Below are 71,169 nucleotides of genomic sequence, written 5' to 3' on the forward strand. Positions count from 1 at the left end.
ACTAAGCCGAACTTTTCTCAGGGCTCGTTATGCTCGCATGCATCGGCCGGGATGGGAGCCGCCTAATGCCAAGGAGCTTTGGCATGCTCTCACTACGGTTGACTTCCCTCGTATTGCCTCAGTGGGTATTTGGTTTTACGGATTAAATTTTAGTCTATGTCATATTGAATGTTCGGATACTATTTAGGAAAACTAAATATGAGTTAATTATAAAACTAATTACACAGATGGAGACTAATTTACGAGATAAAATTATTAAGTCTAATTAATCCATCATTAGCACATATTTAATGTAGCACCACATTGTCAAATCATGGACTAATTAGGCTTAAAAAATTCGTCTCGCAAATTAGTCACAATCTATGTAATTAGTTATTTTTTTGTTTATATTTAATATTCTATACATGTGTCCAAATATTTAATAGGACATAGACTAAAATTTTCATGTAGGAACCAAACAACCCCTTAGTCGGATACTTACTACTGAGGACATGTTTGGTAGGCCATCACAGATAACTGAGCTCAGCTTCGGTGTTGAAATACTTTCTTGGGCAACCGTATGCAGTATGCAGTATGCTTCACTCCACAGGTTTTGTGTGCCTCCACTCTAGGGCACAATCGTAATTCTTTTTGCACCGCTACTTGTCAAAAGTTTGGCGCCAGTTTTCTTAGCCACACTCGCCAGTTGTCGCAGCTCGCCAGTTGTCGCAGCTCTGTGTGGTTATGTTCCAAACAAGCTCTAAGTCCGATGCTTGTGTACGAATTTTGTCTTCTGGTTGTTGTCTTCTGAAACTTTAATTATGTCTAGTGATAATGCTCCGTGAAACTCGAGGTGAAATATGGTTATAAAAGTGTCACTAGATGTTCTAATTTATTGCATGTGTATTTAGATTCTAGTGAATGCTAACACTCTTGAAAATGCTTGTGAAAAATATTAACACACGTGCACAATGATGATACACTTGGTGGTTGGCACATTTGAGCAAGGGTGGAGAAGTTGAAGATCAAAAGGAGGAGTTTTTGATTGACCGGAGTCTGGTCACGTAGTGACCGGACCCTGGCCGGGTGAGTTCGGTCATCAAGGCAGAAGTGGCGCATCCTCGGGTCCTGGCCGGACTCTAGTAGAGGCACGTGACCGGATGCGCAGGGGGTGCGTCCGGTCGTAGGTGACGTAAGCTAGCGTGGCACGGGTGCGAGGCTAAGGAGAAGATCGGACTCTGGCTTAGTCCAGTCGAGGTAGAGCGGACGCGTCCGATCACTTTTGGGCGTCTTTTGATCCTCTCTGGAGTCAATCGGACTCCGTGGGTGCGCGAGTCAGGTCATCTCAGCAGCGGGTCCGGTCGTGCCACATGGCGCGCAAGCGCGCGTGGACCTGACGCGGATGTGGTGCGTCCGGTCACCCTGGTGCTGCATCTGGTGCAACATAAACCGTGGTGAGTAGTCACCCGACCATTGGAGATGAACGAACACAGTTAAACGCAGGGGACACGTGGTCGCATCACAGCGACCGGACGCTGGGGCTAATGCATCCGGTCGATCTGACCGGCGTGTCCGGTCTCGACTTAACACGCACGCGGGAGGCTGGTGACCGTTGGGTTCACGCGGTGGAGGTTGAACGTGGGCACCACGTGAAACACATCGTGCGACCCGACGCTGGAGGTGTGAGTCCGGTCACCTTTGACCGGCGCGTCCGGTCAGCACGCAGTGGGTTGCCCCTTGAGCCCAACGGATCGTTTCCAATGGGGGCTCTATAAAAAGGGGTTGGCCGGCCATGGCTCACTCTCTTAGCCATTTCTATTGAGAATACACCCTAGTGAGCCTAGCCATTCCTCTCTCACTCATCTTGCTTGATTGATTCACCATTTGGTGAGATTCGAGAGCATCCAAGTGCATTGCTTTGAGTGATTGCATCTAGAGGCACTTGATAATTGTGTTTTGCTACGGATTTTGCTTGTTACTCTTGGTGGTGGCCGCCACCTAGACGGCTTGGTGCAGCGAGGATTGCCGAGCGGAGGGTGGTGCTTGTCTTCGGCTCCGATCATGGTAATTGTGAGGGGTTCTTGACCTTTCCTCGACGGAGAGCAAAAAGATACTCTAGAGGATTGCTCGTAGCTTGTGGATCTCCATCTTGTGTTGGTTATGCGGCACCCGATTGCGGGTTAGACGTGTGATGCCTATTAGCGCGTGAACCTCCAAGTGGGTGAATCGCTACAACGAGGATGTAGCTTGCTGGAAAGCAAGTGAACCTCGGGGATAAATCATTGTGTCATCTTGTCACCGGGATTCTCTTTGTGGTTGATTGATTGTCTCTTGCCACGGTGGTGTAACCATCACTATATCTCTTGTATCTACTTTTCTAGTGTAGCTAAGCTCTTTAGTGTAACTAGTTTTGAGAACTAGTTTGTGTCTTGTTAGTGGTTAGTGAGGCTATTTCGTTAGTCTTTGAGAGTTCACTAACTTAGAGAGTAGTGACTTAGCCTCTTGTGTGACACATAGATCATAGTTAACTAGAATTGCGGATAGGTGGCTTGCATTTTTAGTAGGCTAACGCAACACTCGCTTCGTCTCATAATTATCTAACCTCTTGGCTTAGTGTTGTTGTATAATTTTTAATAGGCTATTTGGCCCACGTGGGCCACCGTACCATGTTGGGGAACTGTTCCTGCCTCGGGCCATCTGGTAGGGACGATCAGTTGGACCGCCGCCCAGGGCGTTCGGACCACCAGCCGACATGTCTGAGCATGAGTGGTTCTATGTTTTTTCAAACTCTAATAGCACTTAGTCTAGTGCTAAGCATCTGACTAATCCAGTGATGGATTTTTATGTTTTAGAGCTCTCTGGTGATCATTGATTAGGCTGGTGGTTAGGGCACCTGGTACTGTAGCAACACCAGATTAATGTCATCATCAAAATTCGAAGTTGCATTGAGAGCTTGGCTGGTGGCTGTTGCCCCCTAGTGGTTGGACCGCCAAGTCACACAGAAAGGCGTTGAGGGGGGGGGGGGGGTAGCGGCTCTTTCTTCCCCCTCTTCCATAAATACTTGTTTGGCCGGCTTTGGAGGCTCTCTTGGCCATTTGTTGTGCATACACCCCCTCTAAAGATGAGAACACTCTCATTCCCGTCTTGATTTAGTGATCACATTTGTGAGAGGTTGGGAGCCTCTAGTCCATTGCATTAGAGAGATTCCATTTGGTGGCACTTGCTAATCTTTGTGGCTCGGGATTTCTTGTTACTCTTAGTGATTATCGTCGCCTAGCCAGCTTGGTGCTCGAGGAAATCGTTGGCGGGCTCTTGGTTATTGTTGTTGCCTCCGATCATTGGATGTTGTGAGGGGCTTTGTGCTCACCAAGCGGGAGATTCGCAAAGCATAACTCTAGTGAAATCAATCGAGGTTTGAGATCCTTGGTGATCTATAGGCTTCTAGAAGTGCCCTATGTCGTAGGGGCCGAGCATGTGTGCTCGCTTGGCAAAGTGAAGCGGTAATCTAAGTATCGACCTCAATGGGGACGTAGGTTGCCGGCAAGCAACCAAACCTTGGGGAAAATCTTTGCGTTAGTTGCCCTCATTGGTTTTCATTCTCAACACTTGCAATTACATTTCGTATTGTGCTTTTGTGTTGATTGTTTATGTAGCTCTAGCTCTCTAGCTTGTTTAGTTGCTAGCTCTCTTTTTAGTTGTGTAATTTAGTTATTCTTAGCTAGCTCCTTAGTTGTTTAGTAGAGCCACTAGTTGTTGGTTTGCTTGATCCTTGCAATTAGAATTGTGTAGGGGGCTTGATTTTTATTGACTAGTCTAGGCAAGTAGTGACTATTAGGATTGCCTCTCATACTAATACATTGTGCCTAGTGTCTTCGTGTTTGTAGAAATTTTAATAGGCTATTCACCATCACCCCCACTCTAGCCATCTATATATCCTTTCAATGGCATGGTTAGTTTTTTTAAAACATTTACGTCGTTGAAAGATAGAATGGTCATATCCATCTAACCGTGGGCAAATTACTCGCTACCCAATACCCGAACCCGAACCCGTACCCGAACTATCCGAACCGATCTACCCGGTTACAATTTCGGATAGTGATTCTAGATACCCAAAATTAGTTCGGGAAATTCAGGTAACACCGTCTGGTACCCGATTTACCCATATTACCCAATATTTTTAGAGCCCATGGACTAATGTCATCAACAATTCAACATCTAGATTGAATTCAAGCCCATTATGGCACTATGCGGCATTGGCGCATGTGGCCCAACAAGTCCACGGTCTCCACCCGAGACCTCGACTCCGACTCCCCCAGAGGCCTAGACTGCCGCGCCCCCAAATCCCAAACCCCCCCCGAACCCTAGCGACCGCCGAGCCCCGCGCCCCGACGCCGACGCCTTGACCGCGCGGCCCCGACGCCCCGACGCCGCCCGCGCGGCCGAGCCTCGACGCTCCGACGCCAACGCCGCGCGACCGCCAGGCTCGATGTGCCGCCTCTCACCTCCGCGACCGCCAGGCAGGCTCGACGCGCGGTCGTCCGCCGCCCCGCGCGGTCGCACTCCACCCCGCCCGACGGCCGACACCGACCCCAGTGCTGTACTGCTGTGCCCGAGCCCCCGCGCGGCCGAGCTCCCACACCGGCAAGCGGCCACACCGCCGCACCACCGCCCGACTCCGACGGTATCCGGCTGGTTTTCTGAATATCGGGTAGTTCGGGAATACTCGAACCCGAATTATCGGGTACCCAAAATTTCGGGTAGTGTTTTTTCGGGGGTAAATTCGGATAACGTTTTCCAGTATCCGAATTTCTTATGATCCGAAGTACCCGACCCGAAAAATTCGGATAACCCGAATGCCCAGGGCTATATCCATCTACCTAACCAAAAACACCCTAAGGCCTTAGCACCGGCCAAAAACCCACAACACTGCCTGCTTGCTAATATTTTGCTTCATCGCTCGGACATCAGGGACGCAACCATCAAAACACACAACAGTTCTAATGCTTCCAAATCATAAGTTGTTAGGATTACAAGAGAATTAACGCCTTTCAACCAGACTCAAACCAACAAGCGAAGAGTTGTTTGTGTTTTGTCTTCGTGGTGAGCTGCTTTATCCTGTGCCACCAATCATGGAATATGTCAGAGTTAGGCCTCAATGCCAACTCCACCAGTCTACCAAGAACTGAGGCCCAAACCTAGCATGCGAAGACACAGGACGTGAGCAAGTGTTGTATGGATTCTGCCTCTTGATCACACAAGAAGCATCTGGGTGTGGATGCTGCAAACCCCTTTGTGCCTGACAGTTCGCTGTCCAGCGTCTATTGTGCGAGGCAGGCCATAAGAACATCTATCATTTTAGTGGCACCCACGACTTCCACATTCTCATGCGTTACTCAAACATGGTGCTTCCCACAAAGATACTCTTGTAAGTCGACTTCGTCGTGTACCAGTATACCACAACCAAAAATAGCGTCGGAGGTGGGTTGCTAAGGGCACGTATAACGCAGAGACGCTTACATCAGCGTTTAAAGAGAGAGAAGGCACAAAACATTAGCTAGCAGTCCTAACTTACAATGCGATAAGCGCTTCTTTACTTGAGAACAAGTCAACAATAGTAGTTAATTAGCCTGTCACGGTAGGATTTGCTTGTCGCACAGCCCGAAGCACCGGACGCTTCATTAGGCAGCGACGCCGCGTACAAAGCGCATGTATCATGTCCACCGTGGCAAGCAAAACATGTAACCGCCTACAAGCGCCTCTCCAGCTAGGAGCATTGTACGTACCCTAAAAGTACTAAAATATCAATGGGCGGTCGGTCGCTAAAAGTTCGTAACAGATGGTCGGTCGGTATTTCTTATTTCTCTGATCGAACGTCGGTCGCTATTTTTATTTTGCTTTATTGTTAAAAGATCCGTCGCTAAAGCCTGATATTTAGATCCACAATCTGTTGCTATATATATTAGGCTTGCACGCGCTCAGCTGGCCAATTTCGTGCCTAAAGAGCCCAGCAGTAAGATAAAACCCTAGCCGCCACAACCCACTCTTTCCCCCTCCCTGGGGCCACAGCGCCTGAGCACGACGCGCTCGCTCGTCCTCGCGCGCCGCTGTTTGCTTGCTCCTTCGACCCCACGCCTTTGTTGCTCCTGCGGCGCACTTACCACAGCGGCCGCCCGCTCGCTCGCCCACCGTCCCCACCACACTCGCCGCCCGCCCGCCCGTCCGCTCGCTCGCCGTCTCCACAGCGCTCGACGCCCGCCGTCCCCACTGTGGCGAATTTTTTTATTTTTAACACATTTTAAAACTATTTTTAAAACTGACATTGTTTATATTTTTTTCTTCAAAACTAACACTTTTGGCCGCGCCTATTTCCCTGGCGTGGTGAAACGTATGTCTCGTGTCATGTATGGTGGCATGGCGAGGCTGCCAACGTAGCAGCGACCAGGACCGCTGTCCGATGATGTGGCCGGATCTGCCGCGCCGCGAATATGAACGCGGCACTTACGCTCCACGGCGAATGGCGCGGCAAGCCGCTGTTCATTTTCAAAAGAAGTGCCACTGCTCATTTTCAGTTTTCCACCCATAGTTCGCGGAAGTTTTTGAGAACTGGTACTATAGCATTTTCGTTGTTATTTGGTAATTAGTGTCTAATCATAGTCTAATTAGGTTTAAAAGATTCTGTCTCGTGAATTTTGTCTAAACTGTGTAATTAATTTTATTTTTTATTTATATTTAATGCTTCATGTATACGTCCATAGATTGGATAGGAAATCTTAAAAAATTTTGCAAATACAACTAATCAGCACCCAAGCCGTATGAACATGAACATATGGCTAGAGGTAGGGCCGGGGGACTGACGGGTTGGACTTGGGACAAGACGGGACGGACTGCAGAAAAGCTGGCCTGCGGGTCACGTGTCCTGTGCCACATGGTTGTTGTGAGAGCCGCGGACTAGCAATAGCAATAACAACAGCAGGCAATCATATCGACTGCACCGTGGTCGTACACGCATTCTGTGGCAAGCTAGCCTAGGACTATTCCAACCGTAAGGCCCTCCACAACGTGAGTGGCGTCGGTTACTGTTTATACATACAGAGGTGTCAGTAGTGTTCAGTGAAATTGTGGGCTGCAGTGTGAGGAGTCACTATAGAATCATTATGGGATCCACCATAAAGTACTATGTCAGGGTATAAAAGCCGGTGTTGAGAGAGAAGCAAAGAAGAAAAAAATGTTATTCTATTAACCTGACACCGGTTGGAACCGAAGCAACTACTTGCGTCTTTCCTCATTTTTTTTTGAGCTAGACAGCACTAGCTGCAATGTATGGAGTCACTCTTCTTTAATCTCTCTCCTATTCTAAGCATCACGCTGCGGAGGGCCTAAGCCACTAAGGTAGTGTTTAATTCCTAAAATTTTTTAAGATTTTCCGTTATATCGAATTTTTTGAACGCATGCCTGAAGCATTAAATATAAATAAAAAAATAAAACTAATTATACAGTTTAGACGAAATTCACGAGAAGAATCTTTTAAGCCTAATTAGACTATAATTGGACACTAATTATCAAATAACAATGAAAGTGCTACAGTACCATTTTGCCAAAAAATTCGCCAACTTAACGAGCCCTAAGACTGTCCACAGTGTGAGCGGTGCCGAAAAAATTTCAGTCTGACAGAGCACCAATGCTTCAGCTCTCCAATTCTCACAGCGTGGGCACCGGTGCTTCACCGTGCTTGTGGACCCCGTGACACACCGTTGTAGTGGCCGCGAAGGCAGAGGCGAATGATGAATAATATTTTTTAACGTTTGAAGCACAAATGAATGAACATGCATCGGTGGCCACTTTTTATTTCATCTCAGCACCACTACAACGTGGGCATCGGTGCTCCAAATAGGAGAGAGAGTGTTTGGGCACCGGTAAAAAGCAAAGCTGTGGCTAGTCTAAGGCCCCGTTTAGTTTTCAAATTTTTTTGTCTCCTACAGTAAAAGAGTATGTTTGGACACATGCATGGAGTACTATATATAGACAAAAAAAAACTAATTGCACAGTTCTAGGCAAAATCGCGAGACGAATCTTTTAAGCCTAATTAGTCGATGAAAAGCCTTAAGTGCTACGGTAACCCACATGTGCTAATGACCGATTAATTAGTATCATTAGATTCGTCTCGTAGTTTTCTGATGGGTTCTGTAATTTATTTTTTTATTAGTATCCGAAAACTCCTCCCGACATCCTCCTGACACATCCAATGTGACACCTAAAATTTTTCACCATCCCAACTAAATACACCCTAAGCCTTTTACCAAGGGTAAACACGTCGTCGTAGACTCGCTCGTAGGTACTCCTGGCTAGTCTAGTACTTGCTTCTCGCTGTATGCCTTCCAAATTATAATAAGTTTTGGCTTTTTTATTGTATTATCTATATTAATAAAATAAATATAACTAGGAAAATCAAAACATCTTATAATTTGAGACATATGAAGTAGGTTAAAGCAAATATAATAAGAGATTCTTAGTAAGCTGAATATTGAGGTGAAGGAAAAATGAGAGAAAAGAGAGGTGCACTATAAATTTACAGTTAGCTGAATCACAAAACAATAAAATATTATGAAAGAAAAAAAGTTGGTAATAGATAAACTAAGAGCGTCTTTGAGAGCCTTTCTAAAATCTAATCTCTAGATTATCATCTGGAGAATCATTTGATTCAAAATCGCTTTATATATTTTTGTACCCTCCAACCGTTTTTCTATATCTCATGCACAATCAAAAAGTCATCTTTGTTCTTATTTTTTTCTAGCGAAAAATCCAGAATAGAGAATATCTATATCTGGATATCCAGTTAAAGAGGATGTTGGAGAGAATTTTATTCATCAAAATCTTTATTTGTATAAATTATAAAAGATGCGAAGATCCTCTTGAAGATGCTCTGACTGCTAGCTTAAATGAGCTATAAATATCCATACAGCCAGCCAATCCTAGAGACTATAATATTTAGGGGGTGTTTGGTTCCACGGACTAAATTTTAGTCCATGTCACATCGGATGTTTGAATATTAATTAGGAGGACTAAACATGAGTTAATTATAAAACTAATTACACAGATGAAGACTAATTTACGAGACGAATTTATTAAGCCTAATTAAACCGCCATTAGCACATATTTACTGTAGCACAACATTGTCAAATCATAGACTAATTAGACTTAAAAAATCGTCTCGCAAATTAATCACAATCTGTGTAATTAATTATTTTTTTAATCTATATTTAATACTCCATGTATATGTTGAAATATTCAATAGGACAGGAACTAAATTTGGGTCTAAGGAACCAAACACACCCTTAGTCTTCCTCTCACGGGGGTAATGAAATGCAATCAGCTGGCTACTCGACTGCTCCAGCCAAAACCTGCAGTTTAGCCCAGCCGAACAGCCCCTAGATTTGGGATTAGACAGTAGAGTTAAAAAAAAAGTTGGAGGGGAGCAGCCCTTGCTATCTTCCGCTCTCGATCAGATTTGCATCTGCGGTGTAAATCCAAGACTAGAAGGTGTGGAGTAGATAACCACGGCTGTTATAGATGCTTTGGTTTCTTTTCGCATGAGAGATGGAAGGTCCGATGCTCAGTTCTTCGCTGGGCGCTATGGGTTCCCTTCTTTGGAAGCTCCGGTCACTGCTGGTCTCTCCAGATGATCAGCTGCCAGAGCCACTGAAGCTACACAAGGAGAAGCTCGAGCTCCTCAAACAAGATCTCGAAGAAATAAACACCTTCCTCGTGAATCTGTCAAGGGTGGAAGCTCCCAACATGATGGTGAAGCACTGGATGAACGAGGTGCGTGATCTGTCGTACGATATTGAGGATTATATTGACAAGACGATGCACCCCGGCCCCAATTCCAGTGAAGAGTCCCGCCCTGAGCCTGAGGTCGAAGAAGTAAGCACTCTTGTGAAGCAGGCCAAGGACGCCCATGAACGACACAACAGGTACGATCTTGGGCGTTGGGCATCAAATCCTAGATTTGTGGTCGACGGTGGGGGTGGGCAAGGCTGGGTTCCAAGGTTCGACAGGGACGCCACAGATCTTGTTGGTATAGATGATTCCAAGGCTGAAATTATCAAGAGGCTTAACATTGACGCCGAACAGAGGCTAGTAATATGCATACAAGGATCCCCAGGTGTTGGTAAGACTACACTTGCCAAACAAGTGTACCGTGAAATGGAAGGACAGTTCGAGTGTCAAGCTTTTGTTCGAGCCTCAAAGATGCCTGATACAAGGAGGCTTCTCAGTAACATAATCTCCCAAATCCTGCCCCGCCATCAAGGACCCCCTCATGGTCTCCCCGTGCAAGAGCTCATTGACAGCCTAAGAAAACATCTCCAACAGAAGAGGTATATAACTAGTACATATATGTTAAGGAGGTGCTCCCTCCTTTTTGAAAAGCATGTGCAGTATTACAAATTGTAGGCTCATTGAAATCTACAGAAAATTCTTGAAACGAAGATCTTGATATACTAGTCAATTTACATGGCTAAGTTTCGATTTCAAGTTTCTGTTTATTATGAGTAGCGATAACGAGAAAATCTGACAAATCATAAATTATAAGGAACAGGGAAAATAATAAAATTAGATTACTGACAAGAACCCTATCAATTTTGTTTCTTCTAATACAGTAGAGTTTGAAGTTCAAACTTTGAATCATGATAAAAGCATGTACCAATATTTTCGAGCTTACAAACTCAAAGCAGGCATGCAAGTTTGTCAAGCCAAATAAGAAGAATTTAGAACTATCAGGTAAACTAGAAAATCTAATACAAAATATAATCATTCCATTACATATTTTCAACTTTAAATTTTCCATTGTCATGCTTTTGTAATTGTTGTATTTCACCTATTCTTGCACAGAATATTTATAACATTTTAAATCATTTGGCAGGTATCTCATTGTAATTGATGGTTTGTGGGAAACAACATCATGGGATATTGTTAACAGCGCATTTCCTGATGACACTAATTGTAGCAAAATATTAATAACTACAGATATTGAAGAAGTAGCTTTGGAGTGCTGTGATTATGAAGCTGATGCTATTTTTAAGATGGAGCCACTTGGTGGAAATCATTCCACAGAATTGTTCTTCAATAGAGTGTTTGGATTTAAGCACGAGTGCTCTAAACAATTGAAGGAAAGCTCTGAGAAAATTATAAGAACATGTGGTGGTCTGCCACTCGGAATAATTAGCATAGCTAGCATTTTAGCAATCCAACCAGATAACTTAGAGTTGTGGCGCCATGTCAAAGAAGCATTATTTTCCAGATTGAGATATAATCTTACTTCTCAAGTCATGCTGGGAGAAATAGTAGGTCTGAGCTGCAATAGTCTTCCTCGCCATTTGAAGACATGCTTACTATATCTTAGTATGTATCCTGAGGGTTATACATTCTTGAAGGCTGACTTGGTGAAACAATGGAGTGCCGAAGGTTTTATCATTGCAGTAGAAGAGAAAAAATGTGATGAAGTTGCAGAATGCTATTTTGATGAGCTTACCTGCAGGGGACTGATACAACCCAATCATACCAATATCTCAGATGAGGTGACTTCGTATACACTGCACTCCACTGTATTTGAAGTTATTAGGAGCATGTCCATAGAAGAGAACTTCAGCACTGTGATAGACTACTCCAATACCATCTCAGAGCTTTCTGTAAAGGTTCGACGACTATCTCTCAGATTCAGTAGTGCCAAATATGCAACGAAACCAGAAAGCATCACACTATCCCCTGTGCGGTCACTTATCTTTTATGGACTTGTTGAGTGCCTCCCTTCGATTATGGAGTTTGAGGTACTTCGAGTTCTTATTCTTGATGTTTGGGGTGACCATGACCAAGAGGAGTTAGACCTCAGTGGCATCGACAGACTGTTTCAGCTGAGGTACATGCGGATTACATCTAACATCACTGTGAAACTACCAGCCAGGATGAGTGGACTGACATATTTGCAAACACTGGAAATTTATGCAAGAGTAACTTCTGTTCCATCAGATATTGTACATCTCCCTAGATTGGTGCACCTCTGTGTAGGTGGTCAGATAAATCTGTGCAATGGTATTGGTCACATGGGATCTCTACGCACTCTTCAGTCTTTTGACCTCAGCAGTAACCCTGAAGATAATGTATGGCAACTTGGTGGGATGACAGGCCTGCATGATCTTCATGTCATTAGTTCTACAGAAATGTCTGATCCTCTGAAGGGGAAATTGGTAGCTTTCGTTTCTTCCCTTGAGAAACTTGGCAATTTAAAATCTATAATTCTTGCTCCTGCTCCTGCTCCAGCTGCTTCTTGCACAAACATTTCCTTGGATTTCTCATGGCGGAGCATATCTCCTCTGTCCATCTTCATTCAGAGACTTGAGTTGTTGCCGCCTTTTTGCATCTTTTCAAGACTCCCCGTATGGATTGGACAGCTCCGGAAGCTAAGCATTTTGAAAATTGTTCTTAGGGAATTTACGACAGGTGATGTTGACAGCATCGCCAAGTTACAGGAACTCACCATTCTCTCTCTGTACGTCAGGCAACCAACAGCAGAACAGATTGTCTTCCATCGTGCAGCATTTCCTGTTCTAAAGTTTTTCAAATTCAGATGTGGCATTATGCGCATTGCTTTTCAGCCGGAAGCAATGCCTAGGCTTCGGAGTCTGAATCTTGAATTCAATGCCCACAGTGGAGAGCAAAATGGTAATATGCTTGTCGGCATTGAACACCTGTTAAACCTCCAAGAGATTACTGGCCGAATTGGGGCAGCACTGGGTGCAGAGGAATCCGACAGAATAGCTGTGGAATCTGTGTTCAAGGATGCCATTAGCAAGCATTCAAGACTTATAAACTTCAACCTACGAATTGTGGGTTTGTTTGACGAAGAGTACGTGCCTTTCTTCTCCTTGTAGTTTCACTGAAACGTTACAATAAACTGTTGCTAGCTACTTGATTGTGTCCTGGGCTGGTGTGTTTCACTTAGCCTAAAGCAGTTTCCAAACTAGCTGAAGAAATTTTAAATGAGATTGCTATACTTTCAGATTGTAGACTTTAATAACATCAAGATAAGAGGAGTGCCGAGGTTCAATACTTTATTTACTTGGTCAAGTTTAATCTGCTGGATTTAGTCATGGTTAAGATTTCTGGCGTGCATCAATTTTTGTAGAAGATCTGATAATGACTAGTTCTACATCTTTTATTTCTCAACACATACTAGATAGCGCTTTTAGGTGAAAAACTGTATGAAAAACAAATCTTTTAGGTGATGTTTACCCTTTTTCCTCTTATAATCTTAAAATGTAGCCGATCAGCTCATGTGATTGCAGGAGTAAACCACCTATTTGCTATGTTTTTGGTTATAGCGTTCTAGTTTGTATGGCTGAAATTTCTATTGAAGTTACTATCAATTCTAATTTCCATGACTAAACATAGACGTGATATGCAAATGTGATACATCTAATATAATACCCACTATTAAAATAAGAACACTAACATGAAACATAATATTAATGTATTGGGTATATGTTACACAATCTCTGCAGGTGGCATAAAAAAAGTGAGCTAGACGAGGTAGCTGCAGATGTTGAAGAAGTGTCGCAATCCAACGATGCAAGTTCAACACGAAAACAAGTCTTCAGCGTGCCGTTCCAGGCGATCGCGGATTTGCCGTCGTCGGACGATGGCTACAACTGGCGTAAGTACGGCCAGAAGGCGGTGAAGGTGGGTGAGTACCTGCGCAGCTACTACAAGTGCACCTTCCCGACCTGCCCTGTCAAGAAGAAGGTGGAGAGGTCGCAGGATGGCCAGATCTTCGAGATTGTCTACAGGGGCACGCACAACCACGCGAGGTGGCCGCAGAAGGCGCCGCAGCTGCTGCAGAGCGGTGACGCGTCCGAGCACTCATTGGGCCGAATGTCGGGCACATCCGTCGTGACGGTCGAGGGTTCGATTGCGGACGACGATGTTGGTGTAGGCTTGCCGCGGGCTGAGAATGCTGGCGGTGATGAGTTCGACAAAGACCAGCCGGATTCCAAGAGGTGAGTGCTTTGGTAGTTTGGTCACACAATATCCGTGCCAATTTGTTTCCGACTATTTGTTGCATTCTTGGAACGAACAAGCGGAAATCAATTCCTGTTGCTTTTATCAGGAGGAAAGACGACGGTGACGGTAAGGGGATCTCCATGTCTGGCAAGCGGACGGCGCGTGAGGAGAGGGTCATTCTCCGAACCGTGAGCGATGTCGACATCTTTGATGACGGCTATCGGTGGAGGAAGTACGGGCAGAAGGTGGTGAAGGGAAATCCACACCCCAGGTAGGATTGAAAAAGAAATTAGTTCGGTCTCTGTGGGATGGAGGAAACGCCTATTGAAAGTGTGAACTTTGTACTCATCGTGGCTGTTGTCTTATGACTACAGGAGCTACTACAAGTGTACGACGGTAGGGTGCCCGGTCCGCAAGCATGTGGAGCGCGCGTCCGACGACCTGCGCACCGTGATCACCACGTACGAGGGCAAGCACAACCACGACGTGCCCGCCGTGCGCGGCAGCGCCGAACTCGCACTCTACAATCCCGCAGCACCGCCCGCGGACAGCGCCGTTCAGAACCTTGCCGTGGACAGCGCCACGCAGCCGACCGTGGTCGACCAAACGGCACAACAGCAGATGTTCAGCGGCCAGCGCACGATCGGCTTCAGCACCGCGCCGGTGCGGAGCAGAGCGACGAGCGGCAGCTTCGTCCTCTCGTCGGGCTTGGACAACACGATGGGTTCGTATATGATCCAGCAGCAGGAGAGGCAGAACGCCTCGATGCACGCGTCGAGGGACAAGGAGTAGGAGCCCGCAGAGGACAAGTTTTCCCCGCAGTCGACGGATTGATGGACTCCACAAATTGCACAAAAGTGTACAGGACCGTAGACATCTTAATCCTTGCTTAATTCGAAACAAGTATTTAGAGTGTAGACATCTTAATATTATTAGCTGCCTAGATATTAACTAAGGTCTCCTTTGGATACATCTGTTGTAAAACATAAAGACTTTATCCTAGAAGTAATGGAGAAGGAAAAATCCTAATCCTAATTCGTTTCTACCTGGGCTCTTACCAAACTCTTAAATATTAGCAGGACTATACACAGGAGATATGTTATAATCACCAATGTGAAGAATAAATAAAGTGAGGCCGCCGCCCGGGTCTCAACCTCCCCATGCCCCAACGCGAGGCCGCCACCTCCGCCGGGGGTCCACCCCGCCGAGCATCTCCACTCCTGCCGCCGCCGCGATGCACCAGCAGCAGCCGCCCCCACACGCGGAGCTGGAGCCCGTGCGCCGCGTCGGCAGCGGCGCTGGTGGGACGGTGTGGATGGTGCGGCACCGCGGCACGAGGCAGCTTCTACGCGCTCAAGGTGCTCTACGGGAACCACGACAACGCGGTGCGGCGCCAAATCGCTCGTGAGATCGCCATCCTCCGCACCGCCGAGCACCCGGGCGTGGTGCGCTGCCATGGCATGTACGAGTGTGGTGGGGAGTGCAGATCCTGCTCGAGTACATGGACGGCGGCTCCCTCGACGGCCGCCGCATCGCCGCCGAGCCGTTCCTCGCCGACGTCGCGTGCCAGGTCCTATCCGGAATCTCCTACCTCCACCGCCACATCGTGCACCGCGACATCAAGCCCTCCAACCTCCTCATCGACTCTGCGCGCCGCGTCAAGATCGCTGACTTTGGCGTCGGGCGCATCCTCAACCAGACCATGGACCCCTCCAACTCCTCCGTCGGCACCATCGCCTACATAAGCCCCGAGCGGATCAACACCGACCTCAAAGACGACAGCTACGACAGCTACGCCAGTGACATCTGGAGCTTCGGCCTCAGCATTCTCGAGTTGTACCTGGGCAGGTTTGTTAGCAGCAATCGGAGGGAAGGAGAAAGCAACCGGGATTGGAAGGGAAGAATCGGAGCTTAGGAAGGGAAGCAGAGCACCGGGACGAACACGGACGAATCTCGATTACTTGGGAGTAGAGTTCATACAATGTTCATACCCCTCTGCTTTGTCCTCTACACGGCATATAAGCCAAACGGCGACTCACGCACACACCCGACGCCCTCTGGGCCACTCTGGGCCATGCACTCCCACGTCGCACAGGCTCACTCATGATGCCACTCTGGGCCAAAGAAGCGTACACTCCTGGACTTGGGCCGCGCTTGGCGATCCTTCCTTTCCTGGGCCGCCTTCTTGCCTTCGGAGCTTGCCTGATCAGCGTCTGTTGTCGGTTGCTGCACAGGCACATCGCTGACACTCCCCCTTCTTGCGCGCCTAGTTGATCCCAGACCAGAGCACGAGGAAACTGTTGCTGCAGATCAGCGAGCTTCTCCTAGGTTACCAGCGACTCCGGAAGATGAGTCCACTTGATCAAACCCTGCAGGAACGGAAGCCGTACCTTGGCGTAGGTAGCGCCGCTGCAGAATTCCTTTCCGGAATACTCCATACTGAAGATTCTGATGGAGGTTCAGGAGTGAACAGTCTGATCGGCACCCACCGCCTTTTTAAGTTGGGAGACATGAAAAACTGGATGAATGGCAAACGAGGGTGGAAGCTCCAAGCGATACGCCACAGAACCAACCTTGGCAATAATGCGATAAGGTCCAAAGAACCGGAAGGCCAACTTATGATGGGAATGCTCAGTAAGAGAAGATTGAACATACGGTTGGAGCTTGAGGTAGACCCAGTCATTGAGCTCGAACTGCCATTCAGGAGCGGTGCATATCAGCATTCTTCTTCATAGCGTTGCTTGGCACATAGCAGATGTTGCCGGATCAGCTCAGTGTGGAGAGTTCGATCAGATAACCAAGAGGTTAGATCAGTGATGGGAGAGTTGTGAGCAGCCTCAATACTGAATGCACCAGGGGCATAGCCATACATCACTTCAAATGGGGAGCAACCCACTGCAGTGTGGAAGCTAGTATTATACCAGTACTCAGCCAAATCCAACCATCGGCTCCACTGCTTAGGACAGGCATGCGTGTAACAGCGAAGGAAGGTCTCAAGACATTGGTTGACTCGTTCGGTCTGGCCATCGGACTGCGGGTGATAAGCAGTAGACATGCGTAGGTCCACTTTGGCCAACTGGAAGAGCTCCTGCCAAAACTTGCTCGTGAAGATGCGGTCTCGGTCCGACACAATGGCTTGGGGCAGGCCGTGAAGCTTGAAGACATTGGAGAAGAAAAGCTTGGCCACGGTACTCGCAGTGAACGGATGCTTCAATCCGAGGAAGTGGGCATACTTAGAAAAGATGTCAACCACGACGAAGATGCAGTTAACAGACCCCGACATGGGCAACCCTTCAATGAAATCAATAGAGATGATCCGCCAAGCCCGATCTAGAACTGGAAGGGGCTGGAGAAGACCTGGTAACTTGGATCGGTCAGGTTTAGCCTGCTGGCACACTTGATAGCCAGAGAGAAAATCACGCACTTCTGTGTTCATACCAGTCCAGGCAAAGTACTTGCTTCAGTCGGCGGAGAGTGACCGGGATACCAGAATGCCCCCATAGGATTGGAATGCAACTCAGAGATCAACTGGCGCTTAATGGCAGTGTCGGCCCCCACCCACAAACGAGATTTATACCTCAGAAGGCCGTTGAGGAATGTAAAGTGGGGTACTGATTGGTCATCTGCAGTCAGACGTGTGATGATAGACTGTGCCCGCTCATCAGTACTATATGACTTGATCACCTCAGATAACCAATGGGGTTCAGTTACTGAAATAGCAGCACAAGAGCTGACTGGGTAGCGTTAGAGGGCATCAGCAGCTCGATTCTCAGCCCCTCGTCTGTAGACAATCTTGTAAGATAAGCCCAAGAGCTTAGAAAAGACCTTCTGCCGCCAGGGAGTGTGAAGCTGTTGTTCTGTCAGCTGGCTCAAACTTTTTTATCAGTCAAAATGTGAAACTCCCCATACTGCAGATAGGCACGCCATTGATCCAGCGCCAAGAGAATAGCCATATACTCTTTTTCGTATGTCGACAACCCCTGAGATCGCGGACCCAAAGCCTTACTGAGAAAAGCCAATGGGTGTCCCCCTTGCTTCAGCACAGCGCCAATACCTATGCCGCTGGCGTCAGTCTCCACACAAAATGGTTTGTGAAATCAGGGAGAGCTAGAACCGGGGCCGGAGTAAGAGCATCTTTCAATGCCTGAAATGAATTGGCTTGGGGTTCGGTCCAATGAAAGGGAACACCCTTTTTGAGTAACTCAGTCAATGGCTTAGCAATAACTGCAAAATGCCGGATGAAATGCCTGTAGTAACTGGCAAGCCCCAAGAAACTACGCACATCTTTGACAGACAAAGGCACTGGCCACTGCTGGACTGCGATGATCTTTTCAGGATCAGTAGCCACACCGGTTTCAGAGATGACATGTCCCAGATAACAGAGTTGGCGATGCAGGAAAGAGCACTTAGACATCTTGACTTGCCATTTGTCACGGCGGATGAGCTCTAACACCAAGCGTAGGTGGACAAGATGTTCTTCACGAGTCTTGCTGAAAATGAGGATGTCATCAAAGAAAACCAGAACGCATTTGCGAAGTAGCGGATGTAACGTGGTGTTCATTGCCTTAAGAAAAGTGGCTGGAGCTCCAGATAACCCAAAAGCCATCACCCGGAACTCATATTGCCCAGAATGGGTCTGGAACGCCGTCTTGGGTTCTTCTCTAGGACGTAAACGTATCTGATGGTAGCCGACAGTCAGGTCCAGAGAAGAAAACCAGGAAGCGCCCTATAACTCGTCCAGCAATTCCTCAATAACCGGGACAGGGTATTTGCACTTAGCTGTTATGGCGTTCAGCTGACGGAAATCAACACAGAAGCGAAACGAGCCGTCTTTCTTTTTGACCAAGAGCACTGCAGACGAAAAAGGGCTGTTGCTTGGCTGGATAAGGCCTGAATGCAGCATCTCTGAAACTTGACGTTCAATCTCAGCCTTGATAGCTGGAGGGTAACGATAAGGCCGAACCTGCACTGGAGTGGCACCAGCAACGAGAGGAATCTTGTGGTCACAGTGGCGGGCCGGTGGATAGCCTTGGGGTGGGTCAAAGACATCCTTGAACTCAAATAATAAAGTTGCTAGTTCCGGTGGAGCAGATGATGAGTTGGCTCCTAAACCTTCTGCCTTCACGGTTGTGATTTGTAAAACTGCACCCACTGGAAGGGAGTCCAACTGGCCTTGCAAATGCATCTGAGTACCGCCATATGTGATAGTCATCCACTTATATCTCCAATCAATCTCCATAGGGCTATGCGCCGCGAGCCAATCCATGCCCACGATGAGGTCGTACTGAGATAGGGGCAGGACCTTGGCCACGAAAACAAAAGAGCACTGCTATACTGACCACTGCAATTGCTTGAATTCTGTATCACACCACAGCTGAGTACCATTGCCCACCATCACTTGGGTGGGGTGATCACAATCAGAACTGCCTTGAAGGTGAGCTGCAAGTGAAGCACTAACAAATGTATTGGAGCTGCCAGAATCCAATAAGATACGGACCTGCCTGCCCTGAACTTCACCCCTGAACTGCATTGTACTAGTGGAATCTCGATCGGACACTACTGCTGAAGAAAGAGTCATGAATAGCTGAGCATCGGTATCGGAATCCTCTGGCACCGGTTGATCCTCACAATCATCACCATGACAGAGATCCCAAACTTCCTGGAGTACGTGCAGCTGAATTTGCTCAGGACAGCGATGGTCGCGAGACCATTTCTCGCCACACCTGATGCAGAGGCCATGGGCCCGACGATAGTCGCGCAGGGTGTTCAGCTTGGCATCGACTCCGCGCCCACGGTGGCCATCATCACCCACCACAGCTCCCGCCGCACGCTCCTGTCGTTCATTGCGCTTGGCGGGTACCAGCGGAGGTGGTGGCGCGCGCGGGGGCAGCTTGGCCCACTGGTACGCGTCCGGACGACGTAATTCTTTCTTCTTCGACGAGTCCAGCATTTCCTCCTACAACAAGGCGAGAACCACGGCAGTATCCAAAGTACCAGGACGCTGCATATGAACAACAGTACGAATCTCGTCGCGCAAGCCATCAACAAATCTCATAGCATAGTAGATGGGATCAGTGTTTTTGCCATAAGCTATTAAGTCATCAACGATAGAAGTGAATTTGTCAGCATATTCCTGCACGCTACCTGTCTGCCTGATGTGAAATAGCTGACGGTTAAGCAGTTCGTGCTGGTCTTTGCCAAAGCGCTCCATCACTAAGGCAGTGAATTGTGGCTAAGACATTCCGGACACTTGCTGCTCAACAGCGGGAAACTAGCGCGCGGCAGCTCCTGTGAGATGCATCGTGGATACCTTGATCCAGCGACGCGGAGCCACCTCATACATCTCAAAATAATCAGTGCAGTTGCGAAGCCAGAGGCGTGGGTTTTCGCCATCAAATTTGGGAAAATTCAGTTTAGGGAGTTTGTCATTAGATGGGTTAGGATCCCAGAGCTCGGGTGCCTCATGTGTTCCCAACCCCAGCGCCACAGCATCCTGACCCGTATTCAGCATGGAACTAGAATATGATCTACGCAGGGCAAAAGTAGGACGAGGAAGAGACTGCGGATGAGGATGGGTATAGGGAGGGAAGTGACTGTGCGTACCCTTGACCGGGGACAGAGTTTGGAACTCGAATCCCCGGTGATGGTGCTCGACGCCGTGCCCAACCAACGGGCCAGTAACCTTGGGACCGGCGGAGAATGACACTCCCGCCGCGGACCCCATTGGAGGAGGTTTGACGGAACACGACGCTCCAGTCATGGTCATCACGGAAGGTAGCTTGCCGAACTGCATGCCGGCCGTGGCCACCCCTGGACAGGGCACGCCGAACGAGGCCCCGGCAGTGGACACCACAGGCGGAGACAGGACGCCAGACGCAGCGCTTGGAGCTGCATCCAGCGCCGCACGGCTCACCGTCTTGCGCAAAGCCGTCATCTCCTCCCGCATCTGATCGACGACCTCCTCAGACTTGCGGATTGCACCGATCTCGGCGCGGAGTTCCTTCACGGACTCGTCGACAGTGGGCTTCCATTCGTCGAACACCTTCGCTGCATCCTCCAGGCGACCGAAGCGGTCGGAGATGGTGCGCTCCACGGCACCGATGCGGGTGCCCAGCGACAAATTGACCGCCGCGATGCTGCCTTCGAGGGCTGTCTGCATGGATTTCATCTCATCCAACATCAGCTTGAAGTTGGGCTCCATGGCTCCCAGATTTCGGCAGAAGCGGGTGAAATGGTCGTGATCTATTTGGTGGGGCTCCAGGGTAGGGATGGGCGGGCAACAACCTTCGATTTATGCCGACCGGATCAGCCTCGGATCGGACCTATGGTTCACGCGATTCCTCACCGGAGTGAGGATTCAGCGATCCGCTGCCGATGGGGGTTACGATCCCAGATCAAGGCGAGAGCGAGAGTAGTGCCGAGGAAGGTGGCTCCGAGTACCAATTGTTAGCAGCAATCGGAGGGAAGGAGAAAGCAACCGGGATTGGAAGGGAAGAATCGGAGCTTAGGAAGGGAAGCAGAGCACCGGGACGAACACGGACGAATCTCGATTACTTGGGAGTAGAGTTCATACAATGTTCATACCCCTCTGCTTTGTCCTCTACACGGCATATAAGCCGAACGGCGACTCACGCACACACCCGACGCCCTCTGGGCCACTCTGGGCCACGCACTCCCACGTCGCACAGGCTCATTCATGATGCCACTCTGGGCCGAAGAAGCGTACACTCCTGGACTTGGGCCGTGCTTGGCGATCCTTCCTTTCCTGGGCCTTCTTCTTGCCTTCGGAGCTTGCCTGATCAGCGTCTGTTGCCGGTTGCTGCACAGGCACAGCGCTGACAAGGTTCCCCTTCGGGGAGAACCTCGGCAAGCAAGGGGACTGGGCCGCGCTCATGGTAGCCATCTGCTACTCCGATCCGCCTGAGCCACCGCCCACCGCCTCGCCTGAGTTCAGGGGATTCATTAGGTGCTGCCTGCAGAAGAACCCGGCCAAGCGGCTGACGGCCGGGCAGCTACTGCAGCACCCTTTTGTCGCCGGCCCGCAGCCGCAGCCCCTCGCTGCTCCTCCCCTGTCATGACCACCGTTTCGGATTGGGAGTAGAGTAAGGATCTCAATTCTCATCTCAGTTTGGCCTTCGCTGCAGGCAGTGTGGACTCCAATCCGGCATTCCAGGTGTATCCTTGGATGGACGGAACTGATGTCTGAAGGGAATTGGCTGGCCAGTTTCGGTGGTGGTCTTTCCATCATCGTCGTCCTCATCCATCCATGGTTGCTGCTGCTGCAGTTAAGGAGGCCCCCCTTGATGTTCTTCAAACCAATTTTGAGTGTTGTATCCATCATCAATTCATCACCACGATCGTCCTCAATCAGCTCCTCGCTGCGATTAAGGTTCATTATCCTTCCTGTTGTTTGATGTTCTTTACTTCCAGCGATGATAGCATAACGAGAGGGGGAAAAAAAGTGTGTACAAATGATTTTGTAAAAGATCATATCATATTTCAAGTACAGAGGTCCACTTCGTACAAATTTTCATTGTTCTAAAAAAGGTTTGGTTAGAAACTTGAACTTTTCTTTTTTTTTTATCTCCAATAATCTCCATGTAGCAGAGCTGTCACATGAACATGCAATTGTGCTAGGCTGCTAGCATCTCTCTGATATTTTTGGCGCATAATTGGGTGACGATGATTGAACATATGATGACGATACATAATAGATCTTCCGTGCTGCTGCATGATAGGTTCTTGGATTCCTTTATCCGGATATATGATTGCATAGAGCAAATCTGGAAATGCGAATTGAACCAACATATTTTCGATTAGTTCATCCCCTAAAGTTTACTCCCTATCACATTGGATGTTTAGACACATGCATGGAGTGTTAAATATAGACTTAAAAAAATAACTAATTACACAGTTTGCGACTAATTTGCGAGACGAATCTTTTAAGCCTAATTAGTCCATGATTTGATAATGTGGTGCTACAGTACACATGTGCTAATGACGGATTAATTATGCTTAATAAATTCTTTTCGTTGATTACTGACGCATTTTGTAATTTGTTTTTTTAGTCTATATTTAATTGACACTCGATGTGACACCTCAAAACTTTACGCCCTGGATTTAAACAAGGCCTTAATTAGTTTCGTGTCCCTCTCTTGATGTTGCTCCTGAAATGTGAACCATGCCTTTCTCTCTTGCCAAATCCAATCTGCCTTTTCCTAGCCCCGGCAAAGGCGGTGCTGGCAATTGGCATGCCGATGTTCTTTTGTTTCTTGAAAGACTTGAGAAGAGTCGTTCCTTCTAGTATATCACCTCACTTGGCACTACAAGGACATCACCTTATTGGCACTTGGTAATATATCATGGTAGGCGGTAGGCCCATGGCAGACGCAGAGGTGAGTCATGAAACGTGCGGTGCACTTGCACCGGGTAAGAGTGTCAGACTTGTGATGTTCATGATCTTGGAGACTTTTTGTGGATTTTACACTGCATGGAAACAGAGAGTGCGAGCTCAGGATGTGGCTAGCTCCCTCAACTCAAGAGCGTCGTCCTGGCAAGTGGTACTAGTTGGTGGCGATGATAGTGTGTACTACCACGACAGATTGAGAGATCCGTCTGCTGTGAATGCTGCCCGTGTTTGATGAATGAACGCAGTGCAGTGTGCAGACCAGCTAGGAAGGAGCCCGCCCTCTGCCCAGCCCAAGCAGCTCTCGCAATTCCAGTAGTAGAATAGAAGAAGCCAATGTTGCACAAGCGAAACCGGGAGTTGCTACAGAACTGCACAGCACACAGATAAAATAATGGAGTTGCTATACCTTAGTTGTCTGAAGTTAGAGGATCTCATTCCGCTTAGACCTCGTTCGTTTGTTCCGGATTGGCCCGTTCCGGGTGGATTGCTGCGGCCTGTTTCCAATCCGGATATGCACTGGAATACGCGTTCGTTTAGGCCCGGCATGGAACCAAAACTGCCTTCGCTTTTCCCTGTCTCCGCGGCCGGACCGGAACCGGACCTCCTACCCTCCAGATCGGTGCTGGCTCCTGAAAGCGACGCAAGCACACGACGACTCGAGTAGCGGAGGCGACGGCAGGGCGGCGCGAGGCGACCGCGGGGCAGCGGCGACCCTACGTCCTCCCCCTTCCTCATCCTTCTCGCCGGTGATTCCCTCTCTCTCCCCTTCGTCCTCGTCCTCTCTCCCTCCTCTATGGTTCTCTAGGGTTTTTGGATCTTGTCTCTAGTTCTAGTTGAGAGTCATGGTAGTAGGATGGTGATGATGATGATGATCAGTTCGTGAGGGTTAGAAGTGGGCGCCGATCTATCCTACTCCAGTTTGCCCTAGGTGACAGAGGCGTGTTCTTCAGTTCTTCGATCTGGAGAAGAACTTTGACATGAGAATGCTCGTACGGCTGTCTGCTTTGTTTTGTACGTATCCTCCTCTGTAATTACCCCAGGTACTAGTACTAGTGTGTCTGTATGTGTGCAATGCAAAGCATGTGGCTCTGCTTTCTTCTGCTCAAAATAATCAGTGCAGTTGCGAAGCCAGAGGCGTGGGTTTTCGCCATCAAATTTGGGAAAATTTAGTTTAGGGAGTTTGTCATTAGATGGGTTAGGATCCCAGAGCTCGGGTGCCTCATGTGTTCCCAACCCCAGCGCCACAGCATCCTGACCCGTATTCAGCATGGAACTAGAATATGATCTACGCAGGGCAAAAGTAGGACGAGGAAGAGACTGCGGATGAGGATGGGTATAGGGAGGGAAGTGACTGTGCGTACCCTTGACCGGGGACAGAGTTTGGAACTCGAATCCCCGGTGATGGTGCTCGACGCCGTGCCCAACCAACGGGCCAGTAACCTTGGGACCGGCGGAGAATGACACTCCCGCCGCGGACCCCATTGGAGGAGGTTTGACGGAACACGACGCTCCAGTCATGGTCATCACGGAAGGTAGCTTGCCGAACTGCATGCCGGCCGTGGCCACCCCTGGACAGGGCACGCCGAACGAGGCCCCGGCCGTGGACACCACAGGCGGAGACAGGACGCCAGACGCAGCGCTTGGAGCTGCATCCAGCGCCGCACGGCTCACCGTCTTGCGCAAAGCCGTCATCTCCTCCCGCATCTGATCGACGACCTCCTCAGACTTGCGGATTGCACCGATCTCGGCGCGGAGTTCCTTCACGGACTCGTCGACAGTGGGCTTCCATTCGTCGAACACCTTCGCTGCATCCTCCAGGCGACCGAAGCGGTCGGAGATGGTGCGCTCCACGGCACCGATGCGGGTGCCCAGCGACAAATTGACCGCCGCGATGCTGCCTTCGAGGGTTGTCTGCATGGATTTCATCTCATCCAACATCAGCTTGAAGTTGGGCTCCATGGCTCCCAGATTTCGGCAGAAGCGGGTGAAATGGTCGTGATCTATTTGGTGGGGCTCCAGGGTAGGGATGGGCGAGCAACAACCTTCGATTTACGCCGACCGGATCAGCCTCGGATCGGACCTATGGTTCACGCGATTCCTCACCGGAGTGAGGATTCAGCGATCCGCTGCCGATGGGGGTTACGATCCCAGATCAAGGTGAGAGCGAGAGTAGTGCCGAGGAAGGTGGCTCCGAGTACCAATTGTTAGCAGCAATCGGAGGGAAGGAGAAAGCAACCGGGATTGGAAGGGAAGAATCGGAGCTTAGGAAGGGAAGCAGAGCACCGGGACGAACACGGACGAATCTCGATTACTTGGGAGTAGAGTTCATACAATGTTCATACCCCTCTGCTTTGTCCTCTACACGGCATATAAGCCGAACGGCGACTCACGCACACACCCGACGCCCTCTGGGCCACTCTGGGCCACGCACTCCCACGTCGCACAGGCTCATTCATGATGCCACTCTGGGCCGAAGAAGCGTACACTCCTGGACTTGGGCCGTGCTTGGCGATCCTTCCTTTCCTGGGCCTTCTTCTTGCCTTCGGAGCTTGCCTGATCAGCGTCTGTTGCCGGTTGCTGCACAGGCACAGCGCTGACAAGGTTCCCCTTCGGGGAGAACCTCGGCAAGCAAGGGGACTGGGCCGCGCTCATGGTAGCCATCTGCTACTCCGATCCGCCTGAGCCACCGCCCACCGCCTCGCCTGAGTTCAGGGGATTCATTAGGTGCTGCCTGCAGAAGAACCCGGCCAAGCGGCTGACGGCCGGGCAGCTACTGCAGCACCCTTTTGTCGCTGGCCCGCAGCCGCAGCCCCTCGCTGCTCCTCCCCTGTCATGACCACCGTTTCGGATTGGGAGTAGAGTAAGGATCTCAATTCTCATCTCAGTTTGGCCTTCGCTGCAGGCAGTGTGGACTCCAATCCGGCATTCCAGGTGTATCCTTGGATGGACGGAACTGATGTCTGAAGGGAATTGGCTGGCCAGTTTCGGTGGTGGTCTTTCCATCATCGTCGTCCTCATCCATCCATGGTTGCTGCTGCTGCAGTTAAGGAGGCCCCCCTTGATGTTCTTCAAACCAATTTTGAGTGTTGTATCCATCATCAATTCATCACCACGATCGTCCTCAATCAGCTCCTCGCTGCGATTAAGGTTCATTATCCTTCCTGTTGTTTGATGTTCTTTACTTCCAGCGATGATAGCATAACGAGAGGGGGAAAAAAAGTGTGTACAAATGATTTTGTAAAAGATCATATCATATTTCAAGTACAGAGGTCCACTTCGTACAAATTTTCATTGTTCTAAAAAAGGTTTGGTTAGAAACTTGAACTTTTCTTTTTTTTATCTCCAATAATCTCCATGTAGCAGAGCTGTCACATGAACATGCAATTGTGCTAGGCTGCTAGCATCTCTCTGATATTTTTGGCGCATAATTGGGTGACGATGATTGAACATATGATGACGATACATAATAGATCTTCCGTGCTGCTGCATGATAGGTTCTTGGATTCCTTTATCCGGATATATGATTGCATAGAGCAAATCTGGAAATGCGAATTGAACCAACATATTTTCGATTAGTTCATCCCCTAAAGTTTACTCCCTATCACATTGGATGTTTAGACACATGCATGGAGTATTAAATATAGACTTAAAAAAATAACTAATTACACAGTTTGCGACTAATTTGCGAGACGAATCTTTTAAGCCTAATTAGTCCATGATTTGATAATGTGGTGCTACAGTACACATGTGCTAATGACGGATTAATTATGCTTAATAAATTCTTCTCGTTGATTACTGACGCATTTTGTAATTTGTTTTTTTAGTCTATATTTAATTGACACTCGATGTGACACCTCAAAACTTTACGCCCTGGATTTAAACAAGGCCTTAATTAGTTTCGTGTCCCTCTCTTGATGTTGCTCCTGAAATGTGAACCATGCCTTTCTCTCTTGCCAAATCCAATCTGCCTTTTCCTAGCCCCGGCAAAGGCGGTGCTGGCAATTGGCATGCCGATGTTCTTTTGTTTCTTGAAAGACTTGAGAAGAGTCGTTCCTTCTAGTATATCACCTCACTTGGCACTACAAGGACATCACCTTATTGGCACTTGGTAATATATCATGGTAGGCGGTAGGCCCATGGCAGACGCAGAGGTGAGTCATGAAACGTGCGGTGCACTTGCACCGGGTAAGAGTGTCAGACTTGTGATGTTCATGATCTTGGAGACTTTTTGTGGATTTTACACTGCATGGAAACAGAGAGTGCGAGCTCAGGATGTGGCTAGCTCCCTCAACTCAAGAGCGTCGTCCTGGCAAGTGGTACTAGTTGGTGGCGATGATAGTGTGTACTACCACGACAGATTGAGAGATCCGTCTGCTGTGAATGCTGCCCGTGTTTGATGAATGAACGCAGTGCAGTGTGCAGACCAGCTAGGAAGGAGCCCGCCCTCTGCCCAGCCCAAGCAGCTCTCGCAATTCCAGTAGTAGAATAGAAGAAGCCAATGTTGCACAAGCGAAACCGGGAGTTGCTACAGAACTGCACAGCACACAGATAAAATAATGGAGTTGCTATACCTTAGTTGTCTGAAGTTAGAGGATCTCATTCCGCTTAGACCTCGTTCGTTTGTTCCGGATTGGCCCGTTCCGGGTGGATTGCTGCGGCCTGTTTCCAATCCGGATATGCACTGGAATACGCGTTCGTTTAGGCCCGGCATGGAACCAAAACTGCCTTCGCTTTTCCCTGTCTCCGCGGCCCGGACCGGAACCGGACCTCCTACCCTCCAGATCGGTGCTGGCTCCTGAAAGCGACGCAAGCACACGACGACTCGAGTAGCGGAGGCGACGGCAGGGCGGCGCGAGGCGACCGCGGGGCAGCGGCGACCCTACGTCCTCCCCCTTCCTCATCCTTCTCGCCGGTGATTCCCTCTCTCTCCCCTTCGTCCTCGTCCTCTCTCCCTCCTCTATGGTTCTCTAGGGTTTTTGGATCTTGTCTCTAGTTCTAGTTGAGAGTCCTGGTAGTAGGATGGTGATGATGATGATGATCAGTTCGTGAGGGTTAGAAGTGGGCGCCGATCTATCCTACTCCAGTTTGCCCTAGGTGACAGAGGCGTGTTCTTCAGTTCTTCGATCTGGAGAAGAACTTTGACATGAGAATGCTCGTACGGCTGTCTGCTTTGTTTTGTACGTATCCTCCTCTGTAATTACCCCAAGTACGTATCCTCCTCTGTAATTACCCCAAGTACTAGTACTAGTGTGTCTGTATGTGTGCAATGCAAAGCATGTGGCTCTGCTTTCTTCTGCTCGCCTGAAAATATTCTTGAAGGTTGTTTATATGCTGAAGGTAGAAGATGATAGAAGTCCACATCTTTGCTAAGCATGAGAAAGCCGGATTATTTTACTTTATCTAAAAAAATGTAGGTGTGAATATTGTACAGCCCTTGATTGATCTTATCCACTTAGATTTGAGTGTCGGACTTAGCACAAGTGAGGTCCTTATTTATGACTATTTATTCTTATGATGGTTCCTCATATGATTACATGCTGCCATCAGGATACACTTTATTATCTCCCACTAGCTGGTTTTGATTGGCGATATTATACTGAATTAACATCGTAGTTCTGTGCTTTCGTTGTCCATTGCTTCTTGCAGATAGAGTGCTTTCGTTTGTGATGTGAATATTAAAATTTAGTTATGTCATATATGTGATTCAGAGTAGCATCCATAGTATGCACACCTGGTGGTAGTGACAATAGTTTAGCCTTTGCAAAGTGGTTTAGTTAAATATCTTATCTCTTGTTTGACCTGCAGTGTGCGTTGCTAAATTATTTGTTGCTCTGTTGTTTGCTTGCTGAGTTCAGTGGATGTTGTCAGTGCTTTTACTTGTGTGCCGATAGTAGCAGTAGTTCAGTGGCTGGTTACAGTAGCCGCAGAGTAGTTGTTTCTTTACATGCTTTCAATTGGCTGTTAGTTTCTTTGTCAGTAGTTCAGTTTAGCAGTAGTGTAGTTTAGTCATCAGCTAGAACAATGCAACTTGGACAAACAATGTAGTTTAGATACTTAGTGTATGCTTTTCTGCTAATGCACCAAATTATTGGTCTAGCACCTTGTATATTTTGTCCGGTAACTTTTAGTTCAGAATATATTGACAGGAAGTAGTAGCTGCTGCTTCCCTTCATTTCCGAAGTAGCCCAACTAATGTCATCTTTTCACTGAAGGTTTTAATGCTATTGTTATTTCTCAAATTGATGCTTACATTAGCTGTCTAATATTGGCCTTGGGGAAAGCAATGCCTTGTGATTATGAAGAATGTGTTTTCTAGTTTGTTTGAATCATTGGGAACCAAATAATATGTTTTACTTGGTTTAAGTCACTGCTTGCATTATTCTTGCATAACAGAATTATTGTTCTTATATAATTCTACTGAAATATTATGCATCCTCAGAAACATCCTGAAAAGTATACTTGTTTGCACTACTTGACCCCATCCGCAGCCCACGGAAACTTAGTTTTATTTCGAGACAACTTGTGCCCCCATCCTGGACACATGCTTGGTTTTGGCTTTTCAGACCATCTGTATTAATTGAAAGTTGGAATTTGTTCCATCAGTTTATCTTATTTGGGAGTGAAGTATTCTAGGCACAAACAAAAGGCCCACAAGGAGAAACAGTGTGGCTGAGTCAGAGAGAGAGAGTTGCCAGGAGTTCATCATCTTAGTCTGCTCTCTAGGATAATAGACGTCGTATGCGAGTTGGTTTGTTGAGATATCCTTTTGGCAGGTGTTTGAGTCAGTAGCATGTAATTCATCCTATATAAGCTGTGGCAGACCGACGTGTTTGATGGTTGAATTTGTACCTTTTTTTTTGACAGATAAACCTGTGTGGTATCACTTTTCTATCGGTTGACTTTCACATTTCATGCCTGAACCTAGCTTCAGTGTCCATTCACTGTTCGCTTGAGCTTATCAGTCAAAATCAGCCAGCCAGAAAACAGTGTTTTTCTCTCACAACAAATCAGCTATACAAATCATCCAAAGCCAAAATAAGTCCTGCCGAACAGAGCGTGATTGCTGCAGTGGACTTTCATTCCAGTATGCTATAGTAGTTAAATTATTGGCCGATGCTTGGTCCATGACATTCACTTAAAGGTGTAGAGTGGCAGTGTGCACTCCTTTGCTCTGAAATTTCATACCTTCCGTGCAATTCTGTTGTTTCCGTCAAGTTACTTTGTAGCCTTTTCTTCTGTTAATATTTCTGTAATGGCAGCAGCACTGTCAGAGGCCCACTGAACATGTTTTCTACAAGAGATAGGGATAGAGCCTGTGAAGGCACTGATTAGTTTCATAACTAATTAAAGCTTTTAAACTGACATATTGATTTAATTATGCTTTGGTTGATTATACTGTGAGTCATTTTCGTTCAATTATTCAGTAATTTGTAAAAAAAAGTTTACTGTCATTTTCAGGGAAGAGGCAATGATCAAGAAACATTGGATTGGACAAAGTACCTGGACACTTGAGTAGGCTTAGACGAGTTATCTACTGGTTTAAATTATGCTTTGGATTTGTGCACTTTGTGATGGTTTATGTGAGAAAAGATTATAATTTCATGACTAGATCATGACAGGCTTTTGGTGCACCTTTTGTAACTTTTGGCAGTAGCTAGCATGTCCTTTATCTGTGGCTGCACATTATCTGTGGTCCTCTGCTATTGTTGCTGCCCATTATCTCTATATGTATGAGAGCATGACGAGAGACTTGCAGATAAAGAACTTCAAAACATGGGAGATTTTATTTATTTTATTTTGCTGCAATGTATGAGAGCATATTTTTGCTGCAATGTATTTGCAATGTATTTCATGAGATGTATTTGCAGTACTCCAACACTTGTCCTAACTGGTTCAGTACCCTAAGCAAAACCTGTTTCAGACCCTGGCTAACCGAACAGCAAGCAGGGATTAGTGACAGGCAGGGAAGGTGTGACAGGCACGGATCCACTCATTCCTATTCCTGGGGTGGAACAAATCTGCTCCGGGATTGGATACTCAGCAAACGAATGAGTCCCTCGCGTGCACTGCGGAAGCAGCAGCCGCTATCGGACCAGCGGCGCGAGTAAGTACAGCATGGGCTGGCCAGCTAGGTGCTTTTTCGGCCTTTCGGGCTTGCGGGCCCAACTTCAGCGAAGGCAAGGCCCGTTCTAGCATGAGATTGCAACGCGGCCGGTTGAAGTTGAACCATGAGATTCATCGGTTTTTCCCTGGGCCCATGGCCGCGAGCGATGTCGACATCTTTGATGACGTCTATTCGGTGGAGGAAGTACGGGCAGAAGGTGGTGAAGGGAAATCCACACCCCAGGTAGGATTGGAAAAAAAAACATTTTATTTATTTTCCCTCTCTTTGGGATGTAGGGAACGCCCATTGAAAGTGTGAACTTTGTACTCATTGTGAATGTTGTCTTGTGACTACAGTCTACAGGAGCTACTACAAGTGTACGACGGCAGGGTGCCCGGTCCGCAAGCATGTGCAGCACGCGTCCGACGACCCGCGCACCGTGATCACCACGTACGACGCCCACAACCACGACGTACCCGCCGTGCGCGGCAGCGCCGCACTCCACCATCCTGCAGCACCGCCTGCGGACAGCGCCGGTCAGAACCTTGCCGTGGCCAGCGCACGATCGGCTTCAGCACCGCGCCGGCGCGGAGCAGAACCACGAGCGGCGGCAGCTTCGTCGTCTCTTCGGCCTTGGACAACACTATGGGTTCGTACATGAGCCAGCACGTGGTTGAGATGGAATCCGAATTGGTCTCAAACTTGCTTATCAACCAACGTGGTTCGTTTCCATAACGATAATGCTCCTATCATGACGCCCGTCCATGACTCTGGGTCCCGACGCGGCTCTCGGGAGCGGGTCCCAAACAAAAAACAAATCCCCATTCGGACAGAGGCCTCCCACCTCTCACTCCCTCATGTGTCGCTCGCCCTCGCTTCCTCCTCCCCATACTTATCCCTTCCGCGCTCGTGCCCTACCCCACCCCGATGTGCGGCCATGGCTGCTTCCTTGGCCGGTGGCCGCGCCCTCACCCACCCCGGAGCCCTCACCCATTGGGAGCGCCCAACGCCCACGGATCCGGTGGCCCTCTCCCCCACTGGGGCGAGATCCATGGAGGTGGCGCGGCGGTGTTGTAGGGGAGTGGTCGGCTCTCCCCCACCCTGGCACGGCGCCCTCCCCACCCCGGCACCCTCTCTCACCCTGGAGACCGAGCTCCGCTCCCCCACCCCGGTGGCCGGAATCGACCGGCCCAGCCTTCCCCTCCCCTATGTTGCATATGTATGTTTCAAGTGTTTTAGACGTTTTAGATGTATGTTGCATTTGTTTCACATAGATGTTGCAAAAGTAGATTGTGGATGTTCACATGTTGCATATATTGTAATTGTTTCAGAGGCATGTTGCAAGCGTATGTTTCGAGTGTTTTAGAGGTATGTTTCTTTTTGAACATATGTTGCAAGTGTGTTTATCTGGATGTTGCATATGTTTCACACGTACGTTGTATGTGTGTTTATTTGGATGCTACGTATGGTTACCGTGGTTTTTAAGTGTTTTCAGGTGTTTTTTCAAGTATTTTAGAAGCATGTTTCAAGTGTTTCAACTGCCTTCAAACATACATTGCAGTTGTTGTATTTGGACATTTGAAAAGTAGATCGGATGTTAAAAAACCATCAAAAAAGTAGATCGAATGTTGTGTCTCACCTTGCCACCTTCTGCTGCATCGTCTCGGTGTGTCCTCCCGGCGGCGGCAGGGCATCCATATGATGCTGCGGCCGGGGCCATCCAAATCAGAGTCGCCACGCGCCCTTCCCATCTTGTCGCTCGGGTAGCGTGGGCCCTATGTGGAGCACGAAAAGGAGTGCAGCACGTGGGCAAAAAAATCCAACGCTCCAGAGCAAGTCCAAAACAAATGTGAAGTAATGAAAGAACATTGACAATTGCATCATCGAGTACAACATAGGGTGCAAATTCATCACCTCTAATCCTTGATTAATCACATTGGATGACTGGTTTCCTTTCCACGACCATCGACAATGAGATCGATGATCCAGAAGTATTGCCCTCATGGGGAGTGCCAAGCACCCATCACCTTACAAATAAATGACCATAAATTAGCCTCCTATCAATGAAATCAACGTATGCAACGGTGATCTTATCATTTGGGACCTTACTTGTAGATAAGGCTGGATAACGAGCCGGCTTGCCTCGTTTCGGCTCGGCTCGTTCTGGCTCGTTAAGATAACGAGCTAGCTCGGCTCGGCTCGTTATCCTAACGAGCCAGAAAGTCAGCTCGGCTCGGCTCGTTAAAAGCTCGAGCTGGCTCATTAAGCTCGCGAGCCAGGTATAAAAAATACACAAAATATAATATTTACATTTATCTAAAATTTGAGAATAATAATAATATAAAAGAAATACATCTAACAACCTTAAATCGAATAAAAAATTAATATGTGCTAATATATATACAAGTATAATAAAATACTATAGTATTCATGCATCTAACAACCTTAAATGATACTTTTTTTCCTAGAAGCTTGGCTCGTTTAGCTCGCGAGCGGCTCGCGAGCTAGCTCGAGTTGGCTTGTTATAGCTAACGAACTAAAATCTTGACTCGGCTCGTTATCTTAACGAGCCGAGCCGAGCCCAGTCGAGCCAGCCATGAGCTGAGCGAGCTAACGAGCTTCGAGTTTTTCGTCCAGCCTTACTTGCAAACCAAGAAAGGCCTCAGTCAAGGTGACCCTTTATCTCCAATTTTGTTCAACATTGTGGCATATATGTTGGCAATTATTTTAAATTGGGACAAATAGGAGGGCCTTATTAGGGGAATAATCCCACATTAATAGATGATGGACTGTCAATTTTACAGTATGCTGATGATACAATTATTTTTTTGGACCATGACACTGACTTAGCAAAGAATATGAAATTATTACTTTGTGTCTTTGAACAATTGTCTGGTCCAAAAATTAACCATCACAAAAGTGACATCTTCTGTTTTGGGCAGGCCAGAGTGTGAGGAACAATACTCACACCTCTTTGGATGCAAAGTAGGACAAGTCCCCATTAAGTACATAGGTATCCCAATGCATGTTAGAAGACTATCAAATAAAGACTGAAAAGTGATAGAAGATGGAATTGAGAAAAAAAAGTAATTGGAAGGGTAAATTGTTGTCAGCTAGTGGTCGTTTAGTCCTAATAAATTCTTTTTTATCTAGTCTACCGATGTTTATAATGTCTTTTTTGAGATCCCTAGCGGAGTTGAAAAAAATAAGTATAGGTTAGTCAAATGGCCTATTCTCTGCTAGGTAAAAGACTAAGGTGGAATGGGAATTATGAATTTAGAGCTACAAAACAAATGTCTACCGAGTAAATGGTTGTTTAAGTTATGTAATGAAGAAGGCATGTGGCAGGATCTGATTAAAAACAAATACCTAAACATAAAACATTGAGCCAAGTTGAAAAGAAAGCAGGGGATTCCCATTTTTGGACAAGCCTTATGGGTGTCAAAGATAAGTTCATAGACCTGGTTTGGTTTAGATTAAAAATGGAACTCAAATCAGGTTGTGAGAAGACAAATGGTTGGGAAATGAGGCTTTCAAAACCTGTTATCCAAACCTATACAATGTGATGTGCAAAAAGCAGGCAACGATAGCTGAGGTTCTGCAATCTACTCCTCTAAATGTGTCCTTCTAAAGGGCTTTGTTGGGGACAAAACTAACCGAATGGCATAGCTTAGTTGCTTGTATGATGCATGTCACGTTGAACAATATGCTGGATAGGTTTGTTTAGGGTTTACATAAAATTGGGTCTTTTCTGTGAATTTTATGTATAAGTTCCTTGTCAGCATTGATATGAAGGTCACTTAGGAGATATGGCAAATGAAAATACCCTTAAAAAACAAAATATTCATGTGGTTCATGAAAAAGGGGTTATTTTAACAAAAGATAATCTAGCAAGAAGGAATTGGAATGGTAGTAAAGTTTGTTATTTTTGTAATAAGCTTGAAGCCATCCAACATCTTTTCAGATATTTAAGAAGCAATAGGTTGCATATTTCTGTGAGATGATCATTTTGCAAGTCTGTACAGTCTTCAAGGTCAAGACCCTTAGCAGTTGGTACTTGTTGAAATTCAACACAGTTTTATCTGCCTCCCCAAATACTATCAGAGATCTGACAAGAGAGAGATCGATGTTCAAAGTAGCACCATCTGTAATAGTGTTGTGACGAAGAGAAACACGACGGGTATTTTTAGGTTGGAGCTCCCCTCCATTGAACAAAGTGATGAAGTTTTCATAGAGAGACTTGAGCGTAATGTACTCATGCATCATGCCATAAGTTTTGCATGTTTTCACAATTGTGTTGTTCCTCACATCAATGGGTTTGAAGGACCGGAAACGGCGACTAGAGGGGGGTGAATGGGAGCCTTAAATTTCTTTTGAAATCTTCGACCACTGTCCCAACATCAATCCCCAAAAAACATACACGAAAGACTTGATGACCACGACCCTAGAGAAGGGTGGATGCTACCTCAGAATACAGCGGGTCACCACAGAGCAAACGGAACACAGATCGAAGCCCAAACGAGCAAACTCCCAAAAGAAAACAGCACTGCTCCTACAAATATCGGACACGTCCGGTATTATATCGGACACGTCCGGTATTTTCGGACATGTCCGGTATGATCTCGGACACGTCCGGTATTTTCAGCAGCAAGCTGACCAAAAGAGAAAAATCCAAAACCCCGTCAAATGGTGTCCAAAAATCATGAAATTTTAACCATAGCTCTTTAGACACCAAGGGAAGGTCTCCACCAAATTTGAGCTCAAAACTCCAAAGTGAGAAATATCGGATACGTCCTAGATCATATCGGACGCGTCCGGTATGAACGAGCAGTTTCTCGGGAAAAATCAAATCAAGCCATAACTTGATCAAATCAACTCCAAATGACTTGAAACTTTGCACAAGGGTTCACAAGCGAGTAGAAAGGCAACCTCTAAAGGATCATGGCCCGAAACAAAATCTAACTCCGTGAATCGAAGGAATTGAAGAATCCCAAAAAATAGGTCAAGAACTTAAATTGCTCGGATCTACGATCTCGTGAGGAATTAGTGGATTTCCTTCGGTGGAAAGCTTCTACTCATGTCATTGATCGATCCAAGGCAACAAGAACGAACCAAAACCATCCCAAAACAAAGAAACGAGAGGAAAAACAAGAAGGGACAAAAGGAGCCCGTGAAGAACACCAAAATCACATCAAGAACACAACTAAATCATGAATCCCGGAGGACATACGGTGGTTACGGCCACCGATTCCTTCAAAATCAAGTCACAATTTGAGTTGTGGACCTCTCTCATACATGGAAGCAAACTAGAGGAAGAAACCCTAAAGGAGAAAATGAAAACTGGAGGAGGTGAGGGAGATGGGGGCTCCCTCATCCTATTTAACAGGGCTATTACACATTCCCAGTTTTGCCCCTGGATACAAATGAGTTGAACCGCTAAGCCCAAGGGCGTTGTTGTCCAACCCGGTGTAATCTTGATCCGACGGCCACCGCGTCTTCTCATCGGTAGCTTCGCCTCGACGCGAACTCCCCGATGCCGCCATGTGCCGTCCATCCCTCCTCGGAACCTCCGCCCGGGTTTTGAGGCCCAAACCCGTAAACCGTCCATCCGATGGTTTTGAGGTCCAAACCATCAAACCGTCCGCGAGTAGCGTACTCCATACGCGTCCCCGCCATCCGACGCGTGTCACCGCCGTCCTCGACCGGCCGGCCCGCCAAGTCCCCCTGAGCCTCGCTCGACTCACGTGTCCGCCGTCTTGACCCGGTCAACACCGTCACTCCATGTCTTCTTGCACTTGTCGATGTCCCAAGTGTCAGCCACCGCGGCTAGTCACCCGGCCTCTGGGTCCCTCGGTCCAAGCCTCACGTCCATCCTTCACCGCTCCCGGTCTGTCGGCACGACACGTCCTCCTTGACCTTCACCTCACCGTCGACCACCGCATCCGAGCTCCACACCTGCACAACACAAGCCAAAAGACATGTCGCACACATAGCTTTCGCCATGGTAGGGTTAGTCACCACTCAACCTACTTCGTGGATCACATTGACAATCACTCATCACAAAACGAACACACAAGGGTACTTGTCAACCTTGTGTTCGCAATCTCCCCCTTGATGAGTGCATTGTCAACACCAATACACAAACAGCTTGAGCAAAAGAAAAAGAAGAAGAAGAGAAAAGAAAGAACTCACCCAAATGACCAAAAGCCAAAGAAAAGCCAAGAACTGGGTCATTTGAAAATGAGCAAAACTTGGTCCCCAAAGACATGGGCAACGGCTCGACGCAACCAAGTAAAACAAAGCTAGCCCTCAAGAAGAGGCAATGGGCTCAACACCACTAGCAAAGCTCGAAAAGCCAAAAAACTGCTAGACCCTCCAGAAGAGGCAAAGGCTCAACACATCTAGCAAAACACCTTAAATGCAACTCCCCCTGAACAAGTGCAATCTCTCTCAAATGAATGCATATCTCTCAACTTTAGGTGAAATTGGAAGTTTCTTCCCCTTTTCTGAATATTTCTCCCCTTGTGTCATTGTGAGTGTGGAAAACTTCTCCCCCTTGTTGACACATGCACTTATCAAGCTAGAGCCCAAAGATTGCATCTCCCCCTCAAATCATGCTATGAATGCAGAAATGCACGAATGCAGAAGCTTCAAGATTATAGTAAGTAGATTGAAAGAATGCTCTAGTGGATGCTGTCATGTATATATAGCAACACATACAAGTGCTAGCAAATGCTCAAGGTGACCAAATGAAGCAAAATATGACATTTAAGCAAGTTTGATCAAGTTTGAGCAATTTTAAAAGAGGGTTCACCACCAAAGGAGCACATAGCAAAAATAGACAGGAGATCGACCTTGTGCTACACATGTATGCAAAGTGAACTACCCCAAACAAAGTTCACACATCATGTCATGAGACAAACTTGTGGTTTGATCAAATTTTAGACACCAATTAAAATTTATCGGAGTTATGCAGCGTATTACCAAAGTTTGTCAGACAAGTGTGTGCGGGAGGTTATCTGTGCCATCAAAACCTGACTTAGCGACCATGTCAAGCCTATGCCAAAGGCAATCAGAAGCTTAAGACAATGATCTCGGTATCCATTACAGAGCTCAAGTTCACCAATAAGTGCAATTTGGAGCTGTCTCGATACTCTGACACAGGATAGTACAGACCCATCCCGATCTTTTCAAATCACTTAGTTTGATTTTCAAGTTTTAGCACAAATTCAAGTTTCTCAAGCAAGTGTGTAACTCAAGGTATGAGCCGTAGCAACTAAGCATATATATGAAGCAAGAAAAAGATCTCGACACATTCTACACATGCTAGTGCCACAAGTAGTGGTGAACACATTTCATGTTTCAACAAGTTTTAATCAAGTTCACAGTTTGGAAAACAAGCTTAGCTCATAACATGTATCAATTGATCAAAAGGAGCCTAAGCCAAAAGCACATCATTGTATATCCATAACATCCCCAACAAGAGCATAGTGTCAATCTAGCTACTATAAGGATGAAGCTCAGGATGCAATATGATACATGATGATATGATATGCAAGAATGATATAAAAACAAAAACAAAGGCTAAACTACAAAGAAAAGCAAAACTAGAATACAGCAACCAAAGTTCCCCTCCTCTAAAAAGGGAAACAAACTCCAAGCTCCCCTCGCAAGCGAGCAAACTGGGCTTGGTCAAGTGGTTTGGTGAAGATATCTGCGAGCTGGTTTTAGGTATCAATGTGGTGCAGATCGATATCACCTTTCTCATAGTGGTCACGCAAGAAGTGAAAGCGAACTTCTATGTGCTTTGTCTTTGAGTGAAGGACTGGGTTTTTAGCTACACTTATGGCACTGGTGCTGTCACAAAACAAAGGCACTCGCCTAAACTCTAACCCAAAGTCTCTCAGAGTAGCTATCATCCAAAGCAACTGGGAACAACAAGCAGCAGCAGCAACATACTCTGCTTCTGTGGTGGATTGGGTGACGCTAGACTGCTTGCGAGAAGACCAAGACACAAGAGAAGATCCAAGAAACTGACAAGTCCCCGAAGTGGACTTCCTCTCAACACAACAACCACCATAATCCGCATCAGAATACCCACAAAGAGAAAGAGAGGAGGAGGCTGAAAACCAAAGACCAAACTCGAGTGTGAAATGAAGGTACCTGAGGATCTGCTTGATGGCTTGACGATGAGACGTGCGCGGCGAAGACTAAAAGCGCGCGCGCAAGCAGACTGCGAACTGGATGTCTGGTCTCGTCGCCGTTAGGTACAGCAGGGACCCGATCATGCTTTGGTATTCCATCTGGTCCACGGCTTCTCCCTCCTTGTCCTCATCCAGGGCCATCGTGGTTGACATGGGCGTCGAAAGAGGCTTGGCCTCACCCATATCAAATTTCTTGAGCACGTCCTTGGTGTACTTGCCTTGGTGCATGAACGTCCCCTCACAAGTTTGCTTGATTTGCAGCCCAAGGAAGAAAGTCAATTCGCCCATCATGCTCATCTCAAATTCCCTGCTCATAGTATCTGAAAACTTGGCAACAAGAGCATGAGAAGAGCCACCAAAGATTATATCATCCACGTATATCTGAACCAAAAGGATGTCTGTGCCTTGCTTGAGGAGGAACAAAGTCTTATCTACGGAACCCATCCTAAAACCCTTATCAAGCAAGAAAGCTTTTAAACGCTCATACCAGGCTCTCGGGGCTTGTTTCAAACCATACAAGGCTTTGTGGAGTTTAAAAACATGGTTGGGGTACTTTGGATTTTCAAAGCCAGGGGGTTGCCTCACATAAACCTCTTCCTCTATATACTCATTCAAGAAGGCACTCTTTACATCCATCTGATACAGCTTGAACCCTTTCGAAGCTGCAAATGCTAAAAGAATCCTAATGGCTTCTAGACGGGCAACATGAGCAAAGGTTTCTTCATAGTCTATTCCCTCTTTTTGGCAAAAACCCTGAGCCACTAATCTCGCCTTGTTTCTCACCACCACCCCATCCTCACTCTGCTTGTTCTTGTAAACCCACTTTGTACCTATGGGGTGGCACTCTGGTGGAGGTGGAACTAAAACCCACACTTGGTTCCGCTCAAAGTTCTCTAACTCCTCGTGCATAGCATTAACCCAATCGGCATTAGATAGTGCGTGTCCAATATCTCAAGGCTCAAAAGAAGCTACGAAAGCAGAATGAGCGAAATGGGAAATATGATAAGACTTGGAATGCGTTACCCTTTCGTCGATGTCGCCGATCATGGTCTGAGGAGGATGGCGTCGCTGGATATGTCAAGGTGCACCCAAAGACGAAGTCGCCTCCCCCTCATCCACAGCTGGGGCCTCCTCAGTTGATTGAGGAAGTGGCTCGCACGGACCCCATGAAGTAGAGGTGGAGGGCTCGGGGCCGTGAGCCAAAGTGGTTGAAGCTAGCTCGATCGGGGCAGCCGATTGAGATGGCTTGGGATCATCCCAATCGACGTCATCGTCATCCTCAACGAAAATGCTGTCACCCATCTCTTCATCACCTGCACGTTCAAAGACCGAAATAGAAGAGGGCATGGTTTCGTCGAAGGTGACTTCACAAGTCTCCACGACACGGTTAGTCTCAAGATTAAGCACACGGTACGCATGTGAATGAGAAGCGTAACCGAGAAATATACCGTCCGAAGATCTAGATTCAAACTTGTCAAGATTACCTTGCTTAAGAATGAAGCACCTACAACCAAAGACTAAAAAATGACTCACCTTGGGTGGACGCCCAAACCGCAACTCGTAGGATGTCTTCTTTAAGAAAGCACGAAGAAAAATGCGGTTTGAAACATGGCAGGCGGTGTTGATGGCTTCGGCCCAGTAACGCCTAGGAGTCCTATGCTCATCGAGCATCGTCCTGGCCATTTCAACCAAAGTCCAATTTTTGCGCTCAACAACACCATTCTGCTGAGGGACATAGGGCGAAGAAAACTGATGTTCAAGACCCAAGGAAGCATAGAAGGTGTCAAACTGAGAGTTTTTGAACTCAGTGCCATTGTCACTGCAGATAGCTCGTATGGCATTCTTTGGTAACTCAGTTTGCAACCTCAAGATCAAGTCACGAGCATGAGAAAACGCTTCATCCTTGCCCTCCATGAAAAACACCCAAGAATAACGAGAAAAATCATCCACGATCACAAGAACGTACCACTTCCCTCCCTCTGATCGAACCCGAGCCGAACCAACAGTGTCCATATGGAGTAGCTCACCGGGTCTCGTGGTCATGACCTGAGTCACTGGAGGATGGGAAGCAGCCACCATCTTTCCGTGGTGACAGGGATGGCATACCAAATCCTTCTCAAACTTAAGTTTGGGCAATCCTCGGATCATGTCAAGAGAACTCAACCTCACTAGGAGATCGAAGCTCAAGTGACCAAGTCTCCTATGCCACTTCCACAAATCAGAAGAAGATCCGGCAACCAAATAGCGAGAAGAACCAAAAGACTGAGAGAAATCAGCTCTGAAAACTTGGCCAAAAGGAACGATTTGACAAACTAGATGTCCCTGAGAATAGAGCACACGAGAAAGTCTAGTCTTAAAGCGCACCTCAAACCCATCTTGAAGGAGTTGCGAAACAGAGAGCAAATTGAAATGCAGGCTTGAAACCAAAGCAACGTCCTTCAAGATAAAAGACTCATTGACCCGAATGGTCCCACGAGATAGCACCTTACCTTTGCTATTGTCCCCAAATGTGATGTACTCCTTGTATTGCATGGGGTCGAGGCTGGAGAACCATTTGGAACTTCCGGTCATGTGGCGCGAACAGCCGAAATCAACAAGCCACGTGTTCTCCAGGCCTCCGCTCTGCATCAATAGAAAGACAGGGGGTGAGCAAATGGCACAACACTGGGGTTAGTGAAATGAGGAGAATACCAGTGTTGAGTCATTTGCCCTGGAAAAGTGTTAGGAAAAACACCATACATGCCATGTCCCATTGGAGAGAAGCGATCACCACGTGGGGGAAAACGTGGTCCGCTAGGAGTGTGGGACTGAAAGCCACCATCGCGAGGTCCAGAGTCATATAGATCATGACTTGGGCCATGCCGGGCACGACCACCACATGGTCTTGCCACCTGAGGCCTAGCACCTTGAGGCATTGCACCTCTAGGTCTAACACTGTGCCTCTGAACAGGCGGTACATGTACACCATGGGGAGGATGGTACATGTTCCGGTTGTTCAACTCGTACTCATGCCGCTCATCTCTCTTCCTCCTAAAGCAAAACTCAGCCAAATGACCATCTCTATGGCAATAATCATAGTGGTACCTCACCTCTCTCTTGGATGGTGGTTGACTCACTCTCTTGTGGATGTGGTTCACTCTCTGAGGCTTTTTGGCTTTAGGAAGGGGTGCACTAGAGATGTTGGGTAGAGTATCGAGTGAGTTCTGAAAGTGGTTCGGTTTGGGAACCCAAACTTGCTTGGATGGTGGAGCTTTTGGTGGTTCTTCAAACACACCATCTTTGATCATAGGCTTGGTAGACTCTGGTGGAGGGATCTTGATCAATTTGGGAGTGTTGGTGGGTTTCTCACTTGGGTTCAAACCACTATGTTCACCAACCTTGCCATAGACATGCTCACCCTTCCCACCTATAGCAAAGCCTACTCCCGATGAGTCAGTTCCCTGCCTGAACTGGCTCACCATCATGCCCAACTGAGGCTCACTGCATGACACCCAGCTCAAGATGGACCGAAGTTGTGTGTTTTCTTCCTCGGTTCCCATCTTGTCGTGCCTGCAGGACTCAAGCTCCAACACCAAAGCTTCACATCGAACACATGTAGTGGTGGTGCTATCTGAGTTGGCCTTCTCAAACTCAGCAAGTTTGGCAACCTTCTCTGCCAACTCAGATTGCAAGCCTGAGCAGGACTTGCATGCACCGAGCAACCCAGAACGAGACTTCAGCTCATCACATTCATCAAGCAAAACAGCATACTTGGATTGCAAGTCAGAGAGGTTAGACATGTGTATAGCGCACTCATCGCACTCCTCCTCTGACACCACTACACCACTCTTGGCAAGCTCCAACTCCTTCAAAGCAACCTCTAGCTGGTCCTTAAACTCTTTTCTCTCACGGGCAGCACGCTTAAGCAACTTATCTTGACTCATCAATGTATCATTCATAGTATCAAGCTCAAGCATAAGTGAGTCAAGTGTGGGCGGTACCTCATTTTCGTCGTTGTCGACGTCGATGTCCTTTTTGAGCTTTGCTCCACCGTCAACCGCCATAGTGCAAAACCCACCATGGTTTGCACCGGCAACAAAGCAGAGACCGTTGAGCTTGTCCTCACGCTTCTTCTCGGACTCATCGTCGGTCGAGGGAGAAGAAGAGTGATCATCGTCGGAGTCGTCGTTGAGGTCGCTGAGGGAGGCGAGGAAGGCGCGTTCTTGAGCTTTGGCCTTCCTGCGGTACGCCTTCTTGATCGCCTCCTTGTCGAAGCCACCCTTGGCCTTGTGCTTGCCGGAGGTGTAGTCGCGCTTATCCTTGCGCTTGCCGGAGTCGTACTTGTTGGTGAAGGGCTTCTTCTTGGGGCAGTGCGCGACAAAGTGGTCCGGATCTCCACATCCATAGCATCCCTCCTTCGGGCCACCACTGCGTTAGCGGTTCAAACGATTGTTGTGAAACCGAGAGAACCGACTGATGACGAGTGCCAACTCATCATCCCCAAGAGACTCCAGCTGCTCCTCTGTGACTGACATCAAGCACGACAAAGAGAAAGAAGCTTGTGAAGGGTTAGTCAATGAACTTGAACCACTACCTGAGACCAAAGCCATGGTTGGTGCAGAAGGATTCTTGAGCTTGGCTTGGGTTTGGTAGTCGATCTCTGTGGACTTGAGCTTGCTGAAAAGCTCGTCGACGGTGAGGGTGTCGTAGTTGGCCGACTCGATGATCGCCGACACCTTCACATCCCATACCTTTCGATCAAGGGCATAGAGAAGCTTGAGCGCCCTCTCATGATCACTATAAGGTAAGTTGGCCTTGTTCGCTTTTATTTTGTTGACGATAGTCTGAAAGCGGGAAAACATGGCATCGATGGACTCGCCATCAAGCTGAGAGAAGTTCTCGTACTCGCGCTTGTATGTCTCATAGAGTCTGGTCTTGACCTGTGCGGTCCCCTCGTGATAGCTCTGAAGCCTCACCTAGATCTCTCGAGCTGTAGTACAATCGGAGACACGCTCGAACTCAGAAAGCGAAAGACTCGAGAAAAGCACACTGTGAGCTTTGCTATTTGCGTTGTGCCGATCCTTGTGATCCTGGGTGGTACGGGCCGCAACAGGGAGCACAACGTACGTAGCATCCTCGCAAATTTCCCAGACGAGCCAATCAATCCCCTGAAGATGCGCAGACATGCGGATCTTCCAATAAGGATAGTTGGACCCATCAAAGTGCGGTGGTTTGCCGGAACCACGCTCTATGTCGCCTTCGTGGATCATGGACCGATTAAGGTGGAATGATCCTTAACCGGCTTTGATACCAATTGAAGGACTAGAAATGGCGACCAGAGGGGGGGGGGGTGAATGGGAGCCTTAAATTTCTTTCAAAATCTTCGACCACTGTCCCAACATCAATCCCCAAAAAACATACACGAAAGACTTGATGACCACGACCCTAGAGAAGGGTGGATGCTACCTCAGAATACAGCGGGTCACCACAGAGCAAACGGAACACAGATCGAAGCCCAAACGAGCAAACTCCCAAAAGAAAACAGCACTGCTCCTGCAAATATCGAACACGTCCGGTATTATATCGGACACGTCCGGTATGATCTCGGACACGTCCGGTATTTTCAGCAGCAAGCTGACCAAAAGAGAAAAATCCAAAACCCCGTCAAATGGTGTCCAAAAATCATGAAATTTTAACCATAGCTCTTTAGACACCAAGGGAAGGTCTCCACCAAATTTGAGCTCAAAACTCCAAAGTGAGAAATATCGGACACGTCCTAGATCATATCGGACGCGTCCGGTATGAACGAGCAGTTTCTCGGGAAAAATCAAATCAAGCCATAACTTGATCAAATCAACTCCAAATGACTTGAAACTTTGCACAAGGGTTCACAAGCGAGTAGAAAGGCAACCTCTAAAGGATCATGGCCCGAAACAAACTCTAACTCCGTGAATCGAAGGAATTGAAGAATCCCCCAAAAAATAGGTCAAGAACTTAAATTGCTCGGATCTGCGATCTCGTGAGGAATTAGTGGATTTCCTTCGGTGGAAAGCTTCTACTCATGTCATTGATCGATCCAAGGCAACAAGAACGAACCAAAACCATCCCAAAACGAAGAAACGAGAGGAAAAACAAGAAGGGACAAAAGGAGCTCGTGAAGAACACCAAAATCACATCAAGAACATAACTAAATCATGAATCCCAGAGGACATACGGTGGTTACGGCCACCGATTCCTTCAAAACCAAGTCACAATTTGAGTTGTGGACCTCTCTCATACATGAAAGCAAACTAGAGGAAGAAACCCTAAAGGAGAAAATGAAAACTGGAGGAGGTGAGGGAGATGGGGGCTCCCTCATCCTATTTAACAGGGCTATTACACATTCCCAGTTTTGCCCCTGGATACAAATGAGTTGAACCGCTAAGCCCAAGGGCGTTGTTGTCCAACCCGGTGTAATCTTGATCCGACGGCCACCGCGCCTTCTCATCGGTAGTTTCGCCTCGACGCGAACTCCCCGATGCCGCCACGTGCCGTCCGTCCCTCCTCGGAACCTCCGCCCGGGTTTTGAGGCCCAAACCCGTAAACCGTCCATCCGATGGTTTTGAGGTCCAAACCATCAAACCGTCCGCGAGTAGCGTACTCCATACGCGTCCCCCGCCATCCGACGCGTGTCACCGCCGTCCTCGACCGGCCGGCCCGCCAAGTCCTCCTGAGCCTCGCTCGACTCACGCGTCCGCCGTCTTGACCCGGTCAACACCGTCACTCCATGTCTTCTTGCACTTGTCGATGTCCCAAGTGTCAGCCACCGCGGCTAGTCACCCGGCCTCTGGGTCCCTCGGTCCAAGCCTCACGTCCGTCCTTCACCGCTCCCGGTCTCTCGGCACGGCACGTCCTCCTTGACCTTCACCTCGCCGTCGACCACCGCATCCGAGCTCCACACCTACACAACACAAGCCAAAAGACATGTCGCACACATAGCTTTCGCCATGGTAGGGTTAGTCACCACTCAACCTACTTCGTGGATCACATTGACAATCACTCATCACAAAACGAACACACAAGGGTACTTGTCAACCTTGTGTTCGCAGGGTCCGATGATGCTCTGGTCCAAGAGCTTCTCGAAATTTTCAGCTGCAAGGTCAGTGCATAAATTTGTTGGCCGCACAAATCCCTCAGCTAAGCATTTCCTCTTTAGCCTTTTCGCCCTTACTGGATGATCACATGGAAACATAGCAAAATACAGAAAGCAAGCTTTGAGAGCATGGCTAGGCAGACTGGTGTAGTCATGGATCAGCACCTGATGCATTCTGTCCAAAGTATCGTCACCACTCTGCAGATGGTAAAACCGTACCTGGTTGCACACATCTTCACAGTCATGTCCTATTGGCCAACTCTTTTTTCCCCATGAATTGGCCAACGGTAGTCAGAGCGAGTGGTTGACCATCATATTTCTTCAAAATTGCTGTCAAATCAGGCCCCATGTACTCTGAATATTCCACCGGACAAGCTTCCTTCAGGAATAACTGCTTTGAATGTTTCTCGTCAAGTCTTCTCATTTTGTGAATGTAGCCGTTGGTAGAGCTGCAAGTATTAGCCACTGACTTGATTTTCGTTGTCACCAATATTCTGCTGCTAACATCTCGAGGAAAGGCAGACTTTATAGTACTCCATTGATCTGACCTCATGTCATCAATTACAATGAAATACCTGGAATTTTGTGAAATGAGAATACACAAATCAACAAAAACCTCCAACACCATAGTGATCAACACGTGAAGGAAAGGTAATCATTTATTTTCATTTGACATTGTTCTCCTTCAGAAATAAATACATGTTTTCTACAGTTAAAAAGAGTAACTGCTCCTTATTGTGGTATATATATTAGCATGTGCAGTATATATGGAGGCCATAATTCCAAGAGTGGCTTTTGCAGTTCTTTTATTAATCTCCTTAGTTTTATAAGAGCTGTGAAGGGCGGGCCTGGTGCAAGCGGTAGAGTCTTACCGCCTGTGACCGGAAGGTCCTGGGTTCGAGTCGCGGTCTCCTCGCATTGTATAGGCGAGGGTAAGGCTTGCCACTGACACCCTTCCCCAGACCCCGCACAGAACGGGAGCTCTCTGCACTGGGTACGCCCTTTAGTTTTATAAGAGCTGTAGGCAAAATTACTTACATATTTGAATAATTTTACTAAATCATTTGTGAATCCGCAAATACATTTTGTACCACAAAACTATCTGACTAGGATCTCTTTCTCTTAACTAAAGTCTCTGCATGCTGTCTACAGTTGGCTTTAGAGAAAGATTTTCATAAAATTATTAAGTAGGCAACTGTCTACTATTTGTCTACGGGGTGTTAGAAGATTTATTACCTCTTGTTATTTAGGAAGTTCCTTAGATCAGTACTAAGCTGGTAGACATTGGAGGTATCCGGTGGTGGTTTATTCAGTTCCTTGAGTATCTCTATTAAGAGCTTGCTCAGATCCCCATGCACTGCAGAAACCCATGCCCTTTCGTGGAATTGCTTGCCGATCACGCTGTTGTACAACTCCCGGGCAAGGATGGTCTTCCCCAATCCACAGAAGCCAACTATTGAGATCACTTTCAACTGCTTTGTTTGACCTTCAAATTCTGCCAACTGCTCCAGAAACTCCTCAAGGGGTGGCTTGATGCCAAGCAAATCAGCCGGAAGGATATACTGATTCAAGGATGATTCTGCCGGCTGGAATTTGGATGGACGGGACACTGAATACCTCTGTTGCCGTTGGAGTGCTTCCTCCAGTCTGCACCTTAGTGGCTGCATCTCTTCGCCTAACTGTGAACGTGATTTTCTCTTCTTCCCAGTTTTAACCATTTTGCAGTACCATGGCTGTTGTTGTTCCCAAGATGCATCATATACGATGTGATCTATACAGCCCTCCATTTCATGAGCCACTTGGCGCAACTCTTCAACGGACAGACACAGTATGTGATCATCCTACCCCAAGAGCTGCCCATCAATGGCACTAGTGATCATTTTAAGCTCACTCTTCAGAAAAGCCAGATCTCCATCAAAGCCCTTGTACAGCTTGTATTTCTCCTCTGCCATCGAGAACAATCTCGACAAGAGGTTGTCTAGAAATGCACTCAACAGGCCCGGGTCCTCCATCGATCACAGTGGTTCTTAGTCACTGACGGTTCCTAGTGGTGTGGAGATGAAGTGCACCTAGCTTTGCGCATACTGACGATGGGTTGAATAAAACAGACAAGAGAGCACATAAAACTTAAGGAGCATCTTGTAGCAGGGGAGATGACCACATCCGGCTTTGCATCTGAGAGTAAATTGCATTTGGTAAGCTAATGTTGTTTGCAGCACATTTTACAGTACATATATCATATATATGAAATAATATTAAATTAGTGCCTAGTATTACCTTAAGATTCCAGCACAGGAATCCAAAGGTTACATGTAGTGAACACTTCCAAAGAATTTATGTCAGTGCTGGGGTATCGGTATAACCACTGATATTCACACTATAACCCCTGAAAGTAAAAATTGTAACAAGGATAAATAATGAAAAACAAGCTTTGTGGATCAAAACTACTATACTTGGCTACAGATGTGGTATTAAGGGTGAAACTGTGCAGTGTGGATGGGAGCAAGAGGAGAGCAGGATTCGAGGAGCAGAGTGAGTGCCAGATGTGAAGTTCTAACTATGATTTCTGAGAGAATTGCTGGTGAGTGATATTACAAGATCTTTAAAAATCATTGGTCGACTATTTGTGAGGAAAAATCTATACATAATTAGTCCCTCAGAAAGATGCAAACCGATCTTTAATAATCAATGCATAATCAGCACCTCATAAGACTCCAGAACAGACTAGTATTACTCAACTACAATAAACCTAAGAGCTGTACCAGGATCAGGCTTGGAGAATCTAAACTAGCCTATGAAGTAATTCACCCTTACATGATGTTAAGCCTCATCTATTGAGTACTGTAGCTATTATTACGCACCTGACGTTGTGCTCCAGATGGAGTTCGGTGGTGAGGGGAGGAGACTTTGACCGTGACTTGGGAGAGATGCACTCATTTTTGTGATATATATAATGGTCTCTTTTCGTGGTAGGTTTAGAAAGCAAGGGCTAACACCGTTAGAATTCAACAAAAGACAACAATACCCCTGTCTTGTTCCTCTCTCTTTTTTCTCGAACACGCAGGAGACTCCTTTCTGCATACAACAAAACAAGCACAAACTCTGTACGCAAAGCATCTGACTTCAACAATATCCGACTCTTTTGTAACATCAGAAAAGTCGTCGGTGAAAGCCTGTCAAGGCTTGCTGGCATCAACCAGCTCCTCCCATCCGTGTCGGCGTGTGTGACACTGGGAGCAATGAGCCACGACACCGGAGTCCTTATTTACTCCTTGTTCGTTTTGTCCCTAAACTATGGGGATTAGAGGGGATTGATGATGATTTTGACTTGTAGGGGATTTAACCTGCCTCAATCCCTCCCAATCCCTTTGGTTTTGAAGTAAAACGAACAGGCCCTTATTGGGAGAATTGCGGGAAATAGTGGACAGGAGAAAATCAGAAAGTGAAACATGAGCGGTACACTGGTCTTTTAGCATTCCAATCTGCCTTTCCTTTTATCTCTTTTGAAATTTGTTTTAGTTGGGTAATATAAACAGTGCCTCACGGCGTTAGGGGTAAGGGAAGATTTCGTTCACCAACTGCAGGGTCATCGTTCTGATATGCGAATTATGTTAGCAAATCACAAGAATCTTTAGAATGAGGGCATATAAGCAATTGTCATGTCTTCTCCTGTCTTTAGTTTAATTTTCCTTTTCGTTATTTGGTGGGTCAACCCTTTGGGTCATGCTTCTTTGTCCGTTTCATTGCATAAACAATTATTACACTTTGGCCTTGTCTAAGTTTCAAAAAAGGCACCCTAGAAATCTATTAATTTGGACCTATGGACACATTTGACCTTTCTCTTTCTATTCTAGACAAAAGAAAAAGAACGTTTCAAACTATTGATCCGAAGTAGAGGTCAGAACTGGCGGCGCTAAAAAAAATCTTCCTCATGGCACTTTACTAGTACTGTTCTGTGATTTTGTTGAGCTAGCACGTCATGCGTCCACATCACTGAAATGGGTGTTGAGCACACCGACGTCGTAGACCCCGTCACCCGGACAACCAAACAGCTGGGGAATCTTATAAAATTAAATTTTCGTTTATGGTGGCTTCTGCCATTTTCCATTATTGATAAGAGCATTGTGTTATTGTACTGCCACTAGGCACTAGTGTTGGACCATCACCACCACCACCACCAACAACAAAGCCTTTTAGTGTTGACCATCACCATCATAGAAAAATAAGAAAGAAAAAGAAGTAGCACAATTTGACAGAACCTGGTGGGGATTGGCACCACTATTGTTCCCACTACTTCCCTGGTTCTCTTTCCACTCTCAGATTTGCATTTGTGGTGCCAGTCCAAGTCCAGAACTCCAGATAGTGTGGAGTAGATAATGACCACTGCAGGGTCATCGTTGTGATATGCCCTGGTTTCTTGCCATGAGAGATGGCGTTAGGGGTAGGGGAAGGTTTCGTTCACCAACTGCAGGGTCATCGTTGTGATATGCAAATTCTGTTAGCAAATCACAAGAATCTTCAGAATGAGGGCATATAAGGAATTGCCGTGCCTTCTTCTATCTTTGTTTTTTTCCTTTTCTTTGTTTTGTGGGTCAACCCTTTGAGTTTTGCTTCTTTGTCCTTATGCATACAACAACAACAACAACAAAGCCTTTAAGTCCCAAACAAGTTGGGGTAGGCTAGAGTTGAAACCCATCAGAAGCAATCAAGGTCCTTATGCATAAATAATTATTACCCTTTGGCACTGTCTAGGTTTATGCACCCTAGAGATCTATTATTTTGGACCTATGGACACATTTGACTAGTTCTCTTTCTATTCTAGACAAAAGAAAAAAGAAGTCTCACTTTTGTTGCTTTTATGTTCAAACTATTGATCCGAAGTAGAGCTTAAAATTGGAGGCGTGATAAATAGGGATTTTGTTCTTTTTATAATAACTAGTAAATAAGTATTTACATTGTAATGGAATGTAAAATTTGTTGTGTTGTGCTTGTGCCGATAATAATGAGCTAGCTATTTTTATTCAGTTTGATTGGGCCTGATTCAATCATAAATCAAATAAATTCCAAGAGTCATAGGAGATGCTAGTGCAATAAAGAATCCCATATAGAAAAGGCTGACTCAACTTAAATAGGTGGTTATTGTGTGAACATGATGTGAGTTTATAAGAAAGGTGGAAGGCGAGACATATGTCCTTGACATGAATGGGTTTAGTGCGACCAAGTCATGGCTTAAGATGTTTGGCGCTAATAAAGGTTTTGTGGCTCCAACCTCGAACTGAGAAGGGTGAAAGTATGGGATGGATGGATGGTGAGGAGAGTGAAAGACTAAAGGAGAGGTGATAATGAGGAACAGTGGACCTAGAAGGTTGTGAGTCAGGGACATATGGATAGTGAAGAGAGTGAGAGACAAAAAGAAGATGGGTGAGAGTGAGGAACTGTGGATCGAGGAGGGTGAGAGTGAGGGACGGACAGATGGTGAAGAGAGTGAGAGACGAGAACAAGAGGGTTGAGAATAAGAACGGTAGACTGAGAGGGAGAAATTTTCACTCTTTATATTACATATAATATACTAGAAAACATGTCCTGCTTTGCAATGGGAAAATAAAAACTACCAAATGTTCGTGAAGAACAACGACGAGAATGATATATCTCTATTTATATTTTATCCTTTCTATAAAATTTTAAATCTCTAATTTTTTTATATCACCATGGCATCCATAATATAAATTTGGCAATAATATGACAATATACTATTAAATCGGTATCAAGTTAAAATACAATCCTGAAAGATTTTTTTTGTCATTGCAAACCATAGAAACATTTAGATGTGAACATAATGTAACTTTAATTTTCACATATTCATGTGCTGCTATAGTTAAATATCAAGCTCCGTGGCTTTCTTTGAGGACCTATAAAAATATATAATTTTCATACCTGATTAAAGTCGGCAGTGAGTTACTTGGCTAGTCACACCATCCACTTTGGCATGACTTAGTTGGCAAGTCACAATCCACTTTGGCATGACTGAGCTGACCAGTCACATCATCGGCGGTGGCGCGACTTAATATCATGCTACGTCAGTGGTTTACATGGAAAGTGTTTTGTGGGTATGCCAGCGTGTTAGTCACGCTAATGCATATAACGCGATAGAGGTTACTAGACGCACTATGGTCTCTAGGGTCATGAAAAAGACTTCTGAAAATCTTGTTCAGGACTGGCTCTTTTTAATATTTTAGTATTTTTGGGGCTAAATTAAACAACTTCCTCCTCGTGGCAGTTGGCTAGTACTGTTCTGTGATTTTTTTTGTTGAGAAAGACAGTCAAGAGAGTCTCATATTTGATATATATTAAGGAAAACAATAGTTTGTACAAAAGGACGATATGACAAAAAATGACATCTAACTCTGTCATGATGGTGAAGATTATAAGTCTGTGTTTCTTGGAGAGTTCCTCCGACCGATATTATTTTAGTGGGTTCTAGATCTCGTTATCAGCAGCGAGTGGATTTTACGGTCTTCGAAGCTTTGTATGGCGAAGATGTTTAAATGTGTCATTTTCCTTTGCAGTCTTTTCAGTGGTTCTTTAATCTTCGTTAGGCAATGTTGTTGAGCTAGCACGTCATGTGTCCACATCACTGAAACGGGTGTTGACTGTTGAGTACACCGTAGACCCGGTCACCCGGACAACCAAACCGCTGGGAAATCTTAAAATTAAATTTTCTTTTATGGTGGCTTCTGCCATTTTCCATTATTGATAAGAGCATTGTACTATTGCACGGACACTAGTGTAAATAGAAAAATAAGAATAATGATAAAGAAAAAGAAGTAGCACAATTTTACAGAACCTGGTGGGTCTCAGGGATTATTGGCTATTTGTGGTGCCAATCCAAGTCCAGAACTCCAGATGGTGTGGAGTAGATAACCACCAATACTCATCTCAATTCTCTGGTTTCTTCCTATGTGAGATGGAGGGTCCTATGTTCAGTTCATCGCTAGGTGCCATGAGATCCCTTCTTGGGAAGCTCCGTTCCCTGCTGGTCTCTGCAGAGGATCAGGTGCCAGAGCCATTGAACTCACAGAAGGACAAGCTCGACCTCCTCAACCAAGATCTAGAAGAAATAAACACCTTCCTCACCAATCTGTCATGGGTGGAAGCTCCCAACATGATGGTGAGGCACTGGATGAACGAGGTGCGTGATCTTTCCTACGATATTGAGGACTATATTGACAAGAGGATGCATCCTAGCCCCGATTCCAGTGAAGAGTCTCGCTCGGAGCCTGCGGTAGAAGAATTAAGCACTCTTGTGAAGCAGGCAAAGGACACCCTGGAACGACACAACAGGTACGATCTTGGGCGTTGGGCATCGAATCCTAGATTTGTGATCCATGGTGGGCAAGGCCCGGTTCCAAGGCTCAACGGGGACGCCACAGACCTTGTTGGTATCAATGATTCCAAGGCTGAACTTATCAAGCGGCTTAACATAGACGCCGAACAGAGGCTAGTAGTATCCATACAAGGACCTCCAGGTGTTGGTAAGACTACACTTGCCAAACAAGTGTATCGTGAAGTGGAAGGACAGTTCGAGTGTCGAGCTTTTGTTCGAGCCTCAAAGATGCCTGATACAAGGAGGCTTCTCGGTAACATCATCTCCCAAATCCAGGGTCACCATCAAAGACCCCCTGATGGTCTCCCCGTGCAAGAGCTCATTGACATCCTAAGAACACATCTCCAACAAAAGAGGTATAAGTGCATGTTAAGCAGTGCTTCCTCCTTTTCCAAAAGTATGATTGGCTTTCTGTTTTCAGCATTTATATGATGAAATGGTAGAGGTTCACCAATCACTGGATCAACAGGAAAAAATTCTGAAAAGAAAATCTTGATATACTAGCCGATTTACCTATGCACTGAATTTCGAGTATGTGATTATGAATTCAGTGCATAGGTAAATCTTGATATACTAAGTGGCTCCATCTCCGGCTATAGCTGCTACAGTGAGTATGAATAGCAACAATGAGAAAATCTGACAACTCATGAATTGTAAGGAAAAAGAAAAAAACAAAAAAAATATAGATGTCACTACTGACCAGGGTTTACAATACCGGTAAGAAAAAAATTTCGGTCCCCAGCGATAAATACGAAATTTCGGAAATTTCGGAAATATCGGTTCAAATTTAAATAAATTTAAATTGAGTTTTAAACAAATTTGACACCATTTCACTAGAAAAACTCTATAATCCATCATCCATCATAAATTTATATAACATCGACGAAATAACATAATATATCACAGAAGTAGAGCCGCGGTAATACAGTGTGCTGACGGTGGGCGAGCTGCATATACTAGTGCCGTCTAATGTGCGAGTGAGAAAATTAAATAAATTTGAAGAAATTTAGGGCTTTGATAAGACTAGATGATATGGAGGGTCATTTTAGTGTGGTTTGGTGTAATTTTAGAGTGAAAGATGAATTTAACCGAAAAATTTTGACCGATACAAAAAAATTTCGGACCTCAGCGAAAAAGACGATATTTCGGAAATTTCGGCGATATTTCGCCGAAATTGTAAACCCTGCTACTGACAATAAACTTATCGTTTCTGTTTCTCGTAACACAGTGGAGTTTGAAGTTGAAACTGTGAGATCGTGATAAAAGTAAATACCAATATTTTGAGCCTACAAAGTCAAAGCAGGTGTGCAAGTTCATCAGGTCAAATAAGAAAATTTGGAATTATTAGGGAAACTGGAAACCCAATGCAAATATAATCCTTATGTTCCATAAGTTTGGATTGTCATGTTTTTGTAATTTTTATATTGCACCTAGCCTGGCACATAATAATTATAAAAATATTTGGCAGGTATTTCATTGTAATAGATGGTTTGTCGGAAACAACATCATGGGATATTGTTATCAGTGCACTTCCAGAGGACACTCATTGTAGCAGAATATTAATAACTACAGATACTGAGGAAGTAGCTCTGGAGTGCTGTGATTATGGATCTGATGCTATTTTTAAGATGGAGCCACTTAGTGGAAATTACTCCAGAGAATTGTTCTTCAATAGAGTGTTTGGCTTTGAACATGAGCTCTCTAAACAATTGAAGGAAAACTCAGAAGAAATTTTAAGAACATGTGGTGGTCTGCCATTTGCGACCATTAGCTTAGCTAGCATTTTAGCTAGCCAACCAGATAACTTAGAGCTGTGGCAACATGTCAAAGAAGCATTATTTTGCAGATTGAGATATAATAATCTTACTTCAGAAGTCATGCTAAGAGAAATAGTTGGTCTGAGCTTCAATAGGCTTCCTCACCATTTGAAGACATGCCTACTATATCTTAGTATGTATCCTGAGGGTTATACATTCTTGAAGGCTGACATGGTGAAACAATGGAGTGCCGAAGGTTTTATAATTGCAGTAGAAGAGAAAAACTGTGATGAAGTTGCAGAGTGCTATTTTGATGAGCTTATCTACAGGGGACTGATACAGCCCAATCATACCAATATCTCAGGTGAGGTGATTTTATATACACTGCACTCCACTGTATTCGAAGTTATTAGGACCATGTCCAATGAAGAGAACTTCAGCACTATGATAGACTACTCTAATACCATCTCAGAGCTTTCTGTAAAGGTTCGACGACTATCTCTCAGATTCAGTAGTGCCAAATATGCAACGAAACCAGAAAGCATTACACTATCCCCTGTGCGGTCACTTGTCTTTTATGGACTTGTTGAATGCCTCCCTTCGATTAGGGAGTTTCAGGTAGTTCGAGTACTTATTCTTGAAGTTTGGGGTGACCAAGAGGAGCTAGACCTCAGTGGTATCGACAGATTGTTTCAGCTGAGGTATATGCGTATTACATCTAACATCACTGTGAAACTACCAGCCAGGATGATTGGACTGCCATATTTGCAAACACTGGAAATTTATGCAAGAATAACTTCTGTTCCATCAGATATTGTTAGTCTCCCGAGATTGTTGCACCTCTCTGTACATGGTGAGATAAATCTGTCCAGTGGTATAGGCCACAGGAGATCTCTACGCACACTTGAATCTTTTGACCTCAGCAGTAACTCTGAAGATAATATATGGAAACTTGGTAAGATGACAGACCTGCGTGATCTTCATGCCACAAGTCCTACAGAAATGTCTGACCCTCTCAAGAGGAAGTTGATAGCTTTCGTTTCTTCCCTTGAGAAACTTGGCAACCTAAAATCTATAATTCTTGCACCTGTTCCTTCGTGCACAAGCATTTACTTGGATTGCTCATGGAGCACATCTTCTCTGTCCGTCTTCCTGCAGAGACTTGAGTTGTTGCCGCCCTTTTGCATCTTTTCAAGACTCCCCGTATGGATTGGACAGCTCCGGAAGCTAAGCATTTTGAAAATTGTTCTTAGGGAATTTACGACAGGTGATGTTGACAGCATCGCCAAGTTACAGGAACTCACCATTCTCTCTCTGTACGTCAGGCAACCAACAGCAGAACAGATTGTCTTCCATCGTGCAGCATTTCCTGCTCTAAAGTTTTTCAAATTCAGATGTGGCATTATGCGCATTGCTTTTCAGCCAGAAGCAATGCCTAGGCTTCGGAGTCTGAATCTTGAATTCAATGCCCACAGTGGAGAGCAAAATGGTAATATGCTTGCCGGCATTGAACACCTGTTAAACCTCCAAGAGATCACTGGCCGAATTGGGGCAGCACCGGGTGCAGAGGAATCCGACAGAATAGCTGTGGAAACTGTGTTCAAGGATGCCATTAGCAAGCATTCAAGACTTATAAACTTCAACCTACGAATTGTGGGTTTGTTTGACGAAGAGTACGTGCCTTTCTTCTCCTTGTAGTTTCACTGAAATGTTACAATAAACTGTTGCTAGCTACTTGATTATGTCCTGGGCTGGTGTGTTTCCCTTAGCCTAAAGCAGTTTCCAAACTAGCTGAAGAAATTTTAAATGAGATTGCTATACTCTCAGATTGTAGAGTTTAATAACATCAAGATAAGAGGAGTGCCGAGGTTCAATACTTTATTTACTTGGTCAAGTTTAATCTGCTGGATTTAGTCATGGTTAAGATTTCTGGCGTGCATCAATTTTTATAGAAGATCTGATAATGACTAGTTCTACATCTTTTATTTCTCAACACATACTAGATAGCGCTTTTAGGTGAAAAACTGTATGAAAAACAAATCTTTTAGGTGATATTTACCTTTTTTCCTATTATAATCTTAAAATGTAGCCTATCAGCTCATGTGATTGCAGGAGTAAACCACCTATTTGCTATGTGTTTTGGTTATAGCGTTCTAGTTTGTATGGCTGAAATTTCTATTGAAGTTACTTTCAATTCTAATTTCCATGACTAAACATAGACGTGATATGCAAATGTGATACATCTAATATAATACCCACTATCAAAATAAGAACACTAACATGAAACATAATATTAATGTATTAGGTATATGTTACACAATCTCTGCAGGTGGCATAAAAAAAGTGAGCTAGACGAGGTAGCTGCAGTTGTTGAAGAAGTGTCGCAATCCAACGATGCAAGTTCAACACGAAAACAAGTCTTCAGCGTGCCGTTCCAGGCGATCGCGGATAGGCGGTCGTCGGACGATGGCTACAACTGGCGCAAGTACGGCCAGAAGGATGTGAAGGTGGGTTACCCGCGCAGCTACTACAAGTGCACCTTCCCGACCTGCCCTGCCAAGAAGAAGGTGGAGAGGTCGCAGGATGGCCAGATCTCCGAGATTGTCTACAAGGGCACGCACAACCACGCGAGGCCGCAGAAGGCGCCGCAGCTGCTGCAGAGCAGCGACGCTTCCCAGCACTCGTTGGGCGGGATGTCCGAGCACTCATCCCAGCAGCCCGGCACGCCGGGCCGCGCGCGCCGCCGCCCGGATCTCACCCTCCCCATGCCCCAGCGCGAGGCCGCCACCTCCGCCGGGGGTCCCACCCCGCCGAGCGTCCCCGCTCCTGCCGCCGCCGCGGCGCACCAGCAGCAGCCGCCCCCGCTCGCGGAGCTGGAGCGCGTGCGCCGCGTCGGCAGCGGCGCCGGCGGGACGGTGTGGATGGTGCGGCACCGCGGCACGGGGCGGCCCTACGCGCTCAAGGTGCTCTACGGGAACCACGACGACGCGGTGCGGCGCCAGATCGCGCGTGAGATCGCCATCCTCCGCACCGCCGAGCACCCGGCCGTGGTGCGCTGCCACGGCATGTACGAGCGCGGTGGGGAGCTGCAGATCCTGCTCGAGTACATGGACGGCGGCTCCCTCGACGGCCGCCGCATCGCCGCCGAGCCGTTCCTCGCCGACGTCGCGCGCCAGGTCCTGTCCGGAATCGCCTACCTCCACCACCGCCACATCGTGCACCGCCACATCAAGCCCTCCAACCTCCTCATCGACTCTGCGCGCCGCGTCAAGATCGCCGACTTTGGCGTCGGGCGCATCCTCAACCAGACCATGGACCCCTCCAACCCCTCCGTCGGCACCATCGCCTACATGAGCCCCGAGCGGATCAACACCGACCTCAAAGACGGCAGCTACGACGGCTACGCCGGTGACATCTGGAGCTTCGGCCTCAGCATTCTCGAGTTGTACCTGGGCAGGTTCCCCTTCGGGGAGAACCTCGGCAAGCAGGGGGACTGGGCCAAGCTCATGTGCGCCATCTGCTACTCCGATTCGCCTGAGCCACCGACCACCGCCTCGCCCGAGTTCAGGGGATTCATTAACTGCTGCCTGCAGAAGAACCCGTCCAAGCGGCCGACGGCCGCGCAGCTACTGCATCACCCTTTTGTCGACAGCCCGCAGCCGCAGCCCCTCGCTCCTCCCCCGCCATGACCACCGTTTCGGATTCACTAGTACATAAATAGGTTGTACTCCCGGTTCGAAAACCCTTAATACCAACCGAAGCTAAAGAGGCCTCCTGGCGTGGCCACATAAGTCGGCTTTTTTTTTTTGTTTCTATTTTTAATTGATGATTCATTTTGGTTTTCGAATAGGTTTTCGAATACGTATTCTACGCTGCTAATAATATACATATTTTACACGTTTAGAATGTTCGAACATTTTGTACAAACTAAAGTATAAAACTAGCGTATATATTACATGCATATACATATATTGTACGTTATTTTATGTACATATAATATGTATATATATATTACAAATAAAGCTTGTATTGTATATTCTATCATATCATTGGGATAACAAATTCACTCTATCTGGTTTGGCTTCCATATTTCGTTCGTGTTATTGTAGAACTCGTCAGCGGGTTTAAGACCTGGTCATTAAGAAATCCTGCTATGGTCTCTTGAATTGCTTTCAGTTGATCACGTCGTATGACTTTTTCTTTCAACCATAGAGTCTTCAATAAAAGTTAAAGGAAAAGTATTAATATATATATATATATATATATATATATATATATATATATATATATGTGTGTGTGTGTGTGTGTGTTCGTCACGTGATTACTTATATATATCAGCAATAAAAGAAATTATGAATATATTTATATAACGTACTTTGAGGATCTCTTCAGGAGTTCTTTTTTAGTACGCCATGATAAACTCGCAAACATAGTATCCGCAGTAGTTGGTCGCCTGTTCTTGCCTCAGAACCCACTTTTACGAAAAAAAAGATCCGGTGAATTGAAAGCATGCATGGTGTTAATTGAATTATATATATATATATATATATATATATATATATATATATATATATATAAATATAGCTAGTACTTACTTTGTGTGCGATTACATCGAGTGGCGCTTTGCATTGTTTTATGTGGTGCTCCTCAATAAAACTTTTCCAAACACTGCGCCCAATAAAATAAAAAATTAATTTGATCTTTAATAATTGTTGCAGTTAAGAGATCGGGGTATATATAGTTGCTAGAGAGACCAAATTACTCTTGGATAATATCTATCATGTCTTGGTACTCAGTTTGCTCTTTTCTTAACAAGTTTAAGATGCTCAACCGACTATTGGCCATATCGATGACCATCAATATACAGTGATTGCTGCATATATATATATATATATATATATATATATATATATATATATATATATATATATATATATATATATATATATATGTGGGAGATAGCTTAGCTAGTAAGCAAATAATTGAACAAATATCCATATGATCGACATTAACTATTTAACACTCACTTGAAGTTGTAGGAGAAGAGTATGTCCTTGTTTTGTTGGTTCACTAAGAACCCCATGAGATTTTTCTAGAGTTCAGCTTTCCATTCAGGCGGGGGATTAGGGTGTTTGAATAAGATATTTGGATCAAGGAAAGCAACATCATTATCCTTTCTCTTTCTGAGTTCTGTCATCTTATATCTGCATATATAAAAATATAGTGTGAGGATATATAATTTATATATATACATATAGCTTTATATATATACACTTTAATAGTAGAAAATAATCACACTTACAGACAATAGCAGCTAATGAGACTTTTGTCGAGAGAGTCCAGGTGGCATAGTTGGTGTAATTCTGAAAACTCAACATATATAACGTCATCGCCACGGAAGTAATGTTGGTTTCTAACTCTGACAGAAATAAATGTCTCTCCCCGTTCACACGCCGCCATGTACCACTTGTTTAGCAGGTACATTTGCGTACCCAGTTCACTTAAGGCCTCAGGGTTGTATAGACTCTTTCCATGTTCAAATTTCTTCCAAGGATCCACTTTCGGAGTAGATGGTCCTTCAGCGAGCACTTGGGCAAGGTCTAAACCAGTATCCACGTAAAACCGAACCAGGTCCTCAAAATCGACGTCCAGTAAGTCTAAGTTTGAGCCATATTCATTACGAATGACAAGAGGGGGACTGATTGTTGCGATTGTTGTCCGAGTTGTGCAACACTTTTCCCTGCTCTAGTCTTTTTCTGCGCCGCCTCAAATGACTTGGTGAGAGAGCGGTCCTAGTCCGATTTTGGCAGGGTCTTTTGAGATTCCCGCCTTTTCTGGTCCACCTTCTTTCTTAGAAGATCTGGAGGTAGGTAGAAGTATGATTTCTCCGGGTTCTCCCTCGCTTCTCGTTGCTTTCTTACTTTTTCAAAGAAACTGTTCACATCTTTTTGTACTGCAGCATTTAATTCCTTTTCACTTTTCTCATAAGACAGTTTTTGGAGAATAACTGGATTAGAGGAGGTTTTCTTCTTTGCTGGCTGGTGGGCCAACGGCTTCGTTTGTAGGGTGGACCTCTTAGGAGCTGGCTACTTCTTGGTCATCAAGGGAGGCGGGGTAGCCGTTGGAGACCTCCTTGGAGGCGTTGGAGACCTCCTTGGAGGTGGCGGCGGTGGCGGCGTTGCATAATTATTGCCCGGAGCACTATGATGATCTAGAGATTGAATAATTGGACTTAGGTTGGCGGAGGCCCTGCTGTGTGAGTACAAAAAGGATAATTAGGTATAAGAAATTGTTATTATTAATCATGCATGTCAATAGAAAATTAGTGAAAAAATTGTTTCGTTCACTTTTGTCCGCACCTATTGTCTGGCAGTTGAGGAAGCGGCAGTGGACTAGAGACCCGGGAATAATGATGTAGCGCTTGCGCCATAGTATGAATGTCTTCTCTGCTTCTCCTAGAGTCTTCTCCCCATCACCTCCTGGAATGTCAAGAGCCAGATCACTAAAACCTTTGTTAACTCTATCCACTGAGACGCTAAGATATCCAAGTGGTATTATTGCCCCATGGATTCTTGGTGTCTTGGTAGGATCTGGAGGAGAAAAAACACCAAGAGCCATCATGATTGTGGCATTCCCTTTTGGAATATGTAGCTCACATGATATAAACGGTGCAGTGATATCATCCACGGGGAAACGTAGCATTGTGTCATGTTGATTTGGCAACTCCATGGAAGCGCAACTGCTTTTCAACTGATCAGGGGGGCTAATATTAATGTTGATTCCTGGATCTGATGCCCGCATTTGGGCACTCATTGCTATTTGCACTTGCTTTAAGATTTCCTCCTGCATTCTAGCTTGCATGTCTTTTTCGCGCTCCTATGCTTGAAGCAACGCCTCCTGTGACTCACGAACATATTCCTCCAACCTGCTGATCCGCGCTGCTTCCTCATCCTTCCTTCTTTGTCGGCTTCTGTAGGTATCTCTATCGTTAGGGAAACCATGCTCCCAAAAAATGTTTCGTCCTAAACCTCTCGTTCGGCCACTGTGTTCAGCAGTCCCGATGGCATACGTCAGTTCATCCTTCTCTCTATTGGGCCTGAACGCACCAATAGCTTTAGCTTGTAGAGTATAAGAAAATCTTTGTGTTGCTCTTTTGAGTTTTGGGCCATGAACCAGCTTCCCGGTCTCTAGGTCCAGTCTTCCCCCATGAGCGAAAAGCTAATTCTTCGCGCGTTTAGGCCAATTGAGTGATTCTGGTATGATACCCTTGGCAAGAATGTTCGCTTCCATTTTTTCTCACTTGGGAATGGCAGTCACGTAGCCACCTGATCCCATGCCATGGTGGTATACCTTCTGTCGGGCATTTTCTTGGTTCCTTCTCACCCGTTTCTCACCCTCTTTTGATGTCTTGTACTGTACAAAATCATTTCATTAGGGCCTCAACTTCGTGAGCAGGCCCCTAGTATTGAAATTGGACGTTAGGTTCTTCTTGACGTATTTCATGTATAGGGATTTCTTCCAAGTCTGGAATTGTGTGGCCATCTTCTTCATAGCCCACTTTCGAACTAGCTTCTTCAATTCATCATCGTTGATATCATCATAATCATCCGCTTGCAACGTGAAATGTTGAAGGATATCATCCCAAATTAAATTCTTATCAAGATCAGAGACAAAACTAACATGAGGCTCATTGATCTTTTGCTTCCATTCACGGGCACTGATCGGAAGTCTGCCCCTTACAAGGTACCCACAGTGTTGCACGAATTTCCTTGCATGTGGACCAAGTGGTTCGCCTGTCTCGATATTGAATTCTGATATTATGTAGCGCCCCTCCAATGGCTTTTTTGAGCCTCGAATATTTTTGCTTTTCGCCATTGTGGTCGTCGATCCAGAGGGCTACGTATAAAAAAGAATAAATAAATATCATGTGTACACATAATAGATGATAGATATTCAAATATATATATAATATTCAAATATATATATAAATATATATACCTCGCTAGTATTTTCTTGCACAATATTTTCTTGCTTATTTTCAAGAGTCAGGTATTGACTCCTGTCATCTACATCCTGCTGGTCACCATTGGCAATTTGAGTGCCGGTGTTGATAATATCCATCATTTCTTCATCCATGTTGTCTTTCGGGGTAGCCATCTAGCTTTTACACCACTAGATATATCTATAAAAAATAAAAACCATATATCTATAAAATGGATCGAGTCATGTGCTTAAAATTAATTAAATAACTACACTCGAAATTCAAGTCTCCAAAGCATAACTTTGATTTCTTATTTTCTAGAAATATTTATTGGCAAGTGATATATATAACAAATTTATATATATAACAATATAAATTTAAAACTCTCTAATATGTATAACAAATATATATATATATATATATATATATATATATATATAAATTTTTAACTCTCTAATATGTATGTATAACAAATTTATATATATAACAATATAAATTTATAACTCTAATATATATGTATAACAAATTTAGATGTATGTATAACAATTCGGTGAAGTAGCATAAAAATTGACCCACGATTCGGTATACAAATAGTAAATACATAATAAGTCTTAAATTAAATACTCATAAGTAATCAACCAATAAATCCTAGCTAATTTCTACAATTCTGCTACCTAGATGGCTATATCTAAAAGCTACATCAGAATATCAAATTAGATCAGAGAAAGTCAGCGTTAGAGATTTTGCAAGGAAGAAGAGAATGGAGGGGAAGAGGATTCTCGGTTCGCACCAGGCTTGCCGCCGGCCTGGCTGGAGAGCGGACGACGCTGAGGCTAGGGGCGTGCCGATGTGATAGGAGACGACGGCGCGGGGACTGGGGATGCGCCGGCGTGGCTGAAGACGGGGCAAGCGGCGTGGAGACTGGGGGTGCGAAGGTGGAGAGCTAGGGCCTAGCCGCCTAGGGAGTCCACCGGCTAGGATGGGGGCGGCGCGCCGGCGCCGATTCCCGACTAGCGCTGTCGCCCATCGCGCAGAGGCGGAGAGACGTCGAGGGTGACGAGGGCGGCGGCAGCGGCAGTGGCGATGGGCGACGAAGACGAAGAGTGAGGAGGAAGAAGAAACAGCCGCCTTATATAGGGGAGGGACCTTTAGTCCCGGCTCCTGTAAACGCCCAGTACTAAAAGACCTTTAGTCCCGGCTGATAATACCAGCCGCGACGTATTTTGGTGGGCCACAAAAAATGCAGCCCACCTTTAGTCCCGGGTGGTAGATCTACCCGGGACTAAAGCTGGGCTGCAGTTTCACTTCCCGCCTGTTTCAAGCTCCATTTATTTTTTTATATGTTTCTTTCTATAAAATGTTAAAGTCTTGTTAATTGCACAGTAAATTAAATACAAGGCATAAAATTGTTTTAAAAGAATATGGATTTACTTTTGCTTTATTGCACACAGGAAATTTGTGTGACCTAAAGTTTTTTGTTTTTTCTTATAAATATTGAAACATAATGTCATTAATAATTACTATTTTGTTAATGCAAAAATATAGTGTTTAATTTAAATCATTAAAACTTTTGTTTTCGATTGGAAATTTGTTTTCACATTATTTTAACGTAAATCTTTTCATTTTTTAATCACTCATTGTCCAAAAGCGACATGGAAATCCCACCATCAAACACAAATTTAATCTGAACATAGAAAAAAGGAAACACCTAATAAACATATCCAAATTCACAATTATTACATAATACCTCTAATACACACTATTAAACATCACTATATATATCAAGCGGGCACAGTAGTGAACTTCTTCTTAACGTATATCCCTTGGTTATGACCGCGCCGTAACCATGGAGTGTCCTCATTATTTAGCTAGATGCTTGGGTCTTTGTTCATTGTGAAGGGTGGAATTCGGTCATCCTTTTCATAATCTTCTGATATGTCTGACTTGTCTTTAATTCCGATGATGTTTCTTTTCCCTAAAAGAACTATGTGGCGCTTTGGCTCATTGATTAGGTCATTGTTGTTTTTCCCTCTCTTCGGTTTTGTAGACATATCCTTGACATAGAATACCTAATTCACATCCTTGGCAAGGACGAACGGTTCGTCTTTGTACCCAATATTGTTGAGGTCCATGGTTGTCATTCCATATTGGTTGTCGACTGCTACTCCGCCTCTAGTCGTCTTTACCCATTGACACTTAAATAAAGGTACCTTAAAAGTAGGTGCATAGTTTAGTTCACATATCTCCTCTATGCGGCCATAATATGTTTGCTTATTTCCATTAGGGTCGGTGGCATCTATGCGGACACCACTGTTTTGGTTGGTGCTCCTTTTATCTTGGGCTACTATGTAAAATGTATTCCCATTTATCTCGTACCCTTTGTATGTGAGGATATGCCACGATGGCTGCCTAGCCAACAAATATAGTTGCTCATCAATACTCTCATCACCCTGACATTCTTTTCGCAACCAGTCGCTGAAAGTTTCCATGTGTTGACGCGTAATCCAAGCTTCTGACTTCCCTAAAAACTCGGATCGGAGCAACTCTTTATGTGTCTCGATATATGGATCCACCAAGGAGGAGTTTTGCAGAACTATGTAGTGTGCTTTATTAAAATAATTGTCCTGCATACCAATATATGGTTTCTTCCCTAGTGTCCCCTTTCCACTTAGTCTCCCCTCGTGTCGCGATTCAGGAACACCAATTGGGTCAAGGTTGGGAATAAAGTCAACACAAAACTCAACGACCTCCTCTGTTCCATAGCCCTTGGCGATGCTTCCTTCTGGCCAAGCATGGTTGTGAACATATTTCTTTAGGACTCCCATGAACCTCTCAAAGGGGAACATGTTGTGTAGGAACACAGGACCGAGAATGCTAATCTCCTTGACCAGGTGAACTAGGAGGTGTGTCATGATATTAAAGAAGGAAGGAGGGAACACCAACTCAAAGCTAACAAGACATTGAACCACATCATTCTATAGTTTAGCTAGATCCATTGGATCGATTGCCTTCTGAGAAATTGCATTGAGGAATGCACATAGCTTTACGGTGGCTAGACGTATATTTAGAGGTAGAATTCCTCTTAATGCAACTAGAAGCAATTGCATCATGAGCACGTGGCAGTCATGGGACTTTAAGTTTATGAATTTCTTCTTTGGCACATTTATTATACCCTTTATATTCGAGGAGAATCTAGATGGTACCTTGATGCTTGCTAGGCATTCAAATATGCTTTCCTTCTCTTCTTTGCTAAGAGTGTAGCTGGTAGGACTTAAGTAATGGCATCCATCATCTGTCTTCTCTGGATGTAGGTTGTCTCATTCTTTCAAACACCGCAGGTCCTATCGTGCTTCAAGTGTGTCCTTAGGCTTCCCATACACACCCATGAAGCCTAGCAGGTTCACACAAAGATTCTTCGTTAGGTGCATCACGTCGATCACGCTACGGACCTCTAGGACTTGCCAATAGAGTAGCTCCCAAAATATGGACTTCTTCTTCCACATGGGTGCGTGACCGTCGGTGTCATTCGGAACAGGTTTGATGCCATGTGCCTTTCCAAATACTATTTTCACATCCTTGACCATATTGAGTACATTCTCACTAGTTCGGTTGCCTGGCTTGGTCTGGGGGTCTGCCTTATCTTTAAAATGCTTGCCTTTCTTTCTTAGGGGGTGATTCGTAGGAAGAAATCGACGATGGCAAAGGTACATAACCTTTCGACATTTTTTCAAGAATATACCTTTAATGTCATCGAAACAGTGCGTGCATGCATTATATCCCTTGTTTGATTGTCCTAAAAGATTACTTAGAGCAGGCCAATCATTGATTGCTACGAACAATAATGCTCGTAGGTCAAAGTGCTCATCCCACACACGTACACCTGGTCTGTTCCACAAAAGTATAAGTTCTTCAACTAGTGGCCTTAGGTACACATCGATGTCGTTGTCAGGTTGCCTTGGGCCTTGGATGAGCACTAGCATCATAATAAACTTACGCTTCATGCATAACCAGGGAGGAAGGTTGTAGATACATAGAGTAACATGCCAAGTGCTATGACTACTGCTCTACTCCCCGAAAGGATTCATACCATCCGTACTTAAAGCAAACCTTAAGTTTCTTGCGTCATTTGCAAACTCTAGGAATTCTCTATCGATTGCTCTCCACTGGGACCCATCAGCAGGGTGTCTCAACATATTGTCTACCTTATGGTCTTCTTTATGCCATCGCAACAACTTTACATGGTCTTTGTTTCTGAACAGATGTTTCAAGCGTGGTATTATAGGAGCATACCACATAATCTTGGCAGGGATTTTCTTCGTGGGACGTTCGCCCTCAACATCACCAGGGTCATCTCGCCTGATCTTATACCACGATGCATGACATACCGGGCATGCATCTAACTTCTCGTACTCCTCGCCACGGTAGAGGATGCAGTCATTAGGACATGCATGTATCTTCTGGATTTCTAATCCCAAAGGGCATACTACCTGTTTTGCTTCGTACGTAGTGGCGGGCAATTCGTTATCCTTCGGAAGCATCTTCTTTTGGATTTTCAGTAACTCCCCAAATCTCTTGTCAGATACACCATTCTTTGCCTTCCATTGCAGCAATTGCAGTGTGGTACCCAACTTTTTCTGCCCCGCATCACAAGTTGGGTATAGCAATTTCTTGTGATCCTCTAGCATGCACTCGAACTTGATCTTCTCCTTTTTACTTTCGTATTCTCTTTGTGCGTCATGAATGGCCTAACCAAGATCATTAGCGGGCTCATCTTCTGCCCCTACCTCTTCTTTAGCTTCCCCCATTGCAGTATCATTGAAGGCACCATATTCAGCAATAATGTCATCATCGTCCCATTGCTCTTCACCTTCTTCCATTACAACCTCGGTTTCTCTGTGCTTTGTCCAACAAATATAGTTTGGCATGAAACCCGACTTCAACAAGGGTGAATGAAGACTCCTTGAGCTAGCATATTCCTTCAAATTCATACATATGGCACATGGGCAGCACATGAAACCATCGCGTTTGTTTGCCTTGGCCACACGTAAGAAAGAATGTACGCCCTCAATGAACTCTTGGGAGCAGCGATCAGCATTGTACATCCAATGCCGGCTCATCTGCATTATATGACATACATACCATATTAAAACCTAGAACATAATTAGTTAATTATACGACATACATGCCACCACACAAGATATTAATTTATGAAAGTCTCGCTATAATGTAGACAATCCCATCTACCACTAAAAAAACTAAAGCTAAAATACACTTCAGCAGCATAAGGATTTTGCGACCAATCCCAACGAAAACAGACAGATCATGCGTTTATTCAACATCTATGGGCTTCTTCCGCAGGATCACTGCCTCATCAGCTGCCGTAGCCGCCTGTGCAAGGGAGTTTTGCACGTGTTCAACATACTCTTCCTCCCAGTACCGGCCTGAACATCCAGTGCCATTCCACTAAAATTAAAACAAAAAATTAGAACTTTAATCACAATCATCATGAAAATAAGTATAAATTAACCATAATCATCAAATACGACAAAATAACTCACATTGCGATCCGGACACTTGTAGAAGATATGGCCCTTGTTGGGACACTCCTTCCTCACCTGGTACTCCATCACAATCTTCTCCTCACACTTGCTGCATGCAATGAGAGGGAGGTCCGGCCTCAGTCGCTTTGGAACCCGATGAGAGGCTGAGGACCCGGAAGCAATTGCCATCTACTCTCTATACTCGTTTTTAATATAATATAAATTTCTCATTTTATAAACAAATAAAATTAAAAAAACTCTAAAATTATCTATATCTCTAAACCATGAAGTGTGCTATGCATGCTAGAAATAAAAGCTGAATACTAATTTTGAATAACTACTTTAACCTTCCTTCATCAAATATGCAAACTTTAAAGTGATTTTGAGCTTAAATGGCTTATAAATAAAAAAATCCACCATAAAAGCCACATATATCTAGTCCACAAAATGAGATATGCTGCTGATGAAACATGAGAGTATAAAGTTGGTAACCTTTAGAACCGAAGAATCGATGGAGGAATTGAAGAAATCTTGTGATTACCGGCGACGAGGAAGAAGAGAGGCCGGCGATGAAGCAAGAACACTGAGCTCGAAGTGGCTCGGGCTCGGAGAGGAAGAAAGAGTATATTGGAGGGGACCTTTAGTCCCGGTTAGAGATAGCAACCGGGACTAAAGGTCCCTTTCTAGTCTCGGACGGAGCCTCCAGCCGGGAGTAGACTTTTACTCCTGGTTGGAGGGACCAACCGGAGTAAAAGTTAACCTTTAGTCCCGGTTGGTAGCTTCAACTGGGACTAAAGGTCTCCTGCAGCAAAAGCCTGCCGCAGTAGCTGTTGGGCATGGACCTTTAGTCCTTGTTGGAGCTGCCAACCGGGATTAAATATTTCTCTAGTCCCGGACGCGAAAAATACCGAGACTAAAGTCAAATTTCAAAGTGGATCAAAAGTCGTTTCTCTCCTGGTGATTGGGAGTAGAGTATGGATCTCATCTCAGTTCGGCCTTGGCTGCAGGCAGTGTCGACTCCAATCCGGCATTCCAATGTCTGTCAGGGCATCCTTGGATGGACGGAACTGATGTCTGCAGGGAATTGGCTGGCCAGTTTCGATGGTGGTCTTTCCATCATCGTCGTCCTCATCCATCCATGGTTACTGCTGCTGCTGCTGCAGTTAAGGAGGCACCCCTTGATGTTCTTCAAACCAATTTTGAGTGTTGTGTCCATCATCAATTCATCATCACGATCGTCCTCAACCAGCTCCTCGTTGCGATTAAGGTTCTTTCTCCTTCCTGTTGTTTGATGTTCTTTACTTCCCGCGAGAGAAAAAAAGTGTGTACAAATGATTTTGTAAAAGATCATATCGTATTTCAAGTACAGAGAGGTCCACTTCGTACCAATTTCATTGTTCTAAAAAAGGTTTGGTTAGAAACTTCAACTTTTCTTTTTTATCTCCAATCTCCATGTAGCGGAGCTGTCACATGAACTGACAATTCAGCTTGGATGCTAGCATCTCTCTCTGATATTTTTCACTATGTAAAAAATCGACATTGCAGACGCGCGTTCAGACACATTACAGACGCGTTTAGGCGCCTCTGCCATAACGCGTTTGTAATAAGGGCTTATTACGCATCTGTAATAAGTTTCTACTACAGA

The 71,169-nt window shown here is 45.7% G+C and overlaps 3 protein-coding genes, 1 long non-coding RNA gene and 1 pseudogene across 8 annotated transcripts; 4 read left to right on the plus strand and 1 right to left on the minus strand.

Moving 5' to 3' along the window:
* The first annotated feature begins 9,364 nt into the window (after positions 1-9,364).
* Positions 9,365-15,093, plus strand: LOC136486743 (disease resistance protein RGA5-like). The gene is made up of 5 exons (XM_066483728.1): positions 9,365-10,355; positions 10,901-12,880; positions 13,536-14,030; positions 14,141-14,305; positions 14,409-15,093. The coding sequence occupies exons 1-5, from the start codon at positions 9,574-9,576 to the stop codon at positions 14,824-14,826; spliced, it is 3,840 nt and encodes a 1,279-aa protein (XP_066339825.1). The 5' UTR covers positions 9,365-9,573; the 3' UTR covers positions 14,827-15,093.
* On the plus strand, positions 14,868-22,539 carry LOC136488850 (mitogen-activated protein kinase kinase 5-like; annotated as a pseudogene).
* Positions 22,540-26,110: 3,571 nt separating this feature from the next.
* Positions 26,111-31,174, plus strand: LOC136486750 (uncharacterized). Its single transcript, XR_010766937.1, has 3 exons — positions 26,111-26,167; positions 26,346-26,590; positions 30,902-31,174. It is a non-coding gene; the product is annotated as an uncharacterized lncRNA (long non-coding RNA).
* Positions 31,175-45,914: 14,740 nt separating this feature from the next.
* On the minus strand, positions 45,915-49,802 carry LOC136486747 (disease resistance protein RGA4-like). Of its 3 annotated transcripts, XM_066483731.1 has the most exons (5): positions 49,724-49,802; positions 49,140-49,248; positions 48,099-49,037; positions 47,082-47,437; positions 45,915-46,939 (listed from the first exon to the last, which is right to left on the minus strand). In XM_066483731.1, the coding sequence occupies exons 3-4, from the start codon at positions 48,647-48,649 to the stop codon at positions 47,104-47,106; spliced, it is 885 nt and encodes a 294-aa protein (XP_066339828.1). In that variant the 5' UTR covers positions 48,650-49,037; positions 49,140-49,248; positions 49,724-49,802; the 3' UTR covers positions 45,915-46,939; positions 47,082-47,103. The 3 variants fall into 3 exon arrangements, with proteins under 3 accessions (XP_066339828.1, XP_066339826.1, XP_066339827.1); XM_066483729.1 differs by having other exon boundaries at positions 45,916-47,437; XM_066483730.1 differs by lacking the exon at positions 49,140-49,248 and having other exon boundaries at positions 45,916-47,437; positions 49,724-49,799.
* Positions 47,460-59,898, plus strand: LOC136486742 (disease resistance protein RGA5-like). Of its 3 annotated transcripts, none has more exons than XM_066483727.1 (3): positions 47,460-47,513; positions 55,715-57,676; positions 58,333-59,896. In XM_066483727.1, the coding sequence occupies exons 2-3, from the start codon at positions 55,875-55,877 to the stop codon at positions 59,690-59,692; spliced, it is 3,162 nt and encodes a 1,053-aa protein (XP_066339824.1). In that variant the 5' UTR covers positions 47,460-47,513; positions 55,715-55,874; the 3' UTR covers positions 59,693-59,896. The 3 variants fall into 3 exon arrangements, with proteins under 3 accessions (XP_066339824.1, XP_066339823.1, XP_066339822.1); XM_066483726.1 differs by lacking the exon at positions 47,460-47,513 and adding an exon at positions 53,710-54,602 and having other exon boundaries at positions 56,093-57,676; positions 58,333-59,898; XM_066483725.1 differs by lacking the exon at positions 47,460-47,513 and adding an exon at positions 53,712-54,602 and having other exon boundaries at positions 58,333-59,897.
* The last annotated feature ends 11,271 nt before the right edge of the window (positions 59,899-71,169 follow it).

Source organism: Miscanthus floridulus, chromosome 10 (assembly GCF_019320115.1).
Source record: "Miscanthus floridulus cultivar M001 chromosome 10, ASM1932011v1, whole genome shotgun sequence".
Taxonomy (NCBI): domain Eukaryota; kingdom Viridiplantae; phylum Streptophyta; class Magnoliopsida; order Poales; family Poaceae; genus Miscanthus; species Miscanthus floridulus.

Coding starts and splice junctions, on each gene's coding strand:
- LOC136486743 (XM_066483728.1), top strand. CDS start 9,574: ATGGAAGGTCCGATGCTCAGTTCTTCGCTGGGCGCTATGGGTTCCCTT. Junction 12,881..13,535: donor GTGGGTTTGTTTGACGAAGA/GTACGTGCCTTT, acceptor CAATCTCTGCAG/GTGGCATAAAAAAAGTGAGC. Junction 14,306..14,408: donor AAGGGAAATCCACACCCCAG/GTAGGATTGAAA, acceptor TTATGACTACAG/GAGCTACTACAAGTGTACGA.
- LOC136486747 (XM_066483731.1), bottom strand. CDS start 48,649: ATGGAGGGCTGTATAGATCACATCGTATATGATGCATCTTGGGAACAA. Junction 47,438..48,098: donor AACTTCCTAAATAACAAGAG/GTAATAAATCTT, acceptor ACAAAATTCCAG/GTATTTCATTGTAATTGATG.
- LOC136486742 (XM_066483725.1), top strand. CDS start 53,827: ATGGAGGGTCCTATGTTCAGTTCATCGCTAGGTGCCATGAGATCCCTT. Junction 54,603..55,714: donor ACACATCTCCAACAAAAGAG/GTATAAGTGCAT, acceptor AATATTTGGCAG/GTATTTCATTGTAATAGATG. Junction 57,677..58,332: donor GTGGGTTTGTTTGACGAAGA/GTACGTGCCTTT, acceptor CAATCTCTGCAG/GTGGCATAAAAAAAGTGAGC.